Source organism: Pleurodeles waltl, chromosome 6, assembly GCF_031143425.1.
Source record: "Pleurodeles waltl isolate 20211129_DDA chromosome 6, aPleWal1.hap1.20221129, whole genome shotgun sequence".
In the NCBI taxonomy this organism is placed as follows: domain Eukaryota; kingdom Metazoa; phylum Chordata; class Amphibia; order Caudata; family Salamandridae; genus Pleurodeles; species Pleurodeles waltl.
In genome coordinates, this window is record NC_090445.1 from 201,761,246 (window position 1) to 201,833,334 (window position 72,089).

General features: G+C 46.6%; 1 protein-coding gene across 1 annotated transcript; it reads left to right on the forward strand.

Annotated features, from left to right (window-relative positions):
- Positions 1–13,706: 13,706 nt before the first annotated feature.
- Positions 13,707–52,007, forward strand: DLX4 (distal-less homeobox 4). Its single transcript, XM_069237814.1, has 3 exons — positions 13,707–14,091; positions 42,996–43,189; positions 50,666–52,007. The coding sequence occupies exons 1-3, from the start codon at positions 13,803–13,805 to the stop codon at positions 50,915–50,917; spliced, it is 735 nt and encodes a 244-aa protein (XP_069093915.1). The 5' UTR covers positions 13,707–13,802; the 3' UTR covers positions 50,918–52,007.
- The last annotated feature ends 20,082 nt before the right edge of the window (positions 52,008–72,089 follow it).

Here is a 72,089-nt window from a genome sequence, read left to right on the forward strand (position 1 = left end):
AGTATACATACACTTCCATGCAGAAAGAGTGTAGCATGTAGATAAACTATGCTGGACACTATACATACACTTCCATGCAGACAGAGGCCCTCATTCTGACCCTGGCGGTCAAAGACCGCCAGGGCGGAGGACCGCGGGAGCACCGCCGACAGGCCGGCGGTGCTCCAATGGGGATTCCGACGCCGCGGTCGGACCGGCACCACTGGCGGGCTCCCGCCAGTGTACCGCCGCCCCATTGAATCCTCCACGGCGGCGCAGCTTGCTGCACCGCCGCGGGGATTCCGACCCCCCCTACCGCCATCCAGATCCCGGCGGTCCGACCGCCGGGATCCGGATGGCGGTAGGGGGGGTCGCGGGGCCCCTGGGGGCCCCTGCAGTGCCCATGCCACTGGCATGGGCATTGCAGGGGCCCCCGTAAGAGGGCCCCTACATGTATTTCACTGTCTGCTGTGCAGACAGTGAAATACGCGACGGGTGCAACTGCACCCGTCGCACAGCTTCCACTCCGCCGGCTCGATTCCGAGCCGGCTTCATCGTGGAAGCCTCTTTCCCGCTGGGCTGGCGGGCGGTCTGAAGGCGACCGCCCGCCAGCCCAGCGGGAAAGTCAGAATTACCGCCGCGGTCTTTCGACCGCGGAACGGTAACCTGACGGCGGGACTTTGGCGGGCGGCCTCCGCCGCCCGCCAAGGTCAGAATGAGGGCCAGAGTCCAGCATGCAGACAAACCTTGCTGGACAGCAACACCTGCACATGCATGAGGAAGAGTCCATCATGCAAACAAACTATGCGGGACAGTATACATACACTTCCCTGCAGACAGAGTGCGGCATGCAGACAAACCATGCTGTACAGTATGCATACATTTCCATGCAGATTGCAGCATGCAGGCAAGCCATGCTGGACAGTATAAATACACTTTCATGCAGACAGAAAACATCATGCAGACAAACCATTCTGGACAGTATCCATACACTTTCTTGCAGAGAGGGTGCAGCATGCAGACAAACCATTCTAGACAGTATACATACACTTTCTTGCAGAGAGAGTGCAGCATGCAGACAAACCATGCAGGGCACTATACACATGCTTTCATGCAGACAGAATGCAGCATGCAGACAAGCTTTGCTGGACAGTATCACCTGCACTTGCATGGGGAAGAGTCCATCACGCAGACAAACCATTTGGGACAGTATACATAAGCTTTCATGCAGACAGAGTGCAGCATGCAGACAAACCATTTGGGACATATACTTCCGTGCAGACAGAGGGCAGCACGCAGGCAAACCATGCAGGACAGCATACATACACTTCCACGTAGACAGAGTGCAGCATGCAAACCATGCTGGACAGTATACAAACACTTCCATGCAGACAGAGTGCAACATGCAGACAAACCACGCTGGACAGTGATACCTGCATGTGCATGAGGAAGAGTCTAACAAGCAGGCAAACCATGCAAAACAGCGATACACACATCCCTGCAGAAGGGGTGAAGTTTACAGACAAACCATGCAGGACAATATACTTACACTTCCATGCAGACATTGTGCAACATGCAGAAAAAACATGCCAGACGGTATACATAGACTTCTATTTAGACAGAGCTCAGCATGCAGACAAACCATGATGGACAGTATTCATACACTTCCATGCACACAGAGTGCAACATGCACACAACCAATGCTGGACAGTGTAAATACACTTACACGCAGATAGGGTATAGCATGCAGATAGCTCTTGCTGCACAGTGACACCTGCACATACATGTGGAAGAGTCCAGCATGCAGACAAGCCATGCTGGACAGTATACATAAACTTTTATTCAGACAGAGTGCTGCATGCAACTCATGCTGGACAGTATACATACACTTCCATGCAGACAGAGGGCAGCTTCCAGGCAATCCATGCTGGACAACATACATACATTTCCATGCAGAGTGCAGCATGGAGCCAAACCATGCTGGATAGTATTCATACACTTCCATGCAGAAAGAGAGCAGCATGCAGACAAACCACGCTGGACAGTATACATACACTTCCATGCAGACACAGTGCAGCATGAAGAAAACCTTGCTGGACAGTCTACATACATCTCCCTGCAGACAGAGTGCAGCATGCAGACAGCATACATACACTTCCATGCAGACAGAGTGTATCATGCAGACACGCCATGCTGGACCGTATACATACACGTCCATGCCGACAAAGTGCAACAAGCAGACAAGCAATGCTGGACAGGATACATACACTTTCATGCAGAAAGAGTGCAGCATGTAGACAAGCCATGCTGGCCAGTATACATACATATCCATGCAGACAGTGCAGCATGCAGACAAGCAATGTTAGGTAGTATACATACTCTTCCATACAAAGTGCAGTATGCAAACCATGCTGGATAGTATACATACACTTCCATGCAGACAGAGTGCAGCATGCAGACAAGCAATGCTGGACAGGATATATACACTTCCATGCAGAGAGAGTGCAGCATGTACACAAATCATGCTGGACAGTATACATACACTTCCATGCAGACAGAGTGCAGCATGAGACACATCATGCTGGAAAGTGTACATACACGTCCATGCATAAAGACTGAAGCATGCAGACAAACCATGCTGTACAGTATACAAACTCTTGCATGCAGACAGAGTGGAGCATGGAGACAAACTATTTGGGACAGTATACATACACTTCCATGCACACAGAGGGCAGCTTGCACACCATGCTGGACGGTATACATACACTTCATGTAGACACAGTGCAGCATGCAAACAAACCACAGTGGACAGTATACATACACATCCATGCAGAACGAGTGAACCATGCAGACAAACAATGCTGGACAGTATACATACACTTCCATGCGCACAAAGTGCAGCATGGAGACACACCATGCTGGACAGTATACTTTCATTTCCAGGCAGACAGAATGGAGCATGCAGACAAACCATGCTGGACAGAATACATACAGTTCTATGCCAACAGAGTGAAGCATGCAGACAAACCACGCTGGACAGAATACATACAGTTCTATGCCAACAGAGTGAAGCATGCAGACAAACCATGCTGGACAGTTTACATACATTTCCTTGCAGACAGATTGCAGCATGCAGACAATCCATGCTGGACAGTACACATTCACTTCCATGCAGACAGACTGCAGCATGCAAATCATACTGGATAGTATACATGCACTTCTATGCGGACAGAGCCTTGTCTGCAGATAAACCATGCTGGAAAATATACATACAATTCCATACCGACAGACTGCAGCATGCGTACAAACCATGCTGGGCAGTGTCCATACACTTCCATGCAGACAGAGCCTAGCATGCAGACAAACTATGCTGGATAGTGATTCCACCTCCTGCACAATGCAGGCAAAACCTACTGGACAGTGAAACCTTCACATGCATGAAGGAAGAGCATGGCATACATTTAAAACACAAGAAGGGAGCCTAACATACAGGTAAATCTCATGGTTCGGTGATACCTTTAAATGCACAAAAAGGGAGTGAAAACAAGTGAGTCTGTTAAATACCGACTTGATGAGCGAGAGAGCTGTGGGTAGGGAAAGCGTAATGGGCAGCGAAACCTATTCATGAGAAGAAGTGCGTATGAAGGGCTGTCACACTTACACATGCAAATAAGGAGAACGCAGTATTTAGGCAAACCATGTGCGTCAATGATGCCTACACAAGCATTAGGAGAGAGCAAGGCATGCACACACAAGCGATATCTACAAATCCACAAGAAGTGAAACAAGCATTGGCAAAGCCAATAGGTCTCACCTATGCAAGAGCTATTGGTTTTGCCAATGTGTTTTAGCCATGTTGTTCACCAGCATGGCTGCTATTCAGTTATTAGTATTAGTGGCATAGAGGAGAGTGGTGTGGGGTGTTGTAGAGTGGAATGGTGAAGAGTGGAGTAGAGTGTTGTAGAGTAGAATGGCAGAGAGTGTTGTGCGTTGGAGTGGCATAGTGTGGAGTCACATAGAGTGGCATACACTGCAGTGGCTTAGAGCAGAGTGGATTGGTGTAGAGTATTGGCACAGAGTATCACGGCGTAGAGTGTAGTGGCATTGAATTCAGCATTGTAGAATGCAGCATTGTAGAATGCAGTGTCCTCGATTAGAGTGGTGTATAGTAGAGTGCAGTAGTGCAGGGGGGTTTGGTGCACAGTGGAGTGGTGCACAGTGGAGTAACACAGAGTGGAGTGGCACAGAGCAGAGTGAGGCAAAATAGAGTGGGGCAGAGTAGAGTGGTGCAAAGTAGAATGGCGTAGACTGCAGTGATGTAGAGGGCAGTGGTGTTGAGTGCAGCGGTGTAAAGAAGTGTAAAATGGTGCAGAGTGGAGCGGCATAGAGTTGAGTGATGCAGAGGGCAGGGTCGCAGAATAGAGTTGAGTGGCATTGAGTGCAGAGTAGAGTCGAGTGGCATAGAGTGCAGTGGCATAGAGTGGTGCAGAGAAGAGTAGCATAGAGTGGTGCAGAATAGAGTATAGTGCTATAGAGTGCAGTGGTTTAGAGTGGAGTAGTGCATAGTTGAGTGGCATAGAGTTCAGAGGTGGAGACTGCAGTGTGCCAGAGTAGAGTGTTGGAGTGCAGTGGCAAAGAGTGGAGTAGAGTGGCGCAGAGAATAGTGGCACAGAGTACAGTGATGCAAAGTAGAGTACAGTGGTGTAGAGTGCAGTGACACTGAGGACAACTCTATAGAGTGTATTTGCGCAGAGTGTCGTGGTTAAAAGTAGAGTGGTGTAGAGTGCAGTGGCATAGAGTGGAGTGGCGCAGAGTGGAGTAGAGGAGAGTAGAGTGCAGCGCCAAAGAGTAGAATGTTTCAGAGTAGAGTGAAGTGGTGTAGAGTGGGGTGGTGCAGGGTAGAGTGCAGTTGCATGGCGTAGAATGTAATGGCATAGCATTATGTGGTGTAGGCTGCAGTGGTATACAGTTGAGTTTTACAGAGTAAAGTGCATTGATGTAGAGTGTATTGGCATAGAGTGCATTGTTGCAGAGTGGTGTACAGTAGAGTAGCGTACATTAGTATGTACAGATTAGATTTGTGTGGCCTAGACTGGATTGGTGTAGAGTGCAGTGGAGATGACTGCAGCGGTGTAGAGTAGAGTAGCGAAGAGTGCATTGGCATAGAGTAGAGTGATATAGGGTATAGTAGAGAGGAGTAGCTTGAAGTGGCATAAAGAGCAGTGGCATAGAGTGCAGTGGTGCAGAGTGCAGTGGTGTGGTGTGGAGTGGAGTGGTACAGAATAAAGTGTAGTGGGGTGGAGTGATACAGAATAGAGTGGAGTGGTGTACAGTGGAGTTTTCATGGCATGGTATCATACTACCATTACAGACAACACATTTACAATTGAAATGACCATTGCATCTGCATATACACACAGTTTTACTAGTAAAACTATACAGTGAACAGATGAAATTGTGTGGAAATTGCATCACCTAGTTTAATGTTTTGTTTTGATCATAATAAAGTATTTGTTTCCAATACACTGTGCTTCATTTGTGCGTTCATAATTCTGAAATACTTACACAGTTCACTTAAATGTTGTCGTGTGCAAGAAGAAAACAGTTTCCACCCCAGTGTCCAACAGGATTGCCACAAAAATCCACTCACTTTGAAGTCAGAGAAAGAAAAGGAAACAAGCGTCTTTGGAAGGCAGCGCCTGACATTTTGCTTCTGTCTTTGAAGGCACAGCAAATGTGACGAGATAAGAACATTATGGAAAACATGGTTTAGGAAAAGGGAGGGACAGCCTAAAGCAAATAGGCCAGAAAGTGTGAGTTATAAACCACAAACCAAAATGCATTACTAGGTCAACTTTCTGAAAGTCCCCAAGATAGAAAACCAGACAGCTGTGCTGTCTGGTAGGCTGCCTCCTAAAATGCATGCAGGCAATCCATGTCTGGCAGTGATACCTGCACATGCGGATGAGTGCAGCATGATGGCTAAACATACGAGGGCAGTGGTACCTACACATATCCGAGGAGAAAGTGTGGCATGCAGGGTAGTAATACCCACACATAGACAAGGAGGAGCACATCATGCAGGCAAAGAACAGAATGACAATACCTACAAGTGCACGAAAAGAGACCATGGAATGGAGGCAAATAATGCAATACAGTGATAACTACATGTGCTTGAGGTAAAAGTGAGGTGAATAGGCAAGCCAGGCAGAGAGCAAATGTGCATACATGCATGAACATGAAATTCTTGCTAACCATACACATCAAGAGGAGAGCACTGCATGTAGGCATGCTATGCTGGTCTTCAGGTAGAACTGAAATGGAATAGAGGTAAAAGATTTAGAGCTTGATGATGAGTTTGGCAGCCCGAGGACCGCCAAACCCGTGGTGGCAGTCGGACTGTTGCTCTCCTGGCAGTCCAAAAGCCAGATTATGATCCTGGAAGAGACTACCACCTCTGCCAGGATCAGGGATCCCGACAGATTGGTGGCGATTGGGGTTGTGGTCAGCCACAGCAGTGCAGAGTTCGGCACCACCGTGCTGATCACAACTCCCCTTTCTGCTAGCCTTTCCATGGCGGTTGAACCACCATGGCAAGGCTGGTGGAAAGGCAGTGCAGGGGGGGACGGGGGGGGCCTGCACTGCACATGTGGTGGGCAGGGACCCCCCTGCTAGCCCCCTTGGAATGTGCACTGTCTGCGCATTCTGAGGGTGCTTGTGTGCGATGGCATTGGCCCTCGCTCCCTAAGGGAGCTGAGGCTAATGCCGCCACACGGTTTCCACCGGGCTGACCGACTGAAACATCGTAATACGACTGGGGTGAGGCCGCCGCCTTGATGGCAGCCTCACTCCTGCCTTATTGGAGATCTCTCAATCAGGCCTTTAGCCTGTTTTGCTCATGCAACACTTCTGTTCAACGCCTTATATCTACAGATAGGACCAGTGACAGCAGATTTGTTAAAGTGGTGAGGTATAAATACCCATCATGATGTCCAGTAGCCTTGGCGTGGGGAAAGACATTTATTTTAAAATGGGTTAAATACTACTTTTTCCAACACACCTTTAAAAGACATTTATCAAAAATCAAAAGGTTCTGGAGGGGAAGTCATAGAGTATTCAATGCTTTTATTGTGTGCTTACAGCCCTGACACCCCCTAAAATGTAGACATGCACCCACCCCAAGAACATTCTAAGAAAAGGAGACAAATTGTGTATCTTTTAGTGTTATTTTCCTTAACAATTTTTAAAAAGCCATATGTAATGCATGCAGTTCAAAAACGCTGTATGATGAAATATCACTGACCATATTATGCCCCAAAAAATATTGAATTTACATGCTTTTCTGTAGTTTATATTATTGACAACAAAATATAGAAGACCATGATATCACCATAAATTGAGTATATTAAACACTACCCTAACTTTAAAATATATATTAACTTTAAAAATAGTATTAAATGTAAAAAATAAATAATAATATAAACATTAATTTCAACAGTTATAACCCTCAAACATAAAATAAAAATACACATATTAAAAAAATTGAAACATTACTAAACATATCATTGTAAAACATTACTTAAACATAAAACAAACACTGATAATAATAATTACAAACACCAGCTATTAACATTTTCAAATCATACAATAACAGCATTAAAATACAATATAATTATAAAATATTACAATGAAATAATTCTAAAAAATGCACCTTAAACTATCTTTTAAAATTATAAATATGTATATATTAAAGCAATTTTTTAAAAAGATTACATTTGCTACTGCCACTTCAACCTGAGAAACTGTAGGGAAAGTGTTGAAATTTAGAGGGAACTAGGGAAAGTGTTAGACTTTGTATGGATTAGATTTATTATTCCCACTTTAATACAACCAACAGTTGGGAAAATGTTATCTCTTATGGGTCAAATGTACTATTCCCACTCCAACCTGACCAACAGTATGGAAAGGTTTGGACTTTGGAGAGGTCAGATATACTATTACCGCTCCAACATAAGCAACAGTAGGGAAGATGTTAGACTTTTTCACTATTTCTACACCAATGTAAGCAGCAGTGGGAAAGTCAAAAAAGGGGTGGAGTTTGGAGGTATCAGTTTTACTACTCCCACCCCAACCTGATCAACAGTAGTGAAAGTATTGTTCTTTGGAGGCATCAGATGTACTATTTCCACTCCAGTCTGAACCATAGTAGAGAATCAGTGTTGGACTTTGGAGTAGTAAGACTTACTCTTCCCACTTTGACATAAGCAACAGTACAGTAAGTGATGGAATTTGGAGGGGTCAAAGTTGCTATTCCAACTCCAGTGTAATTGACAGTGGTGAAAATGTTATACTTTATAAAGCTCAGATTTATTTTTCCAGTCCTAACTTAATACAAAATAAAGTACATGTATATAAAATAAACATAAACTATATTCCCATAAACATATAAAACATATTTCGGACATAATTTATATAAATGATAAGAAACTAAGAATGAGGAAAGAACACATAATATTATATATAAAATTATATTTACAGTAATAGCAGTAGTAAATGTAAAACATAAATCTGATACTTCCTTTCCTATTACTCTAAAATGCCACCAAACAAGTTAAATTAATATCAGAAAAAATACAATATGCATTATTTAAAAAAAATAGTAACAGTACAAAATGTATTATTATAAAAAAATATTTTAACAAATATATAGATAATCAGCATCCCAAAAAAATAATTAAATAATTAACCCAACTATCTAATTAACCAATTGCAAATAAAAAAGTAATTTCAAATGATGTGTTAAATACCTCCAAAAATTACATAGTTATCAAATGAATGAATTAAAACTTATTAAAAAAGTATGTCTCGGAAAATTACATAGTTATCAAATTAATAAATTAAAACCTATTAAAAAAGTGTACCTCGGAAAATTACATAGTTATCAAATTAATAAATTAAAACCTATTAAAAAGTATATTCAAAAATATTTTTAGCACATCAGCTCTACCCCCTACTAAGTCAATAACCTGAGAAGAACTTGATATAAAATAAAATAAAACTTTTAAACATATTGCCAAATTAAAAAACTAAAACTACACTAAAAATAATTAAACATAATTACCATTAAAAGTGTTACAATTTATAACAAAAAACTAATAAAACTCACCTAAATATTTAAACAAAATTTTACATACAACTATATTAAATAACAAAATATAGACCTAAAAACGATATTCTTACCTACCATATTCTGCTGATGATTTGTTTGATATTACATTATTTTTACATGATATTTGTGTCTCACTATATTTCTGAAACAATATTTTGCTAAAATAATTCACAAATGCACATAGCCTATCATTTTTCATAGCCTCTTTATTCACCTCGATGTTTCTCCTATTTTCTTTATTCCTCTGTATCCCGTCCAAGGAGATTATCATTCATTCTTCCACCGACTGTGTGTCTTTCCTTTAAAAACCTTTTTCCTTTGAGCTTGTGGACCCTTTACTCACCTGAATCTGCACTCTCATCACTAACTTTATTTCCTCTACTCACTGAAATCATCTCTTTTTAAGTTTTATCCTTCTTGATCTGTCTGTGGCATGTGACCCTATATACCACCTGTATGCATTCCATTACTTTAAACCATTAGCATGAAGAGGTCCACTATGCACTGGTTCTCCTCTTATCTGTTCAGCCATTCCTTCTCAGTAGCATGGGAATCTAAGAGAACACGACAACCCATATGCCAGGAGGGGTCCCTCATGGGTCACTTTTATGTCCTATACTATTTTCTTTTTGCAACATCTCCTTCAGTCCTCCTAACCACTTGCACTGATGTCATACAGGTCTTCTCCTTTACGACCCTCTGCCCCTCTTTCAATCACATATCTTAGGCTGTCTCACTACTACTCACCATTTAATGTTTCTTAGGTATCTTGTACTGGTACCTTGATACCAGAGGGAGGTACCTCCTCCAAAACTACAAGCCTTTATTTTATATATATTACAGTAGAAGGGCTGAGTTGCCCCTCCTGGTCCAAATACTTCTGGTGCAGGGTAGGGGCAGGAAGTATTCCATTTAAATTAACATAAACAAAATGCTTGTAATCAATGAACAAGGCCGAGTACCTGCTAAAACACAATCTTCTACAATAAATAATTACTTTCAGAGCAGTCCAGAGTGAGCATCTTTTAATGCTGGGATTACAAGCATTTTGTTTGTGGAAAAGATGTCATCAATTATGTCATTTGAGATGTCATCAGTAATATCAATTATGTCACTTCATTTAACATGTCATGTGTGATGTAATATGTGAGGTCATAAGCATGTGTGAGGTGCCACAAGTTATAGTTATATCACTAAAGTTGTACTGCCTAATGTCAGTGTGTTTTCAGTGTTTAACTGTATTTCTTATCTTATATCAACACCTAGCTTTAACATCATTTTTACTTTTGTTTTTTTTCAGTGATTTTTTTTAATTCAATGTTGAGCATGTGGCCAACCCCCTTGGGCAACCTGTGCCCACCCCTCCTCTTTTGGCTGTGTAGCAGACGTTGGCAGCAGGGCCTGGCCTTCAGTAAGGTCTTATGCTCAGCCCTCTGTGGGTCGCAAATCCCCACTATTCATGGCCTGTGGCTGTGCACAGTAGAGGATGGCTGCTTGGCTTGGACTCAGCCATGCCCTACCCCCACCCTATTGCTGCCCAACCCCCTGCTGCGCACAGCCTTTGGCTGTGCAAAGTGTTAGGATAGCCACACCTCCTGGCCTCTGGTTGACCTATTACCCAGTCCCCCTTGGGCGCCCAGCCTCTCCAATATAGCCTTCAGCTTTGTGCAGTGTTGGTTTGATCATTGCCCAAACTACTGTAGGCATCCACCCCCCACTGTGCATTGCAGTTGGCCAAAGGATCTGGTCTATGGAAACACCCTTCTTGTGTTTATTTGTTTTGTACCACGATAACAGTACTGGTACTGTGACACCTCACTGGGAGCCTCACTAAGTACCACAGTACTGGGTGCTGGTTATGGGATTGGCCTCAAAGTCTGACCTCTGTGAGTGCCCAACCCTCCCTGATGCGTAACCTCTAGCCAGGTGGGTGCCCAACCCCAACAGGTGGCAAACACACCACTGTAATTGGTCTATAGCCATGTGCAGTTGTAGGTTGGCCCTATACCCAATTCACTGCAGGCACCCAATTCCCACTGCACACAGCCTACGGTCTGCACAATGGCAGTAGTCTGCACAGATGCACCTAGTCAAGAAACTAAATTTTAAAGATGTTTTTGTACTGAGGCTCTAGGGCCCATGATATTAGTACTGCAGTTATTGTACTGGTACCTTGATACCAGAGGGAGGTACCTCACTGGGTACTGCAATACCAGGCACTGTTCTACAGTACCTGTGACCCATTTTTCTTTTTACCTATGAGTGGGTCACAAGGTTCTACATAGTACAGGGGGAGGTCACAGTGTGCCCCTACTGCCCCCGTATGTGGCCTTTGATTTTTTTTTTTTTCAGGACTCGGATACCAAGTCCCTGAGTCCTGTAATGGTGGCCACAACATATTGTCCATGTTGCGGCCAGTCAATCAGGATACTTCAGCCATTATTTTTGCTAAATCAGAGAGCAAACTTTCCTGTTGGAATTAAAATTTAAAAATGCACTCTTTTTTCTCAGCAGATCAGTATGAAATTTTCTATGAAGGAGCTAAAGTCGGTGAACTTTTTGGCAAATGATGTCAAAGTTATTAAAGAAACAAAAAATACCTTTCCTGTAGAAACTGTGATGTAAAATAAAAATAACTACACAGTGGCAAATGCCACTGTGTAATACACACACATACCCCCATGGGCCTTTATGGGGTCTCAAGGTTTCTGAATCTTGATTTTTTAAATTAATTTGTGGCACTCCAGCTGCGCTTGGCCAACTGCTGCTGAATATAATGGCCTTTTGATTTGCTCAGTAGGAGTTGACTTCCTGCAGGGAGAAACAGTCAAAACCTGCATCTAACTTCCACTACGCATGACAAATGCTGTGCACAGTAGAAGTTGAGTACACAGTCTGGCGATGAAGACAACCTCTGCTGCCCTGCGTCAACCAAAGGCTGTACATAGTAGGGGTTCAGCCTCACATTGGGGCATCAGTGCAAGGCCAGGCCTACGGTCTGGTCCTATTGACAATGCCTGCTGCTCATGGGTGTCCGCAGAATTTTTTTTTGTTGGGCATAATTTTATCCTAAGGCAGCCGTGGTGTTACATTGCACTGTGAGCCGCACACCAGGCTGTAAACTAAATCCAGTGGGGGCAAGCGCCCCACCTTCCCCCCTGCGGGTGCCCATGCTGCTGCACACAGCCAAAGGACATGTACAGTGGGGGATTGCAAGCTGAAATTTGGAAAGACTGTATGATAAAGAAAACACTGAAATGTACTGAAATTCGCCTAATCCATTTTGTAACAGCTACACTTAGAAGTGTAACAAATGTTTCTTCAGGTCATATCACATATCATATTATAATTAGCAATATGAGACAACTTGGAAGATGGAATTATTTATTGTTTCTGTATGTGTTGTTATTTAAAGATGTGCTTTTAAGTGTTCTTACCTATCGGTATAAATATTGTAAGGTCATTTGGCATGCAAAAATCTGTTAGGCCCCTAAGCTAATGTATGATTTTAAAAAATTGATTTCCCCAGGGAACATTCTGGAGAGATTCTGTGTCCAAAGTGAAAATTATGTATGCCGAAAATTCCATACAAAGTATTTTGAATATTCGTAGTACAATAATTTACACGCACAATATTTACAAATACATTTGATGTTGGTTTTAAATAGTGTTATAGAGTGCTTTAAACATCGCGGTTGGAGTTATCAATATCTGACATTAAAAAGCAAATATAAATCAATTTGTTAACTCGGTAAGTGATCTGGTAGGCCTGTCACAAACTGTCACGAGAAACTTGCTTGAACAAGGTTGAAAGCATTGGAGCAGATTCTAAAGGTTTGCGTGCAATCTGTTTCATTACTAATTATTTGGGATTCCTGACAATTGTTTAAGAATTTCTTTGTAAAAATGTGGATTATGAGCCAGAAAATTAAAATTACCTTTGCAGTAATATTCTACTTGTGTATGAACAGTGATTAAACTTGCATAGACAACTACACCGGTTATTGTGCCTTCTAGCAAATAAAACATATTTGTCGTTGAATTATTTTATAAATGCACGCGCCATATAATTCGTTTTACGAGGTTTTTTTTGCTAAACTTAGTTTGATTGGTTAGTTAAGCGGGTGTTTTCTGAAAGTGCAACCTGTGAATTGTTACTTTTCATAAGGGGCATTAGGATTTGAGCGTGCCTTGAACTACATTTTCAATGGTCAATCTACTTGCCGGCCCACGATCACATTAAAGCAGCACAGGGTCAGAGCGGCCTCTACTAGGAAGTCTGAAACGGCTTCTTCTTTGGGGGCGTGGTCTTATACTCAAAGGTGGAGGAGAGATACCTTCTTCCCAGAGCGAGGCGGGGCTTGGTGACGGTGCGTCGCTCCAGAAGTATGAGACTAGAAACGCGTCTGTCAATGTGAGTGGCGTTGCTTGTCCCTGATAGCAACTCAGGGGCGTGGCTCTCGGCTGGGGACAAGAGGCGCGTCGGCCAATGAGAGCGGCGCGGGGCGTGCCCTTTGCATCTTTGGGCTCGTGCTGCTCTAAGAGGCGCGCGCCCGGGACCGCTTCAGAGGATTCCCTGGTAGGCGCGAGGCTGCAGCTGCGCGCGTACAGTGCGCCCCATGGAGCCTGTCAGACGTCCGGGCCACCGCGCAGCATGAGCGGCTCCATGGCGGAGAGCCTGCTGGGCTCGGACCACTCAAAGGCTGCCTTCTTGGAGTTCGGAGCGGGCGCCCCCTCGCCGCAGGGCCATTACTCCTTGCACAGCTTCCACACCCCTGCCGAGGGACCCTACGGGGGCTCCGCCTACGGGGGTCGGGCCCTGGGCTACCCCTATAGCCCGCACGGACACCCGCAGCACCATGCCAGCCCTTACCTGCCGTACCACCAAGGGCAGCACGGAGGGAGCCTGGGGCACGGGGGCAGCAGGCTGGAGGAGGATACAGGTGAGTGCTGAGTACGCCGCACACCTGAGTGCATTCACTCCTACCAATGTGCACGCCTCGTCTGTGCAACGGTATCCGGTCTGTCGTGTCCACCTGTGTGCACCCCTCTCACAGCACCCCTCTTGCATATGCACCCCCTTGTCCAGCACAGCTTCCATGCTGCCTACTCGCCTCTGGCCTCACGTGCACGTACCCTACATCTCAGCTGTGGCACTCTGTGCGCATTTTCCAAGGGTGTGTGTACATCCCTGCATAACCAAGTGTATACGACACCCACCTGGGTGCGCGCTTTCTTGGATCTCTCACCCTGCGTGCCACCCTGCACCCTTCACCCCTAACTTGCACGCACCTACTCTTTCTGTGTTCATTCTTTTCTGCCCTGACTGTCTCCACCTCTCACTTGTTTAACCTGTTTTATAATATAACGTGTCTCTGTACTGTCCGGTACGTAACTAGGCGCATTTTTTACCTGCGGTCTGACCGGCTCCAGTGGTGAGCCATTGACCCTCTGATCTGGTACGTTCCCTCGTTTTACCCGTGCACACTCGTGGACATTGTTTAGCCACGTGTAACACAATTTACTGAGTTCTTCGCAGCGGTCGCCTCATCAGGTGGCTGCATCTGACAGACCCGCAGCCTCCTCACACTACGTAGATAGTATGTGGAGCACACCCGTCACCTTCACCCCCAGCAGCGTGTCTTATACCACTTCAGCTTCACCGCGATTCTGTGTCCCAAACCACCCTTCCATCTTCGGCCTGCCCCGATCTCCGTGCCCCTGACATCATCCACTACAGGTCCTTGGGCCCAATTCACTTCTGGTCCTTATGCCCAGTCAACCTAGGCCAGTCACGGAGCCCCAGACATCCCACTGCCTTCCGCGTCTCTGTGGAGCCTGGCAGCCTTTAACTTCCGCCTTCTATGTTCCCCTTCCGCTTTATCAATCTGTGCCACATGTTACACCGTGCCCCCCAAGATCCGACGTCACGTGTTCCTTTCTTTTTTAACCTTTCGCGACTCAGTGGCAATGCCCGCTATCTCTCCCCGACTCAGCGCCCCGTGGTTCTCGTTAGACTGGGCATCCTGCCTTCCAGTGTGCGATCTGGCGTCCTAGGTCGGTCCTGTACCTTCTCAGTGGTTTCACAATGATCTCTTAGGAACTGTACTGTATTTCACCCTCGAACTTCGACCTCATGCCATCATTCATGGCAGATACCTTTCCTCACCTAGGTGTACCTGCCATTCCTCATTTTTAACTTCTCTCTATGCAGCGCCTCGGACCACAATAGGGTCATCAATGCGCTATACAGATACCAAGTACGAAACCATCTCTGCACCACATGACATGCTGCGTCCAGTGAACCCCCCCCAGGTCTTTACCTATGAACCCCAAGACTCCGTGTGCTTCCTGCACCCCCAGTCTCAGTCACTGAGTCTTTTTCGTCCATAAGCATGCGCATCATACGTGTTCTCCACACCAGCGCCCTTAGCCCCTTTGAGAGGTAAGGGTACGCACAAGCCCTTTCACGCTGTGTCACAGAGTCTGACACAACTTTCTCTTCTGTGCACTACACGCGCCTCGGACAGGACCACAGCCCGTCTCATCGGCCCCCGTCCAGCCACGGCCTCTGCTTTCAACACTTTATTGAAAATGGTTTTGACAAACTCCAGATGTTTCCCACACCAGGGCCTGCCCCGGGAATTCATGGGCTGTGAAAGTTCGTCCAAAAAACGCGTATTCTGTTTCCCAGTTGCACAAACAGTGTTGTTATTTATGAGCTTAATTCGCAGGAAAAACACGCGTCCGAACGTGTTAATTCGGGGAGCAGTGAGAGGTCTGCAGCCTGTCACTTATGAAGGACTGCACAGAGAGCCACTTTCATTTTTTTTTAAATATAAACTAAATGTGTATTACATTTTCCATTTGATAACACCATCAGTAAATCGTCGCTTTCTTGTTTTAAATGAATTTATACAAATCAGAAATCTCAACTCTTTTCACACTCCCCAAGTCATTCTTGGAGGTTCCATATGTGTTGTTTTAAGTTGCGATTGCTCAGTTGCAGTCTTTCTGAAATATTATACATAAGCTTCCGTATACGAGATATCATGTCGCATTTCAATTTCCCAGTGAACAGGCGCGTTTTGTTTTTATTGGCGGGATTGCATAGCTGCAAATACCACTAGACAGGCGTTTCACGGCATTATGTTAAATTCTAACACTGTCCTTTGATGTTTACTTGCAAACTGAATCGTATTTGCTATCCGGCACTTTAAATTATAAATTGATATTCTCAAGTGCGGTATTTCAGCGGACAGGGGTGAACTGTTATTCGCAGACGTTATATTTCTTCTTGGTGCCAACCTCTGCGATAGAGTCCTTGTGTATCTATTTGCGCAAAACTATAAATACATTTCCAGTTCTAAACATCCCACATCAACATACATCACCGTACCTATAATACACACCAATATTACAAGCTGTAGGCACCTATGTGTGTTGAATATGTGTGTGCGTGTATAGAGGCTAGTTCTCTTCATGCAGTTGCACGTCTCTGACGGTGCGTTGTGCAGCTCTGCGTGGCTGGCACGGAGGTTGCCCTTCGTGAGTCATGTTCTATTCACTCTGCACCACGGTGTTGCCAGCGTGCATTGGTTTCTTGGTATATCACATTATTGTGTTTACTTGCGTGTCTTCTTGATTGCCTGTGGGCGCTTGAGTGAAAGCGCACGCCCTGAACAGTAGACATGGCGGTGGGAAGCGTCACCCCTGTCCCAGGTCCCTCCGGTGACCATTGCTGCTGCCGTGGGGCCGCGCCAGGTCCGTGGGATGCCCCGGCGGTGCTGCGGCCCTTGCATTAGTGCAGGCTGGGGTCACACCGGTCCTGGGGCCCTCTGGGGCCCTCTGGGGCCCTGTGACTTCAGGGAAGCAGTAAAGAGGATGTGAGGGGCTCGGCTGTGCCTGGCCTGTGAGTGTGTCGAGGCTGGGTCGGTCACACTTCAGTCTCTCATCACGAAAAGAAAGAGAGCGGGCACAGCTAGTGCCTCGAAGCGAGGCTGTCCCGTGGCACGTACAGGCGCCGCGATCTGTTTTCTGCCCGTGCCCCAAAGGGTGAGGTGACACCGGAAGAGCGGGACATCGAAGCATCGGACAGTAGTGAGTAGGGAATAACAGATGTAGCGCTCGCATTGTCATCTGCATGGAAGTGAGTGAATAAGAACAAACCTGGCCGCGTAACGAGCGCGGTGCTCGGCGCTTTACGCTGTCCAGCGTGTGAACGATGCAGAGCAATTCATTTTATCATTATTTGTATTACTATTATTATTGTTACTGTGTACTACATAACAAGTCTATTGTATTCTATTATAGAAAGGGTTGCAGATATGACATTGTGCAGTGCATCAAAAGGATAGAAAAATACAACGTTTACTGCATCTAAAGTGTGTTTATTATATTGTGTGGTTCATTATAAATTAAATATAGCATTGCATTGACGCATGTTGCGAGTGTAGCGTATTATACTGCAAGTACAGTTTAGTACATAATACCTTATGCTTATTTTTAAGTATAATACTCTGAGCTGTCCGTTGCAAATACATACCTTTATGTTATTCATGCCTTAATGTAATATTTTACAGACAGTTATTTTTAAAGCAGACTGCAGGCTGAAGTGCATTACATGTTTGGTATATTAGTGTGTAGTACATTAGATTGAACATGCATTGAACTGTGTTTAAATCCATTTACGGTACATCCATTACACGTATGGTACATTGCCTGGTATGTCACACATTTAGATCATTACTCGTATAGTGCATTACATTGTGTAGTTTATTACACTTACACCATTATGTTGCTTAATAAATACACCGTGTAGTGTTTTGCAACTATAGTGCATACTTCCCACAATAAATTACAATTTGAGTAAATTACATTGTGTACTATGTGGGAAGTCTAGTACATTACCTTGGGTTTCACGTTAGAAACACCTATTAAACAACACAGTTCGGTTAGACGTGCAGCGGTTTACGTGCGCAAAGGTCATTAAGCCTGCATTACATTCCGCCATGTAGTATTTTTCCAGCGCATTTTTCCTGAAACGCGATTCATGCCGCTTGCCTTTGTATTTTAGTTCTGATGTTTTCATGCATCTTTTCTTGAATAATATGTGCATGGTAGTGGGCAGTGTGTGCCCCCATCTCTGCTCGCATCGCTGGCATGTTATGTGATGAGGGTTTCTTGTTCGTGGTGCCAGGTTTACATGTCCCTCTGCCACCTCCAGACTGCAAGGGGAGCCTGAAAGCGCGTTCGCTTCATTGCCTGCATCTATGTCAGCCAAATCCTCTCTTATTTTACCATTTCTCGCGCGTGAGTCCGGGCTGGAGGGTACGTGAGCCCTGTTTAGAAGCAGAGCTGCGGGTTTATTTAGGGCCGTTATGAGGTCGCTCTGGGGAGGTGGCGCAGAGCCGTGCCTCCAGCCCTGGCCGGACCTAATACTGGAGTATATACATACTTTATGTATTGTTTAAAAAGTGTCAGCATACACAACGCTTGGCGTATTCCTCTTGTACATGTAATATTGCACCCGAAGACAACCCCAACTCCACCCTCCAGCCAAAACTTGGGAGTCCATCTCTGTAACATCCTATTTTACGTGGGGCCCCTGCTGTGTGAGTGTGGGGTGAGACGGGTGTACTTGCATCGCTACGCAGCGTACACCCTGTCCTCCCGGCCCAGCCTGCGGGGCTCCCTCCAGTGGGTCCAAAGAGATGTGTGCAGACCTCCGTCTGTGCCCTGCTAGTTTGTCCCTTCCGGCTAGTGCTTAATTTGTAAATCAATAAGTGCGGGGCCCAAAGTTCTTAAATCGGCCGCTAGAGCCACTGGCTTGTAAATACCAACGCTGTCTCGTCCTGATGCCACCTCATGCCTCTGTTGCCCACCACCAGTCACCCTTTGATTCTGTCCCCTAAATTAATTTTCATCCCTTCTGCCTCCTTTTGTCACGGCTTTCTCAAATATTGCCCCCTCCCACCTCCCTGCTTTTCTCTCTCTTTCAGGTTTGAAATTAAATAAAAAATAAGTATCGGTGCCCAAACTGAGAGCCGGCGGGCCCCACCTACAAATACCGGATTACACGAACCACTACTTCTGGCTCTCCTGTGTACGTGTCGGCAGAGACCCGGATTTATAGCTCAGCGAGGCTCCTATAAGGAGCTGTAAGGGTAGGAGATTGTGTGCTGTGTAGTGCACCACCCTGCCCTCCCGGGCACACACCGCAGGACACCCCTACTGTGCTGTGCCAGGCTGCGCCTTCCCGGCTGTCCTCTGTACGTGGCTGCACAGCCGCGGGTTTATAGCTCAACGAGGCTCCTGCTCCTGTGTAGAGACCTACTAATGATAAAGGCATTGTGAACAGTCTGGGGGTCCCTTGTCTGTAGGGGCGGGGGGGGGTCTACAAGTAGGGCTCGGTTATTCGTGACATGGGATAGGACTGTATGGCCAGTCCCGTGTTCACAGTCAGTGAAGTGTACATGCCTGGATTAGAAGGCCCGTCAGGTGCTTCTATAGACATGAGGTAAAGAGGCGCTATATATGCGCCCTTGGATTGACGAAACCGCTGTGTTTTAGCGATGTGCATGTCTCTGTATTTAATAAAACAATATCTTGTTGCTATAAAATAATTTACACCATAGCTGCCATTTTAAACACAAACCTCGCTCCTGAGTTCTGTGTGCTGGAAATCTCCCCGATGACCTGCACTACCTATTTATAGTGTGACTGGGATTGCATTTCCTGCAGGTAGTGGACGGGGCAGAATGGCTGTTTTTATATAAATGGTCGCATTTACACTTATTGTGTAAGTGGACGGGTTTTAAGAGCGCGTTGGATGCCTATGTAACAGTCCCTGTTTCTATAAAGATATCCTTCTGTTGCGCTTGCACTTAGAGGTAAAACATTTAATCTCCGTGTTCTGCACCCGCAGAAGGGCCCACCCTGCGACCCCCGCTTCATTGCCATAAGCTCTCAACTACGCGCAGAAGTAATTTAACACACAGCAGGGGGTACTTTATTTTCCGTGCATCTTGTGTAGCCGAAGGAAAGGTATCTGGAAAGATGTGCTTGGGTGTTTTCTGTAGGCGCTATATTGATGCAAAGCGTTGCAGGTGTCACCGAGAGTAACATTTCTGTATAGAAGGGCTGCATTTCAGCGAGAAAACTCGCAGGAGCGCTATATGCCAAAAGGTCGGTGTTCGTGTGTGAGTGAGCCTGCAGGCTGTGTCCAGAGAACTCCTCGTTGTTACCGGGTAACGTGGAGATGGGCGTCCTTTATACCGCATATACTGACCGCGGGAAGGGACCACCCTGTGCCTACATATACTTGTGCAGAGCGACATTTCTCTGCTTTGATTAGAAAAAGCCCGGGATATAGGTAAAGAGATTTACAGACGATTAGAGTAATGAATGGGTATTTGCGAATTGGTGAGGGGCCCGGGCGTACCTAGTGAAACGCACAGTTCGTTAGATCTCAGTATTGATACAGGCATAGCCTGATTTATTTTCTATAGATCTCCGATAGGGTATGTCGGGCAGTGCCCCTCGGTTTTTGAGTAATCGATAGCTGTCTATATCACACTCACGCACCCTGGGGGCTGTTTTATGGGAGTGGCGATTATGTATCCGAGCGATTGAAGTCCCCTATATATCCTGGTGATTTATAGAATGTTCGGTTTCATCCCTGATTAATGCATGCCGTTGATGCCCACCTATATGAGCTGAAGAACCGCTACCGAGTTGTAGGCGGCCTTGTTTCAGAGTGGCTGTATATTGAAGGTGTATTTCTCTCTCTCTCTCTCTCTCTCTCTCTATATATATATATCTATATCTATATCTATATATATATATATAGGAGCGGTGTATATGTGCAGTGATTTGTTGGTGCCCAGATTTCGTGGTGTGTACATGTACAAGGTGTCGTGCTTTATGTAGAACCTGATGTGTAATTATGCACTAGGGTTTTTTGTTAGTCTATCATGTGTTCAGTGATTTGTTGGTGCCCAGATTTCGTGGTGCGGATATATACAAGGTGAAGTGCTTTATGTAGCAGTGGATATTTATGCCCGCCGGGTGTTTGGTGTATCCCTGCGGTGATTTGTTGGTGGCAGATTTAGGTGTGTATACAGTGTTTTGTTTTATCTAGTAGTAGTTGTGTATTTATGCACCTGGTGATGTTTGAGGTATCTGTGCAGTGTGATTTGTTAGTGTTCAGTTTTCGGAGTGATTAGGTGTATACAGTGCTGTGTTTTTATCTAGCAGCGGATGTTTATTTATGAACCTGGGGATGTTTTGCTGTATGGGTGTAGTGATTTGTCGGTGGCCAGGCTTCGGGCGGGGTGGATATAGGTAATTATGATTTTATTTAGAATTTTTGTATCTATTTTAGTGTGCAGTGAAATGCCCGTGTGCAGATTTCGGGGTCGGTATACAGTGTTGCATTTTTATCTAGCGGTGGCTGAACCTGGAAATGTTTGTTGTATGAGGCCAGCGATTTGTCGGAGTCCAGATTTCTGCGTGGACAGAGGTGGTTATGATTGTATCTTGCATTTGGTGTTTATGCAGTTAGGGGTAGTGTTTGGTGTATGTGTGCCGTGTTTTCTCGGTGTCTAGATTTCAGGGTGGATATTGGTAATTATGATTTTACCCAGCAGTTGCTGTTTGTTTATGCCCTTGGGGTGTTTGATGCATATGTGCAGTGATTTGTAGGTGGTAGGACTTCCGGAGGGGTACAGGTAGCCCTGTTTTACGCAGCAGCGGGTGTTTGTTTATGCACGTGCAGTGATTTGTCGGTGGCCAGATCCCGTCCAGATAAGCGCCACAGACAGATTTATAGCCCGCTGGAGCGGTGTGTGCGCGACGGAGGTGCTCGCCCCGCCGTCCAAGGATCCGAGGCGAGGCCCGGGGTGGAGATAAGAGCTAATCACAAAACAAAACATATCACTGCAATTACCCCCCGCGCGCAGCCGGCGCGTTGACACTGGGTGGAGCCGAGCTGGGCTTCTGTGTGTTTCTCTCGCTCTTCGCGCTTCACTCGCTGGCTCCGGCTGTTTCAGGCCGCACGTCTTTGACAGTTAAGTACTTGAAGTTAAGGATTTGTTTGATTCGAATACGCGGTCTTGTTTTTCGGTTTACAGGGAAGTGTCGTCCCTAAATAGCCGGACCGCTGGCAACAGTTGTGCTGTCAGTGTTATGTAATGGAGGCAAAAACAAATGACATGAAGTGAAGCAGATGCTGATCCCCTTTAGTGCCTTCGAGTCCGCAGCACGTCGAGGTGTGTGGCTCTGTGTGCAGCACATGCCACACTCCAACGGCGCCTAGTCCTTCGGTTGTAAGCAAGGACATATGTATTGCACAAGTAATTAAAATCACTCCAATTAAAACACACACCTAGTCCGCCGTGCGCATAGCATCAAGTTTCCGGCGTTAGTTAAAAAAATATCTACTGACCAAGTCTGATTTTTTTCTAATCTCTATAACCTTCCGTATGGGAAATGTGATTTAAGAATCAGACAGAAGCCGAATCTAGTTAATGTCCGCTTTTAAGTAAAAAAAATGGACGCTAAAAATACTTTAGTCTAAAACCCATATGAGCTGTAAAACACCCACGAGTGTCTCCTTGCGTCCAAGTCCGCCATACCCTCGTGGAAGGACATGGGTTTAGGTTATTTCGCAAAAGGTGGTTTATTCGGCCGTAAGTGGTGGGATTTATGAACGCTTCGCCTTTCATCGGCCCTGGAAACAAGCGCGCGTAGGTATTCTTGGTCGATCTTGGAGTCATTTTCGCGGAGATGCTTGTATGCGGACACCTGCTTATCTGCGTGCACTGTTCTATGTATCCTTCCAGCTTTGGGTCCTTGTCTATTCCACCACTTCCTTCGATTTATCCTCTTCGCTGTTACAGGGACCGGATGTGACGTCACGTGAAAGCAGGGCTTGGTGTGAAAGGGTGCCTTCTGGCAGGCATAAGCAGCTGTGAAAATATAAATATATATTTTTTATATATATATATATATATATATATATATATATATATATATACCTTTCTTTCAGTTTCATATAGCGCGAACTCCAAACGAAGGTTTTGGGGCGCGTTACATGCGCACAAGTTACGTCACACAAGGACACATTCATTTTTTGGTGGGCACGGGGAGATTAAGTGATTTGCCCAGAATCACAGGATGTTAAACCCACACTGAGACTCGAACCTGGTCCCCCAGCTCCAAAGTCGACATTTCTGTGTGGATGACAAGTTCAATAACGGGATAGAAATGGGTCTTCATCCTGATTTCGACGCTTCGCACATCCTGACATTGCCGTGGCGCGAGATAGACCTATGAACTTTGCCCGAGGGTGAGAGCTCCCCCTAACCCACCGATCTCCTGCAGCTGGCCGCTCCAGCGCCTTTAGAAACCAGTCATTCTCAACGCACACCCTCCCTGCAACCCGGAAGAGGGTGTCCTTGTCCTCCCGGTGCTGCTGGGCTGTTCATCAGCAGCGCCCCCGGTATCAGCCCATACCCTGACTAGCAGTTCTTTATAAAGATGAGTCGAGGTGTAAGAGAGGCGGGGTCTGCATGCTGCTGACTTCACTGGGGTCCAAGGGTACAGGTATGGACACGAGTGAGGGCACCCTACTGGGGGGAGGGGGGGAGGGGTGTTGCTGGCAGGGGTAGGAGGGAACTAAGGAAAGTGGCGAGGTTTGTAGCATGCAGGGTTGCAGTGGCCATGGCAGGGAGGGAAGTCAGCAGCATACTTTGTTGGCATGGGGTGGCTTGGGCATTGGTGATGGCAAGGAAGTGACATCAGCTGAGTGGCTGTTGGTATGGGTTTTAGCGATGATGGGGAGTATTGACCATGGGGAGTGGTGTTCCCATGTGAGGCTGTTGGCCTAGTGTTTGTGGTTGGGTTGCTGGAAGTCTTGGCAGGCCTTGACTGAGGATTTGTTGTGAGGTTGGTAAGGCGGGGTGGGCAGTGGCAGGAAAGTGACGTCTGCAGGGGAGACTGTTGGCCATGTGTTTTGTGGTGGGGTTTTGTGGGAGATAGAGTGGTGATATTTACTACAGTAGCAGGAGTAGGGGATCGGTTGGCGTGACAACAGGGGTTAGCACGTGGCAAGAAGAGATGTTTGCTATTAAGAGTTTGTTTTTTGGTTTGCAAGATGTCTAATGAAGCAGTTGCTTTACACCGGAGGCCTTTTATGAGCTGCCGGCAGGGAAGTGGATGACTTTGAATAGAAAATAAGGGTGATACAACGGAGAAGGGGCAGATATATTTTTGTGTATGGACATAGTGAGCAATTGCTCAGGGCACCACCTTCCAAGGAATCCTCTGGGAAGACAAACTCTCTCTCTGGCTCTCCTTTGTATATTTCTATATTTCAGCCTCTCTCTCATCTACCCACCTCTTATACATCTGGCTCCATCTCTCTTTTTCCGGTGGAGAGGATGTAGCGCAGCGGTCAGAGCGACTGTCTCCGGAGGTCTGGGTTTGAACCTCAGCGTCGGTGCAACGTCTTGTGATTCTGGGCAAATCACTTAATCTCCCTGTGCCCTTGGACAGTGCCTTGAGACCCTCAGGGGTGATAAGCCACGCTATATAAATCTATGTGTCATTTTCATTTTTCACTTAATCTTAAGGATTTTTGGATCCCCAGAAAGGCATATTTTAGCATTTTTTGTTGTTGGTGATTCCATTTTTGAAAGTGAGTGTGGCATACTTCGGTCTTCAGTTAGCAGAAAATGAGTAATAAAATTAAAAGTTATTGCGAACAGTGCCCCCCAAAATACATCTTCTCCAGGGCCCCAAAAATCCTCAAGATGACCATGGGGAGGATATCTCCATTTCCTTAAACCATGTCCCTTATGTAACACTTTTCTTTTCTAATCTGAAATTGCCACCACCTCTGCGAAAGTAATATAACAGGCATGAGGGAAAGTTCAGGAGCAAATTGGTCACCAACGTTTAAAGTCAATTTGTGATGAATTGTTCCCCCTTCCAGCTCCTTAGTCACTTAGACTTTCTACAACAAAAATGTCTACAACACGATTCCTAAAAATGATTTACTATAATAATATCAACATGCACCTATATCACCATATATCACCATTAAAAATGGATAATAAATAGGCTAATATTCAGGATGAAAGCTAAAACTGTCAATCTCTCCAGCTCTATAATAAGTGGATTTTAACATCTAGCTAGTCGGTGCAGGTGGTTGATAAAGCACTCGAAGTTGTGTGTTCTAGACGTCTTTGCTGTATTATGACACAGAAGCACTTTAATTGCTGATGCTATTGCTGATATGTGCATATACAATCGCTGCAACATTCACGTTTAAAGTTTTTTTTTAATTTTTTGCCATTATGCCCTTTTGCGTGTGTCTCTAGTATAGTACACAGGGTTAAGCATCATTGTAAAAACTAGTGTTAGAGCAGTTCTGCAGGTCACACATTAAAACTCTGATGGAGCCTGCAAAAACAGACATATCAATCCAGCTCTCATAGAGAACTGTTGGATAAAACCCTAAACAGTTAACAAAACTTGCCAAAAAGTTAGCAATTTCTCAACCCCTCACCTTTTATTGTCAGCATTCACCCAAACAGACATTCCAACCACTTCCACGGGGGCCAAACGCCTGTTATTATATAAGTGGTCGCATTTAGGGAAGGATGCTCCTTTTGTGTAACTGGACGGGTTTTAAGAGTGTGTTGGTTTCCTAGGTAAGTGAAGAAATCATTGTTTCTATAGATATATCGTTCTGTTGCGCTTGTACTTAAAGGTTAAACATTTAGGGGGTCATTCTGACCCCGGCGGTCATGGACCGCCGGGGCCAGGGTTGGCCGCCGGGGCCAGGGTTGGCGGGAGCACCGGCAACAGGCTGGCGGTGCCCCGCAGGGCATTCTGACCGCGGCGCTTTGGCCACGGTCAGAAGAGGAAAACCGGCGGTCTCCCGCCGGTTTTCCGCTGCCCATAAGAATCCTCCATGGCGGCGCAGCTCGCTGCGCCGCCATGGGGATTCTGACACCCCATACCGCCATCCTGTTCCTGGCGGCTCTGCCGCCAGGAACAGGATGGCGGTATGGGGTGTCATGGGGCCCCTGGGGGCCCCTGCAGTGCCCATGCCAATGGCATGGGCACTGCAGGGGCCCCCGTAAGAGGACCCCACTTTGTATTTCAGTGTCTGCTTTGCAGACACTGAAATACGCGACGGGTGCAACAGCACCCGTCGCACCTTCCCACTCCGCCGGCTCCATTCAGAGCCAGCGTCCTCGTGGGAAGGTTGATTTCCACTGGGCTGGCGGGCGGCCTTTTGGCGGTCGCCCGCCCGCCAGCCCAGTGGAAATCCCAGAATCACCGCAGCGGTCTGACGACCGCGGTGCGGTGTTCTGGCGGGGGTACTTTGGCTGGCGGCCTCCGCCGCCCGCAAGGTAAGAATCAGGGCCTTAATCTCTGTGTTCTGCACCCGCAGAAGGGCCCACCCTGCGACCCCCGCTTCATTGCCATAAACTCTCAACTACGTGCAGAATTAATATAATACACAGCTGGGGGTACTTTATTCCGTGCATCTTGCGTGGGTGAAGGAAAGGTATCTGAAAGATGTGTGTTTGAGTGTTTCCTCCACTTCGATCAGGCCTTCAGTGATGGGTGGTCGTACTGTCTGTCCGAGGTGCTCTAACAACGTGTATTATTATTTCAGCTTACCCACTGCTTGGCTCTACTCTCTGCACTGGATGCATTCCCTCTGTGGCTCACGAGATGGAAAGGCTGTGGCGTCATTGTAACTCTGAGGTACCAAACCTCGGAAGTGAAGGAGGTCGGTAGCTACACATGTAGGCCAGTGGACTACTACATCTCGTGCAAGAATCTGAGTTTGACTATTTGCATCCCCCACTGTGGGCCACTTTAGCCTTTTATCCGTCAGGGTCTTTAAAAATGAGGAGTTGAGTAACAATAAACAAGTCCCAATAAACATAATTTATCTGCCAGTAGTGCCACAGACCTTCTGAGGTGAAGGGACACTTTAACGAATTCTTGTTATGATATGCATTGGTCATTTTCTAAAACGTGTTCCTGACTCTAGTGTGTATTTTTTCATCCCCTCCTTGGCTTATATCCACAAGTGGTAAAAGTCTAGCACAGGTGCTATAGCACCCACCATATTAGTATAAATGCCATTGACATGTGGTAACCTCTTTCTATCATCCACATGTAAGTCTTGAGGAGGACACCACTTGAACTAATGCTTGGAATGTCATCTGGCAGGGCCAATATTTGCCTCCATGCACACCCTTAACCTTGTCTAGAAATGATGTGGTAGGTGGGAATTAGGTTGGAGCCCCATACTTGCGCCCTGGCAGTGCCCTAATTAAATCCTTGGAGAGGATAGTTTCCTTATTTCACATTGAAAGCTCGCATCACCTTCATCGTTGCATTCCTACATTGTTATCCTATGATTTAACCAAGGATGCCTAGCAGGGTGTAATGTAGGCCCTTGCAGGGGGAGGGTGTCGAGGGGGTTGAGTGTTAAGCAGGGTGGGACTGACCTATAGAGCAATCAAGCAGTGCCCGACGGGCTGGTCTAACAGGTCAGTATGTGAGACGATTTTTTGCCGGTTAGTGGTCGTGTTTTGTGGTCCGTTGGGCCGTTTATTTACTGTTGATTTCCCTGATATTAACACAAACATCGCCTGCAGCAACTACAAATCCATGCAGTCTTCAATATCCTGAAAAATACATATACAGTGCGTGTTTGCAAGTTTAAACCTACCCCAGTTTGCAAAGATGGGACACTTCTTTAGCTTTATAATTCACTATTAGGATCCACTTTTATTTTTGTGCAGGGACCCATTTTCTGTCCTAATCCAGCCATGCCCCCAAGCCCTTTAGGGCCACCATAACCCATCAGGGCCCCACTCATCCAAACTTCAATGAATAGTTGTGAGCTATTCACTTTCTGTGCGGTGGGGCGGGTGAGGGAATGTGGTTTGGGGGTGGGGTGGCGGAGGCTTCATGTTGCACTGTGCCACTGTGCCCAAGGCAGGTTATTAACAAATAGAATACTAGGATGGGCCTACTTACTGCCAGCCCATAGTGTATGCATCTCAAGCTGTTACTGTAATTTTTTGTATAATTTTTCAAAGCTTAACATTTTTGATTTAGTATAATTTATCTTGCTACCATAAATACTGCACACAATTTACAGTGATAATGGTGTTCTTTGGAGACCTTTAGGAATATGAATAGGCAAACGTCTTTATATTGTATCTCAGAGATATGCTTACCTCACATTTCAGAGGAGAACATGTAAACTATGTGCAGAGGTGCCAAACGCAGGTCCTAGAGGGTTGGATGCTTGCCATATTTCCAGGGTAATCACTGTCTGTGTAAATATGTTACGTTCAGACTCATTATATGCAAATGTATTTTAGGAGGATCTCTTCAAAAAATTTCATGGATCTGGCTCTCTTGAACGTATGTGGACATCCCTCTTCTAAGGCAAGAATAGATATGAAATATAATGATTAAAAGCAAAGGCCGAAGGATGCCAGCTTGCGTCACCCTACTTTTAGCTGATTGCTTGCCTTTTTAGTATAGTGCTTTATACCACTGTTTATCTTGAACCTATTTTAACAGCTGTCAGTTTTTGTCTAGACTCAATTGGAGGCTGAGTTGACCTTGTCAAGATTAAAACTTTTGACCTGCAGGTCAGACCAGCTGTACAGAGCGTTTAACCAATTGAGGTATCTTGCCTGCTGTTGCTGATATTCTCAGATGCTTGACTTGCAGAGCCTAACTTGGGTGTAATCCCCATGTCCATTTACCTTCAGCGATGCCAAAACCATGGAATACACCAAACTTGCAGTCTTCTCATACTGTGCCTATATACGACCTGTCACAAGACATAATGACATTTCTAGGTGTGCATTAAAGTAGCTATAATCTGTATCTGCTTTTGCTAACAATACTTAATTACTCACTCAAATGGTGAATCCAATAGAAGGTCTTATCTATAGGGACGCACCACAGGCCCTAATGAATCAACTGGGTTTCTCTCTTGAAAACTGCTTCATCAAAAGGGGTTCCGAAACCCTGTAAAAATCAAAGTATAGTTCCTGAGAAACCACACCATTGTGGTAAGTACACCCACACTGTTCCATTAAGTTATTACTAGATGGGGTTGGGGGACGCCACAGAGGAAAAACACAAAACTACTTGAGTCGTTTTGTGGGTCTTTTGATTTTTTTTTTTTTACATTTAATTTCACAGTTGAATGGGCGACTGCTGGTTCCTTGACGCCATGCATAGTGGGAAATATTTTGGGCCCCGGGCTTCCTAAATTCTACCCTCAGCACCAGTGACTCTAGATTTTTGAATAAGTAGAAGTATTGTGAAACCATTTACCTGCACCAGATCTTTTGCAGATGTAAGACGAGTCTAGTTCAGTGCAATAAATGCTACCAGGTGCCGACCTTAGAAATGGAAACTCCTAATTAGGGTATGCTATGCAACAACGGCAAGTCGCTACCTCTATTTCGCGGGTCATCCTTTGAAAACAGGGAAAATGTCAGCATAATTTATTGCCTTTTTGTCCATATTTCGATCATCCAGCATTCCAATGGTGCTTGCTAGTTTGCAGTTACTTATTTAGTTTGCAGTGGAATAGAAACCCTCATCTATTTCCCTTTAAAACATCTTTCCATTTCTGTTTAACATTTCAGATCCAATATACTGCTTCATTTTATTCTAGCTGTACCATATCATTCATCCTCATCCTTTCATCACTCCCTGACCCTCAGATGGGATCCGGCACCAACAAAGTTGGAGTGCTCATATATATATTTCCCATAAAATCACTCACTTCTATTAAACATTTTTCTATTCCTAAACACTCTTTTCTCGTCTTTTCTCACCACCTCGATCATCACATGGGCCTCTACTTTTGGAGCATCAGATGAGACAGACTGAACAATCCTTTTCCAACAGCTCTTTGCCTTCCGATTCCTTGGATTTTGCGGGTATTCAACAACTCCAGCATCTACATCATCTGGAGGCTTCATACCATTCGCTCAGCTGTACATCCAAGCACTACCACGTTAGAAGAGTAGATTGTTTCCTTTTCTTTCTCCTACTTAACTATCCTACCAACCTCAAAGGGTACTTAGCCCTGAGGGGCAGCTGCTTCCTCTGACATAGTCAACATAGACTGTCTGAGGTCAATACTTCTTTCTAATGTCATGCTTACTGTTCTGTCTCCCCATTTCCTGTGCATAAAATTCACCTAGCCTCCTTCAACATCCTTTCATGATTCAACAAAATAACTTTTTTCAAATAACACATTTTATTAGGTTTCGTAAAATCTGGCTAGTGGGCCGGAAGGATACAGGAACAATTTTATAATAAGAAACTGTACAGTTAACATCATTCAGGTACTCGTGCCCCCATCCCACCATCCCCTCCAATCCTGCCCCTACTCCAACCCCAATGAAGAATCCCCGTTGCGCATGTTTTGGCGATGGCAGGCTTGCCACTTGCCTCATTTTCTGATTTCTTTGTCTAGGCATGTAGCAACAGTACGAGGAGGCGGCAGCACTATACCCCTGTAGTCTACCCACCGTTGCCAGATTTAGTTTTTTTTTGTGGGCAAACCAGCGCATGAAATATCGGTATTTCCATCCCCATTCAGAGGTCCAATCCCCTCTTCCACGCGTTCAGGCAGGGTGCAATGGTGAATTTCAATATGTGTGCTATGTTCCTTTTGGCTGTTGTAAGACCCAAAAAGAGAAGCACCAGTTTACATTGATTCCCCCTGATTCCCTCTGTGATGTGCAAAATGGACAACTTAGGATCCTGTGGAATCTCCAAAGCGAGTACATTACTAAGGCAACCGATCATCCTCTGCCAAAAGGAACCTAGGGAGGACACTCCCATACGGTGTGTAGGAAAGTACCTTCTGCTGCGTCACATCTAAGGCACCCTGGGGACCCCACCGTTCCCATTTGCCACAGTTTATGTCTGGTATAGTATGCCCTGTGCAGATATTTGAATTGAATGAGGCACAGCTGGGCAGAGATCACGGCCTCTCTGGGTGCTCTCAGAGCCTTCATCCAGTCGTCATCATCATCTAGAGTACAAGGATCCTGTTCCCAGACTTGTCAGAGGGAGGAGAGAGGATTTGTTTAATTAATTGTTAGTGAGCGATAGAGTTTGGAGATTTTGTGGTCCCCCATGTCAACAGTAAGACGTTTTCCCTCCGAGGGGTTAAAGTCAGGCAGGGTGTCTAAATCCTTGATATGGGGTGCAAAGGCATGTCGCTGCTGGAGGTAGCTGTGAAATTGACTGTAGTGCAGTTGAACCTCATGCTGTAACTTCTGGAAGGACTTCAGCACTCTGCCTGTCATAACATCCCCCAAAGTCGAGATGCCTATCGTCCCATTTTTTAAAGCCCTCCGGGTTGGTCACCTGACTCGGAAAGGTCTCATGCCATAGTGGTGTACATTTGGGGAGCTTTCCTCATCAGTCCCAGCGTCGCAGTATGGTTCGCCATATGTTGAGCACTACCTGGGTTGCGGATGGGAGTACATTTATTTTAGCAGTCTGTACAAGAGTGACAATAAGTTATTATTGCCCATCGCCCATCTCTTGGTGGTGTATGCGGGGTCATCATGGCGGGCACACCACATTTTTGTTTATTATAAGTAAATGTGACGCTGCATAATAACAAGAGTATACGTCCGCCACGGTGATGCACCTGCAGTAAGTGGATTAGACACATGTGGCCAAGCCCACACGGGTGGTTCTTCTGGCCCAAAGAAAGCCAGACAGAATGGAGTTAACTTGTCTAAATCAGATTTTGTGGATTGCATAAGGGAAGTTTTGGATTTGGTACAATAGTTGAGGGAGGTTGACCATCTTGAAAATGGACGAATGGCCCATCAGGGACAGAAGCAGTAGGGACCACGTATGGATTTCCTCATGCATTTTAGGTATGGCTACTGCAGTATTTCTAGCCTATGACTGGTTCTCATCCGGTAATAGGTACACTCCTATATATTCGAAGCTTGTGTCAGTTGCAGGAATGTTACATGTTCAGCCAAATGGCCCTGTGTACCCCTTTAGTGATCGGGAAGATTTAGAAGGGTAACAAAATACATTTTTGAACCATCAGTGGCCATATTACTATGTCTTGGAGACTACCTATCCCCGTCCTCCAAGTATTACTCTTAACCTAATTTCCAGGTGGTACAGCAACAGCTTTACCAAGTGATGGCTGAGGTTCTTCCGGAGAAAAACAAAAGCTCAAACAATCTGACTCAGTGCATCCCAATATGCCAGGACGACACCACCCAATTCTCAGATCTGTGACTCATTATTGTCTATAGGTGACTCTAGGACTCCTGATAAATATATTCAAACAGTGCAAGTTAAGTCTGTCCTACTTAAGCATGTCTTCCAAGAGAGTCCTTTTCACATTGGCAAGGCACTTTCTATTCTCTGAAAAGCTGGTCCTCACGCATCGGGTTCTCCCTAATAAAACTTATTTTACTGAGATTTCTCCATCTCATGCAGTACAGTGCATCTCCTTGGCGTACCCTCCAGTCATGACAAAACAGAACCTTCTCATTCTCTGCATCTTCACAAACCGCCGCATAATGCTTCTCGGTGTCGCTGAGTGATTCTTTCAACTACCTGCGCTTTCTTAATTTGCAGAACACTCTTTCCTTGGGAGGATTCAATCATCAGAAAAAAGTAGAGATCTTATTCTCCTTACTCCTTGCTAAACTTGGTGTTCATGCATAAGGAATCAGGAAGAACTGTGCTCTAAACATTGAGTGGCAGGGCTGATTGGATTTAGCGAGCTGATCACTTGGAGGTTGTAAGCCTGGCTCAAGATTTACAGATGCTTGAGTTTTTGCCTCAAAGGTTTAGTTGACCCTATCGGCAGGCACATGGTGATGCACAGTTAAGATTCTCAGTACTTAAGACAAACAATTGGGCACGACAGATAGTATTGTCATTTCTACTGGTGTAGGGCTTGGTGCTGTCTATTTGGAATGCACTATGCACCCTTTTACTCTGCTTACTCCAAATGCAAACAAAGAACATCAAACACTATGCGTATTCTAGTTTTCATTGCCATAGTTTAGTACTGTGTAAGTTACAGAAAGAAAGGGTTAATACCCATTCCGTCCCGACAAGATAGAAATGGTGGCTATCACAAGTTGGAGCGCTGGAGCACAGATTGCCATTAGACTTCTAAAGGTGCAAGTATATGAGTTAGCAAAGGGAGCCAGTAGGTAACTAATAACAGCGAGGATGCTAAGGCTACAGGTTGCACTGATCACCTCACTATACAGCAACCAAACTGAGACACTGATCGCATGACCATTGCCCATTTAAAAGCTGATTTCAAAAGGGGGAAGGCAGCTCACAAGTGGCGGCATACAGGTCTACTTTGCTGCCCCCAAAAAAATTCTCATGCCATAGCTATACAGTCATTCACTTTGGAAAAAGTGCCAGTGTGATTACCAATGCCAATTTTCATGTAAATCTGTGTAGGAGAAAAAAACGTTAGGAGGCCTGGGGGATGAAGGGGGTTTAATAAAATGTTTCCCATTTAAGCTCTAATAGAAAAGTTTGCTTGCACCTGTAGGCAAATCTGCTGAAGGGATTTCCACCATATATGGCATGAAAGTATAACTTTACTCAGGAACAGTGTTGTAAATCTGTTCTGTAGGTTTTGAGATTTAAGCATTAAAAAAGTGGCAGAGCAGGCTTTTAAGAGTTAACATGTTTAAATATCTATGCCATTTAAAATAATTCGCCAATCCTGCAATCACATTTTATTTTTTCTCAGAAGAGGATTTCTTCCACAATCTTGAAATTTACGATTTTTGGAAAAAAAATCACAAATGTTGCATTGTGGAAAAAGCACCTTCCAAAGGACTGGTGGTTTGCTGGGGAAACCATGGATGGAAAATAGCAATACAAATCTAGAAAAATGTTGAGCTGTCCACAATAAAAATTGGATTGTTAAAAAAAAAAAATTGATTCCAATGCCGTCATTTATGATTCTGAAAAAAAGGCACTACTTTGGTTGAAAAATCACGATTTTCAGGAAAATAGTATATCTCAACACAGAAAATAAATAAGATGTTTTTTAAACGTAGGACAGGAACCACCATTGCACAGAGCCAAAGACCATGTGAATTAGGGGCAGGCTGCCAGTAGATGGTTTGAAAAATCCCTCCACACAACCCCTGCTGTGCACAACTTTAGGCATGTGCAGTGGAGATTGGCTGCCTGCAGTTGGTTGGGTGCAGACCTAGCCAGAGGTGATGCCTTGCGGCAAACCACTGATACTCATTTCCTAAAGCTGTGTGCAGCAGGATTTGGCTTAGTGCAGCGGGGTGGATGTAGGACCTAGCCACAGGCCAGCAGACGCTAGAAAAAAAGTGTATTATTAAAAGAAAACAAAAACAAAATTTGCTGAAGAAACAGTTAAAACTGAGGTATGGTTTGGGCTGAAATGTACACAGCCACCGAAATTTGACAGTTTCGGTTTGCAACACACATAATACACGCCAAACTCACGTCACAGTCGCAGCAGGAGAGCATTTATGAGGTGTTCTATCCTCTTCGAACCCCAAAGAACCTTACAGAAGCAGGTATTCTTCCATGATATAATGTATGGAGAACAGGAGTTGGAGCATCAGCAGATAGTCTGACAAGTTTTCAAACTGCTTTTCTGCTTACCAGTCTTGTTGACCTACTGCTGTCAGCCACCTTTTTACTTTGTATATAGGGAAGGCAACAATTCAAAGACACTCTTTAACATAGTCCATAGGAGACGTGGCTTTGGAAGACCTCCTAGTTACAAGGTCTAAGGGAGAGGTGGCTATTTGAATATCTCACAGCTACAGGCTCTATATGAAAGACAGCTCTTTGAAGACCTTCTGGTTACAAGAGGTGTCTATCGAGAAACCTGGTTGCAGGTCTGTATAAGGGGCAGCCGTTCAAAGCCAGCATCTTTAAAAGGGCTATCCTAGAGGCGACTATTTGAAGACCTACTTACAAGGCCTACAGGGGAGGCAGCTATTGGAATACCTCCTGGTAAAAGGTATTTAGGAGAGGTCCCAGTAGACAAACCCCTAATTACAAGATCTGTAGAAGAAGTGATTATTCGAAGACCTGTCGCAAGGTATGCAGGAAGTGCAGCTATTTAAAGCCATACTATTATAAGGCCTAGAAGAGAGAAGTCTATTGGAAAACCGGGTTGCAAGATGTGTACGAGTGGTGACAATTTGGAGACCTCCCTGCTAGAAGGTTAATGGAAGTGGCAGGTATTGGAAGGCCTCCTCATAACAAGCCCAATAGCAGTCGTACAGACATCTGTCTGGTTACAAGGTCTTTAGTTTGGACAGCTATTTGAAGTCATTCTAATTAAAAGGAAAAGCAGCTTTTGAGAAAACCTGGTTGCAAGGTCTGCGGGAGAGTTAGCTGTTTGTAGACAACCTAGTTCATGATCAGTAGGAGAGACAGCTGTTGGAACACCTCCTGGTTAATGGGCATGTATAGGAGGTGCATGTGGCTATTGAAAGACCTGGTTAAAAAGAGTAAAGGAAAAGTGGCTACTGGAATGCATTTTAGTTAATATGTCTGCAGGATGGGCAGCTATTCAAAGTCATCCTTGTTCCAAGACCTGACGGAGACGTGGCTATTGAAAGATCAACAGCTATTGGAAGACCTCTTAGCTTTCAGGTAAATAGAAGAGGGAGCTATTGGAAGACCTCCTGGTTACAAGGAGTGTGGGAGAGGTGGCTACTGGAAGAACTGCCCATTACTATATCTGAGGAAGAGGTGGCTATTGGAACACCTGGTTGGAAAGCGCACTGGAGACATGACCTCTGGAATATTTGATGATTCCAATGTAAATAGGTTGGCAGGCATTCAGAAAGTGACATAGTTGCAGGGTCTCTCTATCAGGTGCCTAAATGTTATCAGCCGTGATCACTTTGAACCTTGACCGTGTTTTCGCACACTACAGGGTTCCTTGTGAAAAATACTATGGCTGTACTGACTGTACATTGCTTACTCACCTTATCTCCATACCCTTCCTACCCCCTTTTTTAGGAGGGGTGCTTGGATAGACATGTCAGTTGTTCAATGACTTCAGTGACTAATGATCGTGATACAGTCTCTATATCCAGCATTAGTCAAGCTTTCTGATACTGTGACTTTCAATGGAGCAGAGACCAGCTCATTTACACTGCATGCACATGGTTGAAGGGGCCTGATGTAAAACATACTTTTTGTGTTTGCAAACCCTGCGATTCACAAAATCACAGGATTTGCAACTGTAAAAGAACATTTTGTGATGTGCAGATCCCTTTTTCCGAGTTGGAAAAGTCTTTCTGGCTCACAAATAAATTCTGTGTCCTAGTTTTAATTACCGTTCGGGGAGTACGTGGCCTGGATGTTCTCCTAATTGCAATTTGCAATGACATGCATTAATGGCTTTTGATTGAAATTGGGTTCTCAAACCATTGATCAGCTACAGACACTCGACGTATGATGCTATCCCAACGCTAAAGGGGAAGCTGTTCCACTAGAACAGCTTCCCTTTGTGACCTACGTAGGACAGCCTGGGGTTTGGCGAGGGAGAGCAGGCAGTGGTCCAAGAGACCACTGCATGCCTCCCCCCCACATTTCTTCCAAAACTCACACCGTGTTTTGTTTTTAAACCAACACCTGTCTTCTTAAGGGTTGCAATAAAAATACCTTTCTGTTTGTGAATGTAGGGATGAGAGTCTGTTGTCCTTTGCAGGCCATATACCTGCTTTTCTAGCTATTCACAGAGGTAGCAAATAGCAACTTGCTAATATTCATTACACAATTCTGAAACCCTCTGCAATTGGGGACTTTGTAATTATACATTTGAGTACATAGTTCATACTGCATAATGACAGGCAACTCGCAGAACGTCAATACATGATGCCTGGGCTTTGGGTTGATGGTTGGGACAATGTTTTTAGCATGAGGGAGATGAACTGTTTTAAAGGATTCATGATTATTCTGTACATTGTATTTCACATATAAATTCTTTTGATGAGCATTTATCCCTCTATTTTATAAAGTAGTTTAAATACATGGACAGTATAGACCTAAATACCTGGATTTCAAAAACCTGGAGCCAGGAAATAAAGATCTAACTGGAATGACATTCAGTCGGTAACAGAAATATCACCCAGCCCTGAACTCTCATATCACTTGTTACCTTCCAATCAGCTATTTCTTCTACAAGAGGATATAGCCGAATATCTGAGAGACAATATAAAGACCTGGAACTGTGAATATTTCATAGAGAGCCTTTTAATTGTCACAGATGACTGTTTAATTTTAAATGATTGTTCATACAAAATAATACATGACAACCATAATTCTTCATAATCCTTCATACAGTGCAATTGATAACAGCCGACACGTTTCCCAAAAATAGCCTTTTCAAGGCTGAAATGAAAAATTCTGAAATAATTAGTCAAATAGTTAGTCACTCTAATCAATAATTTGATCTTCCTTTTGAGCATTTCCCTCTTATTATTGCAAATAGAACTATCGTGAGTGCCTTACTCCAATATCTTTATCCCCCTTGATAGGGGTACCTGTCTCTTTAAAGGGTAAGGGTATCTCTCTCCTCTCACTGTTACAGTTAACTGTTCAAGGACATTATATAGTCTCTCACTTAATCAGGTATATCTTCCTCAAGATATAACTGGGTTGATGTTCCTTAAGGATAGTTTTTGTTCTCAACTCATATTATGACATAAAAATAGAGAAAGCAAAACTGAGCTTAGGGAATTTGCGTTCTGCTCTTTGGAGCTTGTTTCTTCACCATATAAGGTAACAAGTCCCTCACTCCTTAGCCTCCAGTCTGCTAATACATGTCCCCACAGTGCACCAGCTGCATCTCCATTGGTCCGAATAGGGTCATGTGACCCAGCTGGACTTCCCCCAGACCATAGTGACATGGTTGGTGGCTAAGCTAAGAGCTGCAAAAACAAGAATATTGTCTCTGGGTATCAGATGCATGTGCAACAACTGCTTTTCAAATTGTTTCTATACCCTATCCATCACAGTCCTGTACCCCCACACCACAGGCGACCTATACACTTTTGCTTGCCCCAGAATCTGTTCCATGTTCCCTACGGTAGGCCCCCACCATCATTCGTCATTGAGAACTCGCAACGTTACTCACTCATAATTGCCCATGTCCATTGTGCGTTCAGTCACCCAGCAGATGGAGCAGAACTAATGACCCACAATGACCTGGATGCCCTGTTCATCGGAGAAGCATTGTTACCGCTACATCAACTTCCACATGTAGTGCATTAATTCCGCTTAGCTGCATCATACGTTGTCTTATTCATAGCCATACATCATTCACAAAACCATTTGGGCCACTGCAACAGTATTTCAGCTTTGAAGCCGTCTGCGGCCTCACTACACACTCACAATTCATCATGTTCAACATAATGTCCTGATAGCCAGGCTACAATCAGTCATTTACAGATTAATTCTCAGGTTCTACAGCCTCCACCACCATTTCCAACATTTTACTTCGGGACTTTAACCTATCAGGTGGCCCGGCTCTTGAGGAAAGCCTTTAAAAATCTCTTAGATTCCCCAGAGCTGATCTCTTGTGTCGCAGCAACATGCCAAGCCACCTTACCCCTCCACTGGAACAACCAAATGTTGTTTAGTGCTCCCATTCACAGCTCGCAAACCATGCGAAGTAAATTAGGCACAATTTCTCAGTAACCGAAAAACCATCCCCAGCTCTCCTCACCGACACCAAATCTTTGTATTTGAACATTGCCATACAACGCATTACTGTTCAACATGCCCCCTGGAAACAAAACAATACGATTCAAATCTTTTACCCACTGTCAAGATCATCCAAAGAGAGAAGCACAGTGTAGAACAGTTGAGGAGCAAATCTAATAACCACACATAGCATTGGGTCGCACACACAACCTGTAGGAACTCTGCAGCAAAGAAAGGCAGCTATGTAGCCTTTTGTTTTTCCATGTTCCTTATTTCTTTGCAAGTGCCCTGTTTGACCCTCCCACTCTGTGGCCTTTACTCAGCAGATCAGTAGTATGCTCCTATTTGGGGGGACTGGGTGAGGAAAAATGGCTCTCTGTCTTCTTTAGAAGGGAGTACTCTGCAGTACGGTTATGAGAAGATTGTTTGGTAGTTGGCAAATTGTTTAGTAGTGGGATTACAGCATGTCTCCTGTGGAAATACCCATTTGGCCTCCCAAATCTTGAAAGTTCCCTTCCCCTCTGTTTCTACACAAGAAGAGGGTTGCATTCATACAAGACTGAACTCTCTACTTATTGGCCTCATCCCCTTGAACCTGCAGGACGTTCATGTTTTTAAAAACGAGTTGTACTACAGGTGTCGTGCTTGGTCTGGAAATTAAATCCTTTCTGGATAAGACTGTAGTCCTCTGCTTATTAAAATGTCCCATTCAAACAATGCTGAGTTTCTCTATGATAGAAACAATACGCTTCTGTGGGTCTCTGTTGATAAGCCACCATGATGTTATCCTAAAATAAACACTATCTCAACATCATCAATGACTGTGTGTTTATTGTCCAAAAATGTGTTTTATATTGCATACACTTTTTAGTGGTGCAGACGAGGCAGTTCAGTAATGTCAGATATTAAAACTGTTACATCCATGCAATAGGGATGTCACACATTGTATGTAGATCCACATTGCAGTATTTATTCTGATTACTGTTTTAAGTGCTTTGGACATTGGACAGTCCCTGTTGCAGTGGCTGACGTTTCAACCCACCCTTATGTTTACGTGGGTCTCCTCAGGATATATACATGTTGTCTGGCACAACACCTTACTTAAGCTGTGGGTATCCTTCACATATCGAGGCGTATCTAGTTGTGAAACCCCTACAAGAGGTTTTTCGATCTCAGCTTTAGTTGACAGTACGGGGTCCCAACCTAAAATAGGCACATCCAGGCAGCGCAACCGCCTAGTGCATCTGTGGCTATGAAACAATTGAACTGCAACTCCAAATCAATTGGACGACCACATGTTTCACATCACAGCACCTATAAGCACTGTGCCATCTATACCACTAACATTGTATGGTGATATAAAACAACCTTTTGGAGAATAAGCACACCGACTCATTGAAGATGTTCAGAGAGTTTGTTTTAGGATAACTTAATGTGGAAAGAGACACAGGGAACCACTGTTTTGTTTCTATGGTCTACCCTGGTTCTGATATTGGGCGTAAGGGTTTGGTACTGTATTGTTTCAGTTTCGTTATGGAGCTGGACCAGTGATTGTGCACCCTGATTTTTTTAAGTAGTGGCACCTACAGTGGTTAGTTTAAAAAGTGGCGCCCTGATCAACCTGTGTCCTTTCCTGGTTGAGATGCTAATTGCTACTCCTCGGCCTTCCATGTCTTAGAGCAGCGAGACATGCCCAATAGCCCTGCTTGACCTTGGATGTTTACGAACACCAGATCATATTCTTCTGGCTCTCCTGCCCGGGCTTGCACCACCCAGTCACGAAGTGATTGCAACCTTCCTGTTCAACTGAAAACAATGGATATAGATGTAGACCTCTAGATGGTTCTTTCTCATGTGTGCCATTCCTCGAGGTTCTGTTCTCTTACCAGTCTTATCAGAGTCTAAGGGTTGTGCTTTCAATACAAGAAGTTGCTGACTTAGATATTTAGTGGGAAACTCAATCTCTGCGTCAATAACCAACAATATCTAGTGGCTGAAATCCAGCCTGTCCTCAATCAGGTCTCGGTACTGGCCATAGAATCAAAACTCAATCACATCAAATAGGTTTCTTCCTCATCACTTGTGAAATTGTGAGGTGCTAGACTCAGGAAAGATGCTTGTTAATGAACTTTGGCAGCTTTATACCAGTGATTTCTACATGGACTCACAACTAATCCATACACAAATATAGAAAACATATCAGTGTGCGATAAGTAGTGTTCCATCATCTTCACAAGGCCTAGTGCTACTTGCCCACTTTTAATCTGCAAACAACAGAACTGCTCCCCTGTGCTTTATCACACTGGTGTGGGTCCTTAACACGGCCACAGCCCCATTGAAAGCAGTCTTCTCTTTGACAGTCTGCCTGATAGAGGTCAGATGAATTGTAGTAGATCATGCAATGCTAATCGATTCACCTCACCTGTGGAGATTAACAGTTGCATCTCCTTCAAGTGTGTGTCCTTTCAGAGGTTTACTGCATCATCTTCAAGATTACTGAGGTACGGCCAAGAGTATCTTTTGTCTGGCACCACTGTAGAATCAACTATTGCTAAGGCCTATCAGGGATCAAGATCCAGACGTTTTACAATGAATAGGCATGTGAACAAACTTTCTCAGGGTGTGGTTCCTGCTACCTCAACAAATGACCCCTGGCTTGCAGATCGGTCCCTTCTCATCTGCTATTCAGGATAGAGTTGAAAATTGATCTGTATGTCCAATTCCTTTCTCAGGAATCCTTCCTGTACCTAAATCCGAAGAAACCTAGACAGTCAGGTGCAATGCAAATATAAATATATATGCTTATTGGGTTGGGGAAGAAGAGAGGGTGGGAGAGAAGAGGGTAGCGCAGCACAAAGTTATCAATGAAAACTCTGGTGGGGCACAGTCGCTAACCAAAACAGAGCAAACAGGTAAGCTGCATATATACCAGAAAGCTGAAGCTAAGAATAACATTCACAAAATTAAGAGCAAGTATTGTGGGGGTGTCTTGTCTGTCATACATGAACAAAACTGTAGCAGGCAAGATAAAGACTGGCACAATTCACATAAAAATTTTGTGATCAGCAAAGGTTACGCCTGGAGCTATTTAAAGTAGGTATACTGAGGGAGTGCCCAGATCAGCAGGCAATGATGGACAGCCCATGTAAAAAAATCTGTTGGTGAACATGGTGTCTATGTTGTAAAGTGAGTGCGAGGATTGAACAACTACTAGATGGTGGCGGCATAGGTCATCGTAAACTTTACGTTAGTCGTCTAACAGTTTGCTGAACCTCCACTCTTCAATCTTCCAAGAATTCAAGTTCGTTAGTCATTGCTTCTCATCAAAATTAACATGCAACTCCGCAGTGACCACCCCACCTGCATCTACATGGTTGCATGTGCTAACTTGTTTTCTTCTTTCTTTGATCTGAAAATGGGAAGCGCATGGCACACTACCAATGTTAACAATTATAATTAATGTGTTAATTAGTCAGTTGCAAACCGTTTTAGATTTTTTAGTTCAATAAGCTGGCACATCTTGCCCTGCCCTTTTTTAAGTTTCTGGTCGACCATAAGGCACCATGTTACCAGGACACCAAGTTGACTGTTTTGGGGTTTTAGTTACCTAAAACATATGTCCTTGAGTGTTTTAATATTGTTTGACGATTTAACAAATGGCATTACTTGAGCAATAATGCAGTGGTGCAAGAGAAAAACCGAGCACAGAATTAGAAGCACGGATTCCCATAAGTAAGGGGCCATATAATTACCCTTTCTCACTTCCCCAGAAGGTCTTGATGGATACACAATGTTTCTTTCATTAAAACAGTACTATAGATCACAGCGTTTTAAAATAATAAAAACGTTGTCTCATTGTGTGTTTTTATAACTCTAGAACAAGTCTTGATAGTGGGGTACCTTGTGTAGAAAAAGGTTGCCTGGTTTTGGCTTGGATTAACTTGGCAAGAGCTTCAGCCATTGTTCACCAGGTTAGGGTCCAGACCTTTGCCTTCCTAATCTTGGTCTATTATTTAATTCTTTTCAGAGCTTGAGAAGAACACTGTTATAGAAAATGGAGAGATCCGCATTAATGGTAAAGGCAAGAAGATCCGCAAACCCCGTACCATCTACTCCAGCGTGCAGCTGCAGGCCCTGAACCAGCGCTTCCAGCAGACACAGTACCTGGCGCTGCCAGAGAGGGCGGAGTTGGCAGCACATCTTGGCCTCACTCAGACCCAGGTAAGAGAAAGTAACCTGAGCAGGCCTCTGAGGTTAACTCAGACATAGGAAGGAGAGGGTGACCTGAACGGGGCTGTGTGTCTGACATAGAAGCAAGTAAGGCAAAAAGAGATGTGCAACAGCCTCACACAGGCTTAGGTGAAAGAAAATGAGTTGGGTAGCACTCTAAGTGTAACTTAGAGACAGATAGGAGAGGGTGCACTGAACATGGCTCTGTGGTTAGGTTCGGGTAGGAGAAATAGGCAGAGTCCAAGGGGCTCACTTTAAGTTGAGAGAGTGTGAATTGAGTGGGCTCTGAGTCTAACACAGACCCAGGTGAGAGAGGGTGAGGGCCAACCCAGGCTCATTTAAGGGTAGGAGAGCAAAGTAATAGGGTCTTGCTAAGGTTTAAGTAAGGAAGGGTGAGTTGAGCAGAGCTCCAAGTCTAACTCAGACCCAGGTCAGAGAGGGCGGGCTGAGCATGGCTCCAGGGTCAACTCAGGCATAGTTAAGTGTAGGTTAGATTAAGAATGACAAAGGGCCTCATTCAAACTCTGGTAAGAGGGGATGACCCTAGGAGAGCTATGAATGGAACTCAGACCCTGATAAAAGTGAGTGACAGATCTGGGTCTGGTTATTAGATCAAAGATGGGTAGAAAGTTGGGGGTAGCCAAGATTTTTACATTGCTGGCATAGCCCAGAATGAGAGCTCAGTGAGTTAACTCTACCGTCTTCACTATTGTGCTCCAAATCGTGAAATTGATTGCAGCATGTATCTATGTATGTATGTATGTATGGTGTGATGTGATGTGCTGTTGCTATAGAGGTTTGTAGTACTTTGCGCATGTACTTTGTGCACCGTTTCTGCAACTCTTTAATCTTATGCTACTGAGTATTAGACATCACTCGGTGCCGTCATGGGTGTGCCCACACTACACACGAAGTGCAAATATAGGCGGTCATTCTGACCTTGGCGGACGGCGGAGGCCGTCCGCCAAGGTACCGCCGTCGGAACACCGCACCGCGGTCGAAAGACCGCGGCGGTGATTCTGACATTTGCCCTGGGCTGGCGGGCGGCCGCCAAAAGGCCGCCCGCCAGCCCAGGGCAAATCAACCTTCCCACTAGGATGCCGGCTCAGAATTGAGCCGGCGGAGTGGGAAGGTGCGACGGGTGCAGTTGCACCCGTCGCGTATTTCAGTGTCTGCTGGGCAGACACTGAAATACTTTTTGGGGCCCTCTTACGGGGGCCCCTGCCGTGCCCATGCCATTGGCATGGGCATGGCAGGGGCCCCCAGGGGCCCCGCGGCACCCCCTACCGCCATCCTGTTCATGGCGGGAGAGCCGCCATGAACAGGATGGCGGTAGGGGGTGTCTGAATCCCCATGGCGGCGGAGCGCGCTCCGCCGCCATGGAGGATTCAGACGGGCAGCGGAAAGTCGGCGGTAGCCCGCCGGCTTTCCGCTTCTGGCCGCGGCTGTACCGCCGCGGTCAGAATGCCCGGCGGAGCACCGCCAGCCTGTTGGCGGTGCTACCGCCGACCTCCGCCCTGGCGGTAATTACCGCCAGGGTGAGAATGAGGCCCATAGTGTCCTTCCTTGTTATGTTAATCAAACAGAACAGATAAAAGGAGGTTTGGAAACCTAGGGGATTGTTGTGTAGGTCCAGAGGAAGCTGAAGTGTTTAAAGATTTCTATGCTTGCAAAAGAAGGAAACTGCTTGTGCGTCGAATGACTGCTAACTAAATTGCTAACTGGTCTAACACAGACACCCCCTTATGTGCATTTGTTTTTTTTTTTTCTTTAAAAATAAAGCTGTTCAAATTAAACAAAAAAAATCAGGATTACACTAAATATATATATATATATATATATATAATTTGTTTGATTTATGTAACATGCTTATTACTATTGCCATCTGAAAACAAACTGTGTTTTAAATCACAATTCCTTGTTTTAGTCCCAAAATAATACAAAGGAGAAGCCTAAAAACGGCATGGTCCTATCATAGCTTCTTTGTATTCTAGTGGCTTTTATTAAGTATTAATCTTTTGATCACCATTGTTCATTATGGTACGAAGACACTATTATTACAGTATAGGACAGTCATAGAATGTTTACCATTATGTATCTGTATGTATTGTGTTCGAGTGTGCACACGTATCATCAAGCTCTCAAAAGACGATGCTATATTCAAATAATGATATTCAATGGATAAATTCTTGTAATCCGATTAAAGCATCTCAGGCCTTCAATCTCTACCTTTGGCATCCTGTCTCCTGAATTCCTCGATGCCCTTTTACATTACAATAATACATGGTTAGTCGTTCTATGTGAATTTTCTTTCTTTCCCTATTTGTATTTCTCTCTCTGTCGGTCTCATTTTCTCCCTCTCTTTCCTGTTCTTTCTCTTCCACCCCTTATCTTTCTCTCCTTCCTTTCCACTTTCTTTCCCTCCATTTCCCTGGCTTTTTCTACTTTTTATTTTATTTTTATTTCTCCTGTTCCTCTTTCTCTGTCTCTCTCATATAATCCTTGCTTCCCTTTCTTTCTTGCTTTTTCTTTTACTACAATGGAACAAATATCTCCCCTCATTACTACCATGGGATTATGCGGCAGATTTGAGCCACAGGTCAAAGATCTTTGTATGCAAATTCATGGTTGTAAAAAAAACACCCTGTGCCTCAATCATTCCTCTTTAATAAGCCCAGAACACGTTCTAGTGTATATAAACCTATGCTAAATTCCCTGAAATCACGATAGTTTTTATTTTTGGCACTGCAATGCCAATTTAGTACCACATAACTACGCATAAATATACAAAATGGTCCAAAGACAGCATATTGGTACCATAGAAAACATGCAAAAATTTATATTTGTGGTATTTTTATTTTTTTACTAAGAAGCAAAATGAAAGGAAAATGAGTCATTCAATCAACTTACAGGAAGCCTTAAAGCGGGGAAGTAAAAGTCATATCTTACCATCAGGAAGATATGAGAATAAGCCAAGATACGGGCTGAAAGTTTTGCGAGCCTGCTGAAGACCCTGGAATGTAACTTGCAGGCCCTTTCCGTGTCCTATGGATGAAAACAAATGAGTAGGGCTAGAGCTGTGTGAAGTCCTATTTTTTGCCCTTGGAAGGTGTGGATAATTCTCACAAAAACGTCGAAAACGAGGTGAAATACCCATAGTTTGCATTAAAGGATACTGCAGTTCAAAAATCAGGATTTAGCATGTTTTCTGTGTGTTATTCTATTTTGCGTTAGTTATGAAGAAGAGCTAAGCAAGATATGCCCTTATGTGAAAAACAAAATGCTTGCATTGCAAATTACTAGTGTGAGAGTTACAGAATACTGGTAGGAAAACTATGAAGCAGCGCACTGACATATATAATGCACGCAAGGTACTCATTCGCGGGATACAGCGATTGCGTTGAAACAGGAAAATCCGCGAGCTATAGGTAGCCATATACCCGGAAACTGCGTGAGCCTATTCTCGTGTAATGATAACTTCGCCTAGCCCAAACACAAAATCGGGTGAAATTAGCATTTAGTGCTGAGAGGCATTTCAGTTCGTCACAAGCGCTACATACATTTGTTACTCGGAGAATTTTGCACTGCGCAGAGGACTCTGGGACTCAGACTGCAACGTAGGATACGAAATCTTGGGGTTGGAATCTAGAGTTCCGGAAGTGCTTGAATTTTCTGCTACAATCCTCCATCACGAGTCGAGTAATGCTCTGGAATGACAGGTAAAGCTGCAGAGAGGCAGGGGTGGGAGGAGAAACCGCCACAAGGCAGAGGTGTCTCAGGGCAGGTAGAGACCTGCCCCAGCCCGCCCGGGTATGGGGGACTCTCCGGCTCAGGAAGAGCTGGAATGCAACCCTGCGCTGTTCCGGAAAAGCACACGACAGATAGTCAAAGCTGATCTCTGAAGATTGCCGGCATTAGCTATATGAACTGTAGGTTGGGACAGCCCATTTGGAAGAGGACAGTAAAAACAGACCTACAACCTGGAAAAAGTAGGTATTCCCAACGTCCCTCCGTGGAAACACTATTTACTGCCAGAAATGTTAATAAGAACAATACATTTTTCTGCCGGTGCCTCTTTCTATTGTAACCTGTTTTTTTCAATTTTACGGTGTGTTATAATGGGAATCGTGAAAGCTTTTCCAGTTGGAGGAGCTCGGGACTTCATTAATATAAAACTTTCGCCAGAACCGCTCAGCTGTAACTTCTTAAACTTATAATGTTTAAGGCTATTGAGTAAAATGTAAAGCTGTTTGAAGGAACTTCACCAGGCGCTGCTCCAGATCTCACAGCGGGTTCAGGTGTGCTAGAAAGAGGGGTGTCTTTTAGCAAACATTTAGACCTACAAACCCCGCCCAAAACAGATGCTGTAATGCTCCAAAAAGGTTAAAAGATGTTTTTGATTGACTTGAAAGGTTGGTCTACTACCATGCAGTACAACATGCCAGGCAATGCTCCTGCTCAAACTATATACGTCTGCAGGGCCGGACCTGGACAGAAAAAAGGCCTGGGCACCACAATATGAGTGGCCCAAATTAGTTAATTATCTAAAAAAAATGGCATATGTTTGCAAATTGGGCCAGTTTGTTACGTGTTAAGACACACTGTATAAGTGTTTTGTAAGGTATGGAAGACTGCATGGATTTGAGCTTGCTGTACACAGTTTGTTTCAATAAAGGGGACGTCAACAGTAAAACAAGCATTTACAATACAAGGAGACTCGCATTTTCTCAAGTTTGAGCTATTAGCATTGTAAACTCCTAACCGGACTTTTCTTGCCACATTAATTGAAAGAATAAAAACGAGCGCAATCTTGCTATGTAAAACCCAGCGCAATCGTGCTGAAATTGAAAACCAAAAACCGAACACAATTACAGTACGTAAAACCCAGCGCGATCGCACTGCGTGGAAAATAAAAAGATAAAGTAGTGCAGAAACCAGGCTGAAAACATGGTGTCTTCTATGTTTTCAGTAGTTTGCCGGTGCACTCGAGGAGGGCTAAACACCGGAAAAGGCATGACGTATGCATGCCTTTCACTAATGAAATCAAGCGGATTTTAAAAGGCAAGCCCACAAACCAATGAAAGTGACAGGTGTGACATGGGCGTAGTTAAAAGCGCAAGCTTGCTGCTGTTTTGGTGACCGAGCTTGCAGCACTGCTGCAAAACTGTCCCCCGTCACAAAACTAGCCCCCACCGATTCAAAACCAGCCCCCACCCTTCCAGCCCACCAGAAAAACTCCAGGTGCCTGCTATGGCCAGTCCGGCCCTGAGCTTCCCCTGTGTTCTTGGTACTGATTTTGCCACCTCTGAGGCCAGTGGTTGCAAAGGAAGTGTCAGGGATCACAAGGGACAAGCCAGGAGTTGTAGCTGCGACCCATGGAAACCACTTAATGCTGTCTACCTGCACTTGATGACTAGAATAGCTTTTTAGAGATGTTTATCAATCTCGTTTTCCTAATCTACATTATGTTTTACACATGCTCTAAAAATTCTCTTTAGTTTCCAACATCCAACCCTGAGGTGATCAGAAACAGTATGGTCCAGTTTATAAGATGGACAAATAATTCTGACCCCTGGAAAAAAAACCTGTTTGTGCAGTGGTTTGATAATGATTTGGGCAGCATTTATCACACCTGGTATTTAGCAGGTGCTATAAAGAATTATCAGCATATGAGATCTGCCAATGCTTATCACGGGCAACATGTCCAATAAATTTTAGGACATGCAGATTTTGATGCAAAAAAGAAGCCCCGCATTCTGCGTTTTGCGTCCTGTCTGGAAGGGCTAAACTTGCATTAGGTGCTAATTATTGCACAAAAAAAATTCAATCCCCGGTGTGCGAATTTTATCGTAAGCCTCAGAAAAACTAGAAATGAGGGCATACAACTAAAATTCCTTTATTTAACTGGCTCCCGGATAAATTGCACCCATTAAGCTGACTGCTGGCTACTTGTCAGAGGTCTTTCTTAAACTGGCTGCCGGAAACATTATAACATGTTTCTTCAACTGGTAGTCAGGTACGATGTACCACCTAAACTGGCGGCAAAATATGTTGTACAATCTCCAGACCCAATGTCTAGAGTCAGACCCTGACAGAAAATAGGCCCAGGCATCAAAATAAAACTGGCCCCCATTAGTGAGCTAGATAACAAAAAATGTTGCTCATGTTTGCAAATTGGGGTGGTTTGGGACTTGTAATACGCAGTGTAAGTGTTTTGAAAAGTATTAAGACTGCTGGGATTTAAGCTACAAGAAATATTTGTTTTAAATTGGGGAAACCAACAATAAAAACTGGCCTCGCAGGCTATAAAACAGGCCCACAAAAGCGCAAAACTCAGTTCCACAGACTGACCTGTCGGACCAGCCAATCCGGCACTGCCTAATTGTGCTGCTAACATTGGTGCTGTTGCATACCAAGGTCCAGATTTACAAAGAGTTTGCGACGGGTTTGTGTTACTTTTTTAATGCAACCTGACACAGTCTTCTGCTGAGATTTACAAACTAATGCAATTCACAATTTGCGTTGGGTTGTAACCTAAAATAATGCTTTGCAGAGCAATGTGCTGCCTTGCGGTACTTTGCATCAAGGGGCATGCAATGGTTTGTGCATGTGTGTTCCCATGCAACCACCCATGGAATATGATGTAAATCCCTATTTACAAAGAACTGTAGACAAGGATTATTGCCTAAATCCAGTTGACCTAACAAGGAGCAAAGTTTTCATTTCTCCTCGTTTTTTCCTCTTTGCATGTGTGCTTCCTGCACAAAAACAACACTAAGTACAAAGCAGACAATCTTGCACTATTGTGCATGGTTCAGTGCGGTGGTGCATGGTAGCCACAAGTGCACCAGTACAGGGAGAAAACAGAGCTGCAACACTTCTAAATAAATATGGTGCCATTCTCCTCTCTCTTGTTCACGCAACACTTTGCAGCAAATATTCTTCCTGCGCAGCGTGAACTCTTAAAAATATGCCCCCTAGTTTGTTGAATGCCAAGGCTGCCTAGACTTTTTTTTACCTTCCTTCACGCCCTATTTTTTTTATCTCACTGTTAGAGGTCCGTTTTCATCCCTATCTCCATTTGTCACTGTTTCCTATTGTTCTCTTCCTTTCCATTTTCACTTTTTTGCCTCTTTCTTGCTATTGGTGAATAGTGTTTTTATAAATACAACCTGACATAAATACAGTATTCTAAATATGATCTACAAAAATACCACCCTACTGGAGTTAATACTAGAAAATCTTGTCCTAGTTGGACAATATTTTTGTAAACAAAATTTAGGACACAAAATAAGTGTCAGACGATATTTCTGTATAGAGTTTCTGAACTACAATGTGCTTATGACCTCTAAAGCCCAAGGGCGCTTTGGAGCCAGGCCTTGGAGTCACTTTAAGGATGAGGGTGTGCTCTGATATTACCTGGCTACTTTCTTTGCTTATGACACTATCCTATTTTATTCCGGACAGGTCAAGATTTGGTTCCAGAACAAAAGGTCGAAGTACAAAAAGATAATGAAGCAGGGGTCGAGTATCCAGGAAGGGGAACACCTCCACTCCTCGGCCTCCATGTCACCCTGCTCGCCCAACATCCCCCCTCACTGGGACAGCCCCATGGGCACAAAGGGGGGTCCTGTTGGACATGGCAGCTACATGAACAGTTACGGACCCTGGTACCAACCTCATCACCAAGACAGCATGCCAAGGCCCCAAATGATGTGATGGCAACAAGAATCAACGAATTTGCCAGGCACACCAGAGAGCTTGGTGAGGGACTCGCTATCACATTCAGTCACATTTTTTCTGCCCAAGAGCTGCCACGAGTTCCTGGACCAGAAAGCGCTGGGACTGGAAAATATTTTTGCACACAAATAGGATGAAAAGACAACGGGTTGGAACCGCCTCCACTTGGAAGAAACATGCTTTAGTAAAGAACAGGAAGGCATTTCTGTGAGTCTTTTAAGGCTGGTTTTTCAACCCTTACTGCAAGAGATTTCACAAGAACCTAACACTGAGGGTGGAGGGAGGCAAGGTATTTCTTTTCAATATTTTGTCCCCCTTCCGGGTACCGGAGTCATAGAAACGTTGATTCCTGGTGGATAAGGGGATCTTGTTGTCATGTACCTGCAGAAAGTCCTTCTGGGAGGTTGGGGCCTCACAGAGCCTGTTGCAGGCCCTCAGTACAGCCCTCATCCGCCCTCCTGTTTACAGAGAGTTCAAAAGCTGCAGGGCAGAGATACTCACCTCTGCCCCTCAACTCAGACTTTCAAAGGGGAACAAAGTGACTTGTTTGCCTTTAGACTTATACCATGGAAAGAAAAAGATTTTTCAGGACCGGGTTGTAGCTGTTTTAGCTCGATTTTCATCACTTTGCGATTTATTTTACCAGGTTTCCTCCCACATTTTAAAAGAGAAGTTATTTATAAAACCGTTTTGATATTGTATTGTTTGTCTTTATAAAAACGACTGTGTGGTGTAACGACCGCACAACTTTGTTTCCATGTTTTATATTTGTAAAAATGTATTTCTTAGGCAATTCATTGTATTTTTTAAAGTCTGGCACAGACTTGGGTTCATAAAAGTTTGTAAAGAAAGTTGACTGAGCATTAGAATTCATATCTAAAAACAGATTTAATGTGCATTGATTATTAGATCACTGCAGACATAGTCACAGTGTTGTTTATACCCAGTTAATACTGAATTGGCCATAAACCCATTTATTGAGCGACCTTATTTTTAAATTACCGAAGTTTTGATGTGAAAAAAACGCTTGCAACAATTTTATATCCTATTAAAATGCACGTCAACAGTTCTTTGTGTTTTATTCTCTCTGAAGTATAATGATAAACCTGCTATCGGGGATGATTTAAAATAAAAGTACAATTGATATTGATTTGGCAGACGAGCACGCTCTTTTCACGCAGTCTCGCCCCAAAACTGCCATAATCACTAAGGCACAGGGTTTGTGACCACAGACCTTAGTTGTTAGGACTGCCGTTTACAAGTCGGAAAAATGGTCCATGAATGGGGCGAAAGGAGAGATGCCATGGAATGTGTGAGTGGTTTGTGACTGCAAGAGCAGTCACAAACCATTGATCAGTTACTGTCCCACAAGTTGGAGTGGTAACAGAGTTCAGAGAAGATTTCCCCAGGTGTTAGACTGCTATTTATCAACCAGTGAACCAGGGAACCGCTGCATGCTCCAGTGATGTCTTCCAAAACGGGAAGCTATTTTTTTTAAATATAGCAACGTCTGTCCCTTTAATGGACCCAGTGTGCTTTTAAAAAGTTTGCTATTTGAGAATGCATATGGAGGGATTGAGATATGCTGTCCTTTGCAGGCTTCCAGACTTTCATTCTCACTCAATAACAGGGGGTCGTAAATTATTACTTGCTTAATTACGATTATTAGTCAGGTAATTTTTCGATCCCCTGCAAATGGACAATTTGCGACGCAACCTGTTCATACATAGTTTGCATCACCACTTGCAATCCTATTCGCAAGCAAGTGTATGTGCAAATTGCACATCCAGAGTTTGGGAGTAGGAATAATACATCAGGTCCATCGTTATACACACATCTTACAGGCTCTGGCCCTAGAGAGGAAAGCTATCCATCCAGATCATACAGGCAACAGAAGATCTAGCTCAAGGATTTCAAAATCCAATGTTATGCCCTATGCTTACAGTGTAAAAGCTTCAGGTCTTAAAAACCAGAGTTATGGGCCTAAATGATGCAGATCTTCTAGGCTCTGGGCTTGGCATCCAAAGTTAGGAAGCTAATATAATTTCAGGCTTTACAAAGCAGTGCTAGCCACGGGGATACACAGACGTTAGATCTTAGTCTGCAAAGGTGTATGTAGGATTACACTGATCGCACAGGCTTACACTGCTCAGAAACGAGCCCTTTCTTCCAGATTCAGACTGATGTTACAGGCTGACATCTCAGCAACCTTTTGCCTTACACAGATGTTCTGTCATTGATAAAAATGTTGTGTCATACCTTCACGCTGTCTACTAAGGGCCTCATTCAGTAGCCTCGCATTTTGTAGCTCTTCAGAAGTTTAGCTGAAGGTAGACCCTTGACATCCAGGACTTGATGTGGGCCACACAAATCTAGAGCTAGTTTGAGTTTGCACAAGAAGGTATTTTTAGGCATAGTTGTTCAGAATTGAGTGCCATACTGATGTATCATGAGTCCAAATTTAACCAGAAGGCTCAGAGACATCCCAAGTAATGACCAAAAATGTAAGATTGTATCCTTCGAGTATTGCAGAGGTTACAGTTCCTTGCTTACTTCTGGAGATTTTCATTTGAATAAATTGATTGTGATTATCAAGGCGTGAGGACAGTCACAGCAGTAGTGTCAATGAAGCCAAGCATGTTGTCAAGATGTTTTGTAAGATCCAATGTTTGACTTTTTTAAAGGTAGCAAAGAGATTAAGCAGGCACAGTAGGGGGTGTTCATTATCTTTTATGAGAATGATGTTATCTAAAACTTGGGTAGTTTCTCCTAGAATGCTACAGCATGGTCTAAAGCCACAATGGAAGTTGTGAAGGAGGGATGTGCGGTTGATTTGGTTTTGTAAATGATAGAGATGTCTAACCATAGATGCATCACTTTTTTAATATTACTCAGGTGTCAGACTGGATATAGACCCTTTACAGCAGTACCGCTTTGGAAGCATTATGTGGCTCTGCCCTGGCACCATTCTGGAAATGATAAGAAGAGCATAGACAGGCACCACTCTAGTGTGCTGATGGCAGTTCCTTTCTTTCTGCTCCACCAGATGTGGATACGGAGCACCCTTCTTGTCCCTTAGGGACATTAACTTCTAAATTTCTCACAACGTGCATTCTTCCCAGCAACAGAGAGAGGAACATCTCTCCATTTTGTGGCACGAAGTGCAAGCCCTTTTGGCAAAAGGGACTATCAAAATGGTGTTGTCCCAGAAGTAGGGCATGGTTGTTATTCCCGCTACTTTCTGGTGTCCAAGAAGGACAGGGGCCTTCAGCCTATTAAAGATCTGCACCCTCTCAATGCCTTCCTCCAGAAAGAGAAGTTCAAGATGCTTACTCTGACCCATTCAACTATGGAGACTGGACGGTGGTTTATGACCTGCAGGATGCCTACTTTTGTATTTCCGCCATGCCAGCCCTTCGGCGCGACCGGCAGTTCATGGTGAGGCAGGCCCATTTACAGTTGCCTGTGCTTCCCTTTGGTCTCACCAGTTCCCCTCAGTTGTTCACAAAAGAAATGGTGGTGGTGGCAGCACACTTTCGTAGATCTGGAGTGTCACTTTTCCCCTATCTCGTCAATTGGTTGTTGAAGCCAGGCTCACCCCAGGCAGTTGTCAACCACTTCCATACTACTGCAAACTTACTAACATCTTTGGTTTCACTATCAATGTGTCACAGTCCCACCTGACTACTTCTAAGACACTCCCCTTCATTGGAGCCATTCTGGACATGGTTTCATTTCGCACCTTTTCCTCAGAAAAGAGTCAGGGACATTCAGACTATGATTCTAATATTTTAGCCTCGGTCTTGGATTTCAGTGAGGTAGACTCTGAGGCCGCTGGGACTGAAGGTTTCCTGCATCCTGTAGGGTGATCACGCCAGGTGGCATATTCAGGCTCTGCAGTGGGATCTGAAGTCCAGTGGCCCCAACATGCTTCTGGGTTGGGGTGGCCATCTGGTTGAGATGGAGATGAGAGGCCTCTGTCACAGTTCCACATCAACCTTCTGTAGCTGAGGGCCATCCATTTGGTGCTGGAAGCCTTCCTTCCATTCTGGTGCATGTGCTCATGGACAGCACCACTGCCATGTGGTACTGTAACAAACCGGGAGGGGTGGGGCCATGGACCCTGGGCTAGGAGGTGTCTGGAAATGGCTGGACCACCAAGGAATTTTCTTTGTGGCAAACCATTGCAGGTTCTTTGAAGGCCACAGTGGACAAACTCAACCGTTGGTGCCGAGCAGATTACAAGTGGTATTTACACTGGGAGGTTGCATGAGGACTCGTCTGTGAATAGGAAGATCCTTGGCTTGATCTCTTTGCCACCACCAAGAACAAACAATGTTAGCGCTCCTGTGCCTTGGAGTTTCAAAGACATATCTCGCTCTGAGGCGCACGCTGCTGGAATAGAACTCAAGACTTCTGTATGCCTTTCCACTTATTCCACTCCTGCACATGTTCTCAAGAAGCTCAGGACTGACCATCATTCTTGTGGCTCCGGATTGGGCGTGGAGAATATGCTATCCAGAATTCCTTGGCTTTAGCATATGCTGTCCGGTCAGGCTGCCTCTCTTAGAGGACCTGCTGTTGCAGCAACAGAGCATGATTCTGCACCCAGGCCTTCGCAATCTCCACCTTCATGCTTGGAGATGAGCGACTAGAGCTAAACACCTTTGACCTTCCTCTGGAGGTAAGTGATCTTGGCAGCCAGGTGTCGCTCAAGAAAGCTATACACCTGTGGGTGGGACAAATCTGTGTCTGGTGCAGCTTTTGCCAGATATGGACCCCCTCCAGACCAAGTTATCTGACCTTCTGTTATTTGGTCTGCCTCTTGCCCGATAAGGCTTTGCTTTGAGCACAGTAAAGGGCTATCTTTCAGCCCTTTTAGGCTTCTTGCAATTGCCAGACCAGATAAGTCACCAGCTGTGATGCGATCTTTGAAAGGGCTATTAACATCTTTTTCCCCCTCTTCCTTTTGTAATACCCCAATGGGACCTTAACCTGGTCGTTACTTATTTGATGTGCAGTCCATTTGAGCCGCTTCACAGCCGTCCCTTACAGCTCCTTATTATTAAGATAGTGTTCCTCGTCGCATCACCTTAGCATGGCAAATTATTGAGCTTCAGGCTCTTTGTGTCAGTTCACTATATACTACCTTCTTCCCAGACAAACTGGGTGTGTGGACATGAGCATCCTTTCTACCAAAAGTTGTGATGCCGTTCAACATTGGTCATACCATCACCCTGCCAGCATTCTATGTCCATGACTCCATCCCTTGGATCCCAAAAGACCACTCATCTTTGACACTGATTGTAGCAAAGAACACTGGTAGGACTGTCAGCTCTTTGTGGGGTTCTCTGGAGCCAAAAAAACAAGGCAGTGCATAAGAGAACCATCTCCCACAGGATCATCCTCTGCAATAAGATGTTCTATGCACTGGCCAAAAAGCAGCCTCCAGAAGGACTGTATGCTCATTCTACCAGGGCCAAAGCTGCCACCACTGAGTTAGCACACTGAGTCCCTATCCTAGACATTTTCCAAATGGCTATGTTGGCTTCCCTCTACACATTTAAGAACCACTATTGTCTGGACAGTCAGGTTCACTGAGAGGGTCATTTTGCTCCCCCACTACCTGCAGGACTTTCTGAGTCCATTCACTGACCCACCTCCCAAGAAGTTCTGCTTTGGGATCTATTCAAAAGGTGAGGAACCTGTGGCCAGAAGTCTCTATCAGAAGAACAACTTACTTACCTTTTGGTAGAGATTCTACCTAGCCACAAATTCCTCACCGAACTTCACATACTGCCCATTCTGTGATTGGACTCTCTCCACTTAAAAGATCCCAAGGCTGGCTTCTGAACACTAATCAGCAAATTGTTTTTGCGGCTCTGTGTCTGGAGAAGATGGCCTCGAAAGCAACCAACGTCAGAAGGTGGGAGTCATGTCATTTCCGTAGTGAAACAACGTCAGTGCAGAGCTGCATGCTTCACCTGCCACCAAACAGAGGTACTGCTGAAATGTTTCCAGATCCAGTTTGACATCTGGAGAGTATTCAGAAGTGAGAAATCTGCAGCTAGAGTCTCTTCCAAAATAAAGCATTACCAAAGGTAAAAACATGTTCTTTATAACATATCCAGTGTGATGATTCTGAGGACAGCTATGTGACATTACGCAATTCCACCCAATACCTGTCATCCTTGTTGTCTTTGTCAATACCTCAAAGTTTTTAGGCATCCAACGTGGCTAAGACCAAAGCATAAAGTCCTTGATTGGCTGTTGTCTTACGATCCTTGCACAGTTGTAGTTGCCACCCTGGTCAGTTACACGTTATACAATGGAAGTGCCCTAACATACTCTAGTACTATTATCACCATCTCCAGAATGACCAAGACATGTTTGTCTTGCTGATCGGCATGTTCAAATAAAAAATCCTTTGCTTGCCACAAATATATTTTTTTCTTAGTATTTCATCACTTAAAGTAAGGATGTCTTAAATCTATAAGTTCGAGGCTTGATACATCTGTAATAAAACACTGTATAATTTATAATCTATAATATATTTTCATCCAAATACCTATTGATGCCTGTGTCCCTATTTTTTGTCGGTCCTAAAAAGGAAGTCGGGGGGGCTATTGACACAAACATAAATTACTGCAGGAGTGACCTGGTTTTAGCCACATATAATCACTGACAAATGGAAGGCTCAATCAAGTTTTTTTCAGTTTATTGGCTTAATCCAAACATGTAGCAAAAGATAAGACGTCTGACAGCGGTAATGCGTTTTGGTCTGGAAAGACCTCAGTTGGACCAGCGTTCGCTAGCACAGAGTGCCAAAGAAATAGAAACAGCCTCATGTTCTCACCTTAACAGACCAAGAAAACATACTATGGCCATCATTACAACCCTGGCGGTTGGTGATAAAGTGATGGTAATACCAACAGGCCGGCGGTAACTACTGCCAAATTATGACCTTGGTGGAAAGGGCTCAGATAGACAGCCACTTTACCACACCGACTGCCGGGGCGGAAACAACAGGCACCATGGCGGTAGCCTCCTACAGCCAGGCGAAAGTCAATGTTCTGCCCACCGTATTAAGACCCTGAAATCCGCCACCTTTTCCAGGGCGGTACCAACGACATCAAAAGCCTGGCAGAAACAGACGTCAGAAGGGAAACGACTCACCATTGGAGACACAGGGAAGAACCACGCCGCCATGGAAATTGAGCTGCAGATATTCCCTATGATCTTCTACGTCCTGCTCTACCACGAACACCTACGACGGCGAAGATGAACCCGTTGAGTACAGCCGCCTAGCACAAGGGGGAGAGGCGGAGGAAAACAAGAGTGACACACACACGCACAACACACACACCCCCATCCCATCACCATACACACAATCAGCTGTAGTAAGAAAACATATTGACTCCGTACCCCTCAGGAATAATGCAAGGACTACAGGAATAGATGAAAGTGAGTGTAATAATATAAATACATTACAAATACGTACATCCAATCTAAAAGTATATACATATGTACAAATCAAGGGACACTGCCCAGTACTCAATGTGCGTAGGCCACAGGGCAACATCACAAAGTCCAACACGGAGAGAACACTGCAGGGGCATCAGTTTGAAAATAGGCAGGCACCTCAGGGGGACAGGGAATGGGGGTGGCACCTCAGCTGGCAGATGGAACAACACCACTCGTCCTGGAGGGGGCAACATGCCCATTGCTCTTTGTCCTGGGGAGTGCAAGGACACAGTCTCTAAAGTGGGTGACTTGCCCACTGGCTCTGGAGGGGGCAACATGCCCATTGCTCTTTGTCCTGGGGAGTGCAAGGCCGCAGTCTCTCCAGTGGGTGAGTTGCCCACTGGTTCTGGAAGGGGCATCAGGCCCTGTGATCTTCATCCTGGGGAGGATGGGGTGAGTGGGTGGCATACCCGCTGGTTCTGGTGGGTTCATTGTGCCCTGTGATCTTCATCATGGGGAGGATGGGGTGAATAGGTGCCATACCCACTGGTTCTAGAGGGGGCATCGTGCCCTGTGCTTCTGATGCTGGGGAGTGCAAGGTCACAGTCTCTCAGCTGGGTGTCATACTCACAGGATTTGCAGGAGGCAGGCCGCACAACAGCCCATGGAGGCAGGTCTAATGAATGTTCGCGGGCAGTGATGGCTGCTCAGTGGTGGCAGTGGTGCTGCTGCTGCTGCTTTTGCTGGTGGTTGTGGGGAGAAGCTACAGCCAATCCCCTGCTGCCATGGATGGCTGCTCAGTGGTGCTGCTGGTGGTGTTTGTGGGAGAAAGCTCCAGCCCATCCCCTGCAGCCTCGGACGGCGGACCACTGCTGGTGGCGGTGCTGCTGCTGCTGGTTATGGGGGGATGCTCCAGCCCATCCCCTGCAGCCTCGGATGGCTGCTTAGTGGTGGAAGTGGTGCTGCTGGTGATGTTTTTGGGGGGAAGCTCCAGCCCATCTTCTGCAGCCTCGGACGGCTGACCACTGCTGGTGGCGGTGCTGCTGCTGGTGGTGGTTGTAGGGGAAAGCTCCAGCCAATCCCTTGCAGCCGCAGAAGGCCACACAACCATGGTTGGTGGTGGGGGCTCCGACTGAGTCCCTGCACCAGGCCCGTTCTCCTTCCTTCCTGCTGGTGCAGGCCCCTTGCGCTTCCTGGCTGCAGCTGGGGATGGCTCCTTGCTCTTCAGGGCAGCAGCTGGTGCAGGCCCCTTGCTCTTCCTGGCAGCATCTGGGGATGGCTCCTTGCCTTTCCTGGCAGCAGCTGGGAATGGCTCCTTGCCCTTCCAGGCAGCAGCTTAGGATGGCTCCTTGCTCTTCCTGGCAGCAGCTGGGGATGGCTCCTTGCCCTTCTGGGCAGCACTTGAAGGCAGGCATCGTTTCCGTGAGGCTGGCTGGTGGCATGGATCCTTTGCCACAAGTTGCTGTGGACACTACTGGGTCCGTGGACTGGGTGGCTGAGGTGCTTGCCTGGGTTTTACCAACCCTGGCCAGACGTGAAGGATGGGGTTGGGGAAGAGGTCAATGGTGGAGAGGAAAAACTTCTTAGGGATACTGGGGCGGGAAGAAGGAGTACGTTTGGGAGTGGAGGAAGAGGGAGTGGTTGTGGGAGGCGTCTGTCTGCTATGTTTGGGCGCATGGGCTGGATGCTGTTGTGAGGTGGATTGCTGTTGGGTGTCTGAGTGCTTGCGTTTGTGTACCTTGGGAGGGGGGGCACAAGCACAGTGGGAGAGGACACAAGGGATGTGTGCATGGCTGTTGGGGTGGTGTCTGCCAGTGTGTGTTATGGTAGGTGTGGTGATGATGGTGGTAGTGGCTGAGGATGTAGTGCATGCAGGTGTGAGTGGAGACACAACTGGAAGGGAGGTGGAGCAGGAGGAGGAGGGGGACACAGTGGAGGCAGTGGATGTTGGTATGTCTGCATCTGGATGGTGGTTGTGTGAGTGCCTATCGGATGAAGTGTGGTGCTTGTGTTTGCCTGAACCACTCTTGTGTGTTGTCTTGTGTGCATGCTGGTCTGCCTGTGTGCTTGGGATAGGTTGGGGTTGAGGGGAATGGGATTGGGTAGAGGAAGTTGGAGGGGGGACGGTGGAAACCGGGACAATGGCAGCGTCAGAGAGGGGCCCAGAGCCTGGCTTGATCTCTGTTGGGCCGCCAAGCCAGTGTGAATGCCCTCCAGAAATGCATTGGTTTGTTGCATTTGGGCTGCCAGCTCGTGGATGGCATTCACAATGGCTGACTGCCCAACAGAGATGGATCGCAGGAGGTCAATAGTCTCCTCACTCAGGGAAGCAGGGCTCACGGGGGCAGGGCCTGAGGGTGCCTGGGGCGAAGGAGATGCTCACCCTCCTGGGTGAGCGGGCTTGGGCAACTCGCTGAGGGGCTGCTGGGAGGGCGGTGCTGGTATGGGAGGTGGCAGCTGTACCTGTAGCTGGGGTGAGCACAGTGGTGTCCGCCACCACCAGGGAGCTTCCATCGGAAGAGGTATCTGTGTCTGAACTGTCCCCTCTAGTCCCTGCCATGGTGCTCCCCTTGCCCTCCGTCCCATTGGTGCCCTCACCGTCTGTGGACTCTGCCTCCTGGGTCCTGTGGGATGCAGCTCCCTCCGTCGCCGGTGCCTTTGCTCCTCCGCCAGATTATGCTAATGCCTATAAGGACAGGATGACAAAACAAAAAGGGGGAGGGGAGACAAAGGAAACGCTTGGTCAATGGCTGGACCAACACCACTGTTGGCGTACACAGCACCCTCACACACAGTGAACATCCCTACGCACTATGCAATGCACTGCCAGTAACATTGCTAGTCACCAGGGCATGGGGAGGGACACATACCTCCAACTACAGCATACCTGGGACCCACACAGCCCTACCCAGTAGTGGATGCCTACTAGCTAGGTAGGAATATTGAATCTGAACCCTGCCCAACATGGGACCTACTCTCTGATGTCAGGCCTGGCCTAAAGGCACCGACGGACACACATCCCCCACCCGGATACCACCCTACCATGCGTAAGTTGTAATGTTAGGCACTGTACTCACCCCCCTGTGGCTGCTGTGATGCCCTCAAGCACTCATCCAGCTCCACATAGGCCACCCCCAGTATGCGGGCCATCAGGGGGGTCAGGGTTCGACAGGCACCCCTTCCTTGTTGGGAGGCCATCCCCAGCTGGGCCTCCACTGTCTTCTGTGCCCAGCGTCTCAGGTCCTCCCACCGTTTCCGACAGAGGGTGCTCCACATGCTGTAGACCCCCAGGGTCCGCACGTCCTTGGCGATGGCACGCCACAATTCCTTCTTATGATGGGTGCTGACCTGCAGAGAAAATACACACAAGGAAAGGTATTATTCAGACCGTCCTGCCTGTTACACTCATGACCCACCAGCACCCCTTCCCATTCGCCCAGACATGGACTAGCACACAAGCTGCACGTCGCCCCGGGGACATCCACCAACCCCCCTTCACGAGGCCTTCACACACACCACTCCATGCATTCATGCCTCATGCATCGTTCTCAGAGTGTACTCACCTGTTGGTCTGGAGGCCCATACAGCTGTCGGTACTGGGGTAGGACACCATCAGCCAGTCGCTCCAACTCTGCTGAGGTGAAGACAGGGGCCCTTTCCCAAGTCACACAAGCCTTGGTAGGTTCTAGACACAGGTCACAGCAGCAAATGCAGTGTAAGTCCTCTCCTGTTCAAGGTCAGGTAGCAAGTGAGTGAACAGATAGAAAATGTCAGTGACGTCCCAGCGGTGCATACCGTCACCACCGGCGTACATCACCATTGGCCACTGTACCCCATAGGGGCCAATATTATCCAATGAGGCATTGCACTGCGGTTCCCGACCACCTCATGCCACGGCGCACAACATCAGCGGAATTACCTCACTTCCACCTATCCATCCACACAGGACAGGGGACACCATTTCAAGGGGGGGGCAGGCTCTGGATTACAACTTTGGAACAGTTCACAATTGTACAATCTGGACAAATGTCACATATGCATTTCAAAGTAACATCATGCATGGAACTGTTGTGGCTACAATGTACAGTTTACGAGCGGCTCCTCACTCTTTTGCCCCCTAGATTGCAGATGAATAGGAGATGGAGAAATAACCCCATGTACAGACCCCTGGTAGATTTGGCTACAGTGGAGGACAGGTACATTATCCTCATCTACAGACTTGACAGGGCCACAATCACAGAGCAGTGTGCCCAACTGGAGCCTGACTTTATATCTGCTACCCGTCACTTCACTGAGATCCCTCCTCTTGTGCAAGTCCTATCTGTGCTCCATCTCCCGGCAACTGGTTTTTTCCAAGTAACAGTGGGCTTGGCAGCAGGAATGTCACAGCCAGTGTTCTCAATAGTGCTGACCAGAGTGTTGTCTGCCCTGATTAAACACATGTGCAGCTACACTGTTTACCCCCAAGTGGAGGATTTGGCCACATTGAAGGCTGACTTCTATGCAATGGGACATATCCCCAACATAATTGGGGCAATTGATGGAACACATATTGCATTTGTCCACCCTCCCCCTCTGGCAAAATGAACAGTTCTACAGAAATCGTGAGAGTTTCCACTCAATGAATGTACAGATGGTGTGCTTGGCAGACCAGTACATCTCCCATGTCAATGCGAAGTATCCTGGGTCTGTGCATGATGCCTTTATCCTGAGGAATAGCAGCATCCCAAATGTGATGGGCCAATTACAGAGGCACCGTGTGTGGCTAATAGGTGAGCCCTGGTTCCCACCCATTGGATGTTGGTGTATGGGTATGATGAGGGCCATAAGGGATAGTGTGTGACTAAATGTTGTCCCTCGATATTTGCAGGTGACTCTGGTTACCCCAACCTATAATGGCTGCTGATCCCTGTGAGGAATCCCAGGACAAGGGCAGAGGAACGTTACAATGAGGCACATGTGCAAACAAGAAGGATCATTGAACTTACTTTTGGCATCCTGAAGGCCAGGTTTCGGTGCCTCCATCTAACAGGTGGATCCCTGTGCTACTCACCCAAGAAGGTCTGCCAGATAATCGTTGCATGCTGCATGTTGCATAACCTTGCCTTGAGACGCTGTGTGCCTTTTCTGCTGGAGATGCCCGTGTGGGAGCAGTGGACCCTGTGGACAGTGAAGATGAGGAGCCAGAGGATGAGGACAATGGAACTGCAGTGATTCAACAATATTTCCAATGACACACAGGTAAGACAATGGTACTTCACATTTCATTGCCATTTTATTGTTTGAGATTGTCACTGGCAGGCTGTGATTTCCCACTTCTATGCCCACTCACTGTACCATTTGGTAACTCTTTTTGCAGATGCTGGTGCCCCACTATCGTTTCTGGTGTGTTCACTGCAGCCAACTACAGGTCTATCATATGTCAATCAATCAATCAATCAATGAATTTATAAAGCGCGCTATGTACCCGGCAGGGTTTCAAGGCGCTGGGGGGGGGGGTGCTGCTAGCGTTCGAAGAGCCATGTCTTGAGGAGTCTCCTGAATGTGAGGAGGTCCTGGGTCTGGCGTAGTGAGGTGGGGAGAGAGTTCCAGGTCTTGGCGGCGAGGAAGGAGAAGGATCTGCCGCCAGAGGTCTTGCGCTGGATTCGGGGGACGATGGCGAGGTTGGCAGAGCGGAGTTGACGTGTGGGGACGTAGAAGTTGAGTCTGGTGTTCAGGTAGGTGGGTCCGGTGTTGTGTAGTGCCTTGTGTGCGTGGGTGAGGAGTTTGAAGGTGATCCTTTTTTCCACAGGGAGCCAGTGGAGGTCCTTCAGGTGGGGGGAGATGTGACATCGGCGGGGTATGTCGAGGATCAGGCGGGCGGATGCGTTCTGGATGCGTTGGAGTCGTTTGATGTCTTTCGTTGGGATGCCTGTGTAGAGTGCGTTGCCGTAGTCAAGTCTGCTACTGACGAGGGCTTGAGTCACCGTCTTCCTGGTTCCTGTTGGAATCCACTTGAAGATCCTGCGGAGCATGCGGAGGGTGTTGAAACAAGAAGAGGAGACGGCGTTGATCTGTTTGGACATGGTGAGAGCAGAGTCGAGGACGAAGCCGAGGTTTCGTGCGTGGCTGGCTGGGGTGGGTGGGGGTCCGAGGGCGGTTGGCCACCAGGAGTCGTTCCAGGCCGAGGGGGTGCGTCCGAGGATGAGGACTTCCGTCTTGTCGGAGTTGAGCTTCAGGCGGCTGTTGCTCATCCACTCGGCGATGGATTTTAGTCCCTCGTGGAGGTTGGTTTTGGCGGTGAGCGGATCTTTGGTCAGGGAGAGGACGAGCTGGGTGTCGTCGGCGTAGGAGATGATGCTAAGGTTGTGATGACGGGCCAGTTGTGCGAGGGGGGCCATGTAGACGTTGAACAACGTTGGGCTAAGAGAGGTGCCTTGGGGGACGCCGCAGATGAGGTTGGTGGCTTTGGAGCGGAAGGGTGAGAGTCGGACTCTCTGGGTTCTGTCGGAGAGGAAGGATGAGATCCAGTTGAGGGCTTTGTCTTGGATGCCGGCTTCGTGGAGACGGGTTAGCAGGGTGCGGTGGCAGACTGTGTCGAAAGCGGCTGATAGGTCGAGGAGGATGAGGGCTGAGGTTTTGCCGTTGTCCATTTGTTGTCTGATGTCATCTGTGGCGGCGAGGAGTGCGGTCTCAGTGCTGTGGTTTCGTCTGAATCCAGATTGTGAGGGGTCTAGGATGGAGTTGTCTTCTAGGAAGTGGGCGAGCTGTGCGTTGACGATCTTCTCGATGACGTTCGCTGGAAAAGGGAGGAGAGAGATCGGTCGGAAGTTTTTGAGATCGTTGGGGTCAGCCTTGGGTTTCTTGAGGAGGGGTTGGATTTCTGCGTGCTTTCAGCTGTCCGGGAAGGTGGCTGTGTTGAAGGAGAGGTTGATGATCTTGCGGAGTTTGGGGGCGATGGTGGCGTCGGCTTTGTTGAATACGTGATGTGGGCACGGGTCCGTGGGAGAGCCTGAGTGGATGGAATTCATGGTTGTTAGGGTTTCGGCGTCGTCTACTTGGGTCCAGGTGGTGAGGCGGCAGGCGTGGGAGGAGTCGTCGGGGTGGGGTCTGGCAGAGGTGCGGTGTTGAAGCTGTCGTGGATGGCTGCGATTTTCTGGTGGAAGAAGGTGGAGAGATTGTCGCAGAGTTTCTGGGAGGGAGGGACGTCGTTGGCGTTAGGGTTGGAGAGTTCCTTCACGATGCAGAAGAGTTCTTTGCAGTCGTGGGCGTTGTTGTTGAGGTGTTCTCTGAAGTGGGCGCGCTTGGCGAGTCGCATCCGTTGGTGGTGTTCACGGTTGGCGTCCTGGAGGGTAGCAAGGTTGTCGGGTGTGCGCTCGAGGATCCATTTCTTCTTGAGTTTCTGGCAGGTGCGTTTGGAGGTGGTCAGTTCGTCTGTGAACCAGGCTGTTTTTTTCTTTTCTTGGTTGGCGGTGGGTTTCTTGAGTGGGGCTAAGGTGTTGGCGCAGTTGAGGATCCATTGATGGAGGTTGATGGCGGCGGTGCTCGGGTCGGTGGGTTCGGGTGGTGGGTATTTGGCGAGTGTGCTGGTTAGTTGGTCTTCGGTGACTTTTTCCCAGCGGCGGTGAGGCGGTAGAGGGATGCGGTGGTGTTCGGTGTTTTTCTTGAAGGTGAAGTGGACGCAGTGATGGTCGGTCCAGTGGAGTTCGGAGGTGTGGCTGAAAGAGATGTGGTTGCTTGAGGTGAAGAGTGGGTCAAGCGTGTGTCCGGCGATGTGGGTGGGGGTGTTGACCAGTTGACGGAGTCCGAGGTTGAGGAGGTTGGTGGTCAGTGATGCGGTGTTGGCGTCGTTGTTGTTTTCCAGGTGGAAGTTTAGATCTCCCAGGAGGATGTAGTCTGGAGAGGCGAGGGCGTGGGTGCTTGCGAGGTCGGAGACGGTGTCGCTGAAGGGGGCTCTTGGTCCTGGAGGGCGGTATATGAGGGTTCCTCTGAGGGTAGTGTTGGGGTCCGTGTGAATCTGGAAGTGGAGGTGTTCGGCTGTCTTGAGGGTGTCGTCCGTGTGGGTGTGGATCTTGAGGGTAGATTTGTGGGCGATGGCTATCCCTCCGCCGATTCCGTTGGTGCGATCTCTTCTGGTGATCTTGTATCCGTCAGGTATGGCGATGGCGATGTCAGGGGCCGAAGAGTCGTTCCACCAGGTTTCGGTCAGGAAGGCCACGTCTGGGGCGGTGGTGTCGAGCAAGTCCCAGAGCTCGATGGCGTGTTTTCGTGCGGAGCGTGTGTTGAGGAGGATGCAGTGCAGGTGGTTTGTGTTGGTTGTTGCTGGCTTCGTTGTTCTGTTGCAGGAGAAGTTGCAGGTGCGGCAGGAAAAAGGTCCTTTGGTGTGCTTCGGGGTGGCCAGGAAGCACTCTGTGGAGGGGCCAGGGTTGAGGGCGAGGAGTTCGCGGGCCGAGTATCGGAAGCAGGAGGTGCGGGGGACGTGAGGACCAGGGGGGGTGGCGCTAGGCGCGGTCCAGGCGCGGACGGGCGCAGACGGGCTTGCCTCTGGCGCGCCAGCGGCGCGCCCGCTGCGCGGACGAGCAGCGCCAGCCATTAAGAAGGGAGGGGGGAGGGAGGAGCAGCTGGGAGGCGGGAGGTGGGAGGGAGTGGCGAAAGGGGGCGCGAGGGGGGCGGGCCGCAGGGAGGCAGCGGCAGGGAGCGGAGAGCAAGGGGGAGCGCACAAGAGGCGAAAACACGAAAAACAAGGCAAAAAAAGTCGGGCACAATTTTAAAAACAGTCACAATTTGAAAACAGTCACAGAAATACACTAATGGCACAGTATACAATCGGGGAAACAGCAATCAGAGGGGCACAACGGGGTCAGATGCGCAGGAGGCGAGGCGCTTGAAAACAGTAAAAACGCACTTACAGGACGGCGAAAAGTGGCACAAACAGAGGGGGCACGGCGGGGGCAGAAGCGCAAGAGGCAAGGCGCTGAAAATAGAAAAACACTTACAGGATGGCGGAAAAACGGCACACGGGTCAAGTGAAGCCTCGAACACGCTAGCAGCAGCGTGGGCGGGGGTCAGAGGCAGGAGACAGCAGGCTGGTGCTGCGGACGTGGGGGGCGAGCTCTAGACCTAAAACAGGTCAGAGATCGCTCACTCGCGACACGCAGCGCCAGCCATTAAGAAGGGAGGGGGGAGGGAGGAGCAGCTGGGAGGCGGGAGGCGGGAGGGAGCGGCGAATGGGGGCGCGAGGGGGGCGGGGCCGCAGGGAGGCAGCGGCAGGGAGCGGAGAGCAAGGGGGAGCGCACAAGAGGCGAAAACACGAAAAACAAGGCAAAAAAAGTCGGGCACAATTTTAAAAACAGTCACAATTTGAAAACAGTCACAGAAATACACTAATGGCACAGTATACAATCGGGGAAACAGCAATCAGAGGGGCACAATGGGGGCAGATGCGCAGGAGGCGAGGCGCTTGAAAACAGTAAAAACGCACTTACAGGACGGCGAAAAGTGGCACAAACAGAGGGGGCACGGCGGGGGCAGAAGCGCAAGAGGCAAGGCGCTGAAGATAGAAAACCACTTACAGGACGGCGGAAAAACAGCACACGGGTCAAGTGAAGCCTCGAACACGCTAGCAGCAGCGTGGGCGGGGGTCAGAGGCAGGAGACAGCAGGTTGGTGCTGCGGACGTGGGGGGCGAGCTCTAGACCTAAAACAGGTCAGAGGTCGCTCACTCGCGACGCGCAGCGCCAGCCATTAAGAAGGGAGGGGGGAGGGAGGAGCAGCTGGGAGGCGGGAGGGAGCGGCGAATGGGGGCGCGAGGGGGGCGGGGCCGCAGGGAGGCAGCGGCAGGGAGCGGAGAGCAAGGGGGAGCGCACAAGGGGCGAAAAACAAGGCAAAAAAAGTCGGGCACAATTTTAAAAACAGTCACAATTTGAAAACAGTCACAGAAATACACTAATGGCACAGTATACAATCGGGGAAACAGCAATCAGAGGGGCACAACGGGGTCAGATGCGCAGGAGGCGAGGCGCTTGAAAACAGTAAAAACGCACTTACAGGACGGCGAAAAGTGGCACAAACAGAGGGGGCACGGCGGGGGCAGAAGCGCAAGAGGCAAGGCGCTGAAAATAGAAAAACACTTACAGGATGGCGGAAAAACGGCACACGGGTCAAGTGAAGCCTCGAACACGCTAGCAGCAGCGTGGGCGGGGGTCAGAGGCAGGAGACAGCAGGCTGGTGCTGCGGACGTGGGGGGCGAGCTCTAGACCTAAAACAGGTCAGAGATCGCTCACTCGCGACGCGCAGCGCCAGCCATTAAGAAGGGAGGGGGGAGGGAGGAGCAGCTGGGAGGCGGGAGGCGGGAGGGAGCGGCGAATGGGGGCGCGAGGGGGGCGGGGCCGCAGGGAGGCAGCGGCAGGGAGCGGAGAGCAAGGGGGAGCGCACAAGAGGCGAAAACACGAAAAACAAGGCAAAAAAAGTCGGGCACAATTTTAAAAACAGTCACAATTTGAAAACAGTCACAGAAATACACTAATGGCACAGTATACAATCGGGGAAACAGCAATCAGAGGGGCACAATGGGGGCAGATGCGCAGGAGGCGAGGCGCTTGAAAACAGTAAAAACGCACTTACAGGACGGCGAAAAGTGGCACAAACAGAGGGGGCACGGCGGGGGCAGAAGCGCAAGAGGCAAGGCGCTGAAAATAGAAAAACACTTACAGGACGGCGGAAAAAAGGCACACGGGTCAAGTGAAGCCTCGAACACGCTAGCAGCAGCGTGGGCGGGGGTCAGAGGCAGGAGACAGCAGGTTGGTGCTGCGGACGTGGGGGGCGAGCTCTAGACCTAAAACAGGTCTGTGCACATTATTGTATAGTTGAATTGAAATGTTTGAACTGTGTAAAACGAATACATACTTAAATCATTTGACATACTAGTAATTTTTCAGATAGTGTTTATTGCAGTGCTAAGAAGAAAAGGGGGAAGTGAAATGGGCTGGGGTGATGATGGAGGAAAGTCCAGGGTATAGTTCCAGTCTATTTGTAGCACAGGTGCATTGCCCAAGAGGGCATAGGAAGGGGAGCAATGGCAGTTCAAGGTGGACGGGGTGACAGAGTGGGACACAAGGGTGACAATCAGGAGAGTCTTATTTCCTGGTGGGGGTCTTGGCAATAGTCTCTGGCTGCTGCCTGGATCACAAGGAACGTTTGCGGGGTGGTTCTCCTTCTGCAGGGGGAGGGGTGCTGGTGGCCTGTTGGTCCTGTGGCGGGGCCTCCTGTTCACTAGCGGCAGCGGAGGTGGAAGGTTGTTCAATTGTCTGGCTAGTGGCAGGGGCCCGCTGCTGTGAGGCTGATTCCCTCATAATGTTGGCCTTGTCTGGCAGCACCCCTGCAATGGAGACCAGGGTGCTGTTAATGGCCCGGATCCCCTGGTACTGTCCCTCCTACAGCCGCCTATTCTCCTGCACGTTGGCCAGGATCTGGCCCAGTGTATCCTGGGAATGTTGGTATGCTCCCAGGATCTCAGTAAGTGCCTCCTGGAGAGTCGGTTCCTTGGGCCTGTCCTCCCTCTGGCGCACAGCACTCCTCCCAGCCTCCCTGTTGTCCTATGTCTCTGTTCCCTGAACCATGTGCCCACTGCCACTGACCCCAGGTCGCTGATTGTCTTGGGTATGGGGGGTGCCCTGAGGTCTCTGTAGTGGTGGACACACTGCTGATTGACGTGTCCTGGGGACAGCGGTGTGGGTACGCTGGGTGGGTGCTGTGGTGGTGTTTCCTGATGGGGTAGCTCTGTGGTGGTGTGTGACTGTAGGTGGGTAACCGACTGTCCAGAGGTCCCTGATGGGCCAGGTTGGTCATCCAGGTCCAGGCAAGCCGAGTCGCTGTCATCACTGTGGGCCTCTTCTGTGGGGGGACTGGCTAATGCTGGTACCTCTTTTCCGCTGACATCGGCTGGGACACCTCTGGGGATGTAAATGCAGTGCTATTGTTTCTGTGTGTGACATTTTGTGCATGGGTGGGTTGCCCTCTTAGGTTGTATTTGCCCTTGCAGCTTTAACTTGTGTGAGTTGGTATGTGGTGGACTAGCTGATTCTCTCCAGTGAACATGCTTTAGTGATAGGTGTCCATGCAGGTCTGTGAGTGGTGTCCATGCATTGGTGGTGCATGCAGGGCTTGGCATTGGGATGATTGTGTTGTGATGGTGAGATGTGTGGGATGGAGTGGAGTGATGGGAGTGAGGGTGGGGGTATGTGAGGGCATGCAGGTAGGGGGGTGATAGTAGTAAAGAGTTGACTTACCAGAGTCCAGTCCTCCTGGTACTCCTGCCATGCCCTCAGGATGCATGACTGCCAAGACTTGCCCCTCCCATGTTGTTAGCTGTGGGGGGGTGGGAGTCCACCGCCAGTCCTCTGTACAGCTAGTTGGTGTCTTGCTGCAATGGAACGCACCTTCTCCCGTAGGACGTTCCACCTCTTCCTGATATCGTCCCTTGTTCTGGGGTGCTGTCCCAGACGTTGACCCTGTCCATGATCCTTCGCCATAGCTCCATCTTCCTAGCAATGGATATTTGCTGCGCCTGTGCTCCAAGTAGCTGTGGCTCTAACCAGATGAGTTCTTCCACCATGACCCTTAGCTCCTCCTCAGAGAATCTGAGGTGTCGTTGTGGTGTCATGAGTGTTGTGTGAGTAGTGTCGGTGAGGGTTTGTAGGGTAATATGTTGGGGTGTGTGTTGTGAGGTGCGTGGGTGGTGTATAGGTGATGGTGGTATGTGGCTCTGGTTGTGGGAGTGGTCTTGCTGTCTCTCTCTGGTGGCAATTATTTGTAGTCGTAAAATTTATGTGTGATAGCAATATGGGACACTCACATTAGCTTGACTATTAAGTAGTCAGAAACATTCAATCAATCCTTTATTTGATTTTGGTTAAAAATATTAAAAGCACACATTGTAATCAAGTACATCATAAAAAGTACAAAAATATTTTTTTAAACGGATCAATATAAATAGGATAAGAAAAGAAAAGAAAGAAAAAAGAAACATTAATTCACAAAATAAAACACTGTTATATACTAATTACAATAGCGATCACAAACAAAGCAATTCCAATCCACTTCTATAATTAGGCCCTTTTAGGAGCTACCTAAGTTGACTAATGCCACCTAAAATACATATAATGCATATAAAACCATCTCCTTAAACATCCAGTACTAAACACTATCAGAATCAGTTCTATACAAATCCTAACACAGCGCGCTGACGTTTAGTCTGCTGCATAAAGATTGCCATAGAGTTACATAACTTTACTGTGGGTAACCTTTGAAGAAACTCAAAGGTAGGCCTACACCACCTTATACTAGCCTGCTTCAAAAATGGTAAAATGTACACTGAACTGAGTGCAGATTAAAATGTACAGAAAAGAATAAAGTACATGGGGCCACTTGTACAAATATTTGGATTAGAGATTTCCTAATTGCAATTCCATGCGAATCGCAATTAGGGAATCCCAATTCCAAATGTAAAAAATCCATTGAGTTTCTTTTGCCATTTCCGGTGGGTCGCAAATAGACCTTCCTCATTATTATTAATGAGGTAGGTCACAATTTGCAACCCATGGGGAATCGCAAAAATCCCAGGGATGGTAGCCTGCCGGTGTCAGCAAACCATCATGTCTGTGATTGCTTTTAAATAAAGCAATCTTTTTTTTTTTTTAACGCAGCCCGTT

Coding starts and splice junctions, on each gene's coding strand:
- DLX4 (XM_069237814.1), top strand. CDS start 13,803: ATGAGCGGCTCCATGGCGGAGAGCCTGCTGGGCTCGGACCACTCAAAG. Junction 14,092..42,995: donor CAGGCTGGAGGAGGATACAG/GTGAGTGCTGAG, acceptor AATTCTTTTCAG/AGCTTGAGAAGAACACTGTT. Junction 43,190..50,665: donor TTGGCCTCACTCAGACCCAG/GTAAGAGAAAGT, acceptor TATTCCGGACAG/GTCAAGATTTGGTTCCAGAA.